The sequence below is a fragment of the Dipodomys ordii genome, unplaced genomic scaffold, assembly GCF_000151885.1.
Source record: "Dipodomys ordii isolate 6190 unplaced genomic scaffold, Dord_2.0 Scaffold35, whole genome shotgun sequence".
NCBI classification, from domain to species: Eukaryota; Metazoa; Chordata; class Mammalia; order Rodentia; family Heteromyidae; genus Dipodomys; species Dipodomys ordii.
The window spans coordinates 6228954-6301042 of NW_012267251.1; positions in this window are offsets into that span (position 1 = coordinate 6228954).

Here is a 72089-nt window from a genome sequence, read left to right on the forward strand (position 1 = left end):
ATGGGCAACGCAGAGGCGGGGGCTGTGATGTGGTATTTTCCACAAAGCCATGGTAAAAAAAAACAAAAGGCCTTTGATTTAACCTCCAATGAAAATTTTGATTTTTTAAAATTATGATGTTACTTAAATGAACTTGAAATATACCATTTGTAATATATAATTTGGGAATCTGTAAAAACAAATTCCTTTGTCTTCATCTTGACTTTGGATGCCTTTCTGTCTTTCCTGTGGAGAGGGCTCTTCCATGGTAGAGCAATAAGCCTGAAAAACATGGCTCAGCCAAGAGCTGGTGGCTCAAGCCTATAATCCCACCTAGTCAGGAGACTGAGATCTGAGGATCACAGTTCAAATTGAGTCCAGGCAGGAAAGTCCATGAGATTTTTATCTCCAATTAAATACCAAAAAGCTGAGCTGTGTAGCTCAAGTGGTAGAGCGCTCACCATAAGCTCAGAGACTCAGCACTTGGGTCCTGAGTTCTAACCAGCACCAAGAAAAGAAAAAGTAGAGTTCATATTTCTAGAAATAGTCAAACATGTGCACAGTTCTACCAAAGGATGCTCAGAAATGGCAGTGTCAGCAGCAAAAACTAGGTTCTAAGCAATCAACGTTTGTGATACACTGTCTCCACTTCAGAGCATCTCCAAAGCTGAGAAGTTTATCCTCTCTGGAAATATGTGTCTTTGCTCCTTCACTGAACTCCCAGGAACAGATCCTCAGAGAACATTCTACTTTTCAGGAGCAGCTCCTCCCCCTTGCCAGCAGATATCGAAGCTATCATGCATGCAGTTGTTTTGTTGAATTCATTATTGGTGCCTAGGAATGCCACACACCACTCATTTATGAGAGGCATCCTGATTCTATGTACCATCCCATCCAATTTGTTTTAAAAGGGAAGAGTCTCTAGTTAAGTCTAAACAATTCACTTATCAAAGAATCCCGTTGGTACTAACGTACAGCTGTGCATCCGAATGAAGACCCCATGTTGAGTCTCTGACTGCCTCCTGCTCTTCTTGAGCTCCTTAGAGGAGTTGGGATGTCCGTGAAGAAAGAGGTCAAGGTAAGAGGAAGTTGAATGTGAGCAAAGCCGTGACACAAATATATTAACTCCTTACCCATCCGTTCTTTCTGTCTTCTTCATTCAGTCCTATAGTCTAGCAAGATCCCCCTTTATGGAAATTATTAAGTCCAAACTCTTTAGTGTGGTGGTCAAAGTTCTGGGGAATTACTACTCAGAGCTAACTTCAGAGTTATTTTTCATCCTTTTCCAACCCCACCCAGTACTCGAGTCCAGATGCAGCGAGCATAGCCTGCTCATTCACACACCTGGGGATTTTTTCCCCCTTCCGGGACCTCTAGCTAAAAGGTTCCCTAAATCTTGGCATTCCTACCAAGCCAGATAAAATTGTACCACCTTGACAAAACTTGCCCTAAGTCTTAGACACACTTTCATGTTGCTTAGTACTTCACACATTATTTAATATAGCATATATTATATTTTACTACATCTATTTCTATTTCTATTTTCGTCGGACAGGACCGAGAGCAAGGTTGTTAAATCATTCCCTCTTTAATCTTCCAGTTGATAGCACAATATTAGTCTGGAGGATATCACTAGCTTACATATAAAAAAATAATTAAGAAAAACTTTGAAAATAGTATGCCAAAGTTGGATAAGTTGGTTTATTACAAGACTTCTTAGAATCTTTGAGATACTCATTTACTTTCATTCCCATCTCCTTTTATAGTTAGTTGTATGGTATGCTGGAAATTAGAGAGAGAGAGATGGAGAAAGAGAGAGAGAGAGAGAGGAGAAAGAGAATATGTGTATTGTGTGAGTGTGTGAGTGTGTGTGTGTGTGTGTGTGTGTGTGTGTGTGTAGTGGTACTAGGTTGTCAACTCAAGACCTTGTGCTCTCACTTAGCTTTTTTGCTTAAGGACGGTAGTCTACCACTTGAACCATACCTTTACTTCTGGCTTTTTGCTGGTTAATTGGAGAGTAGAGTCTCTCAGATTTGTCTGTCTCAGCTGGGATCCTCAGATCTCAGTCTGCTGTGTAGCTAGGATTACAGGTGAGAACCCCCCATCCTCTGGGCTGTAGACGTGGATGATGGGAAATGTTTCTTACTGAACATACATTGAGAGTTGCCTTTTTGACAAATGACAAATACAAAATGTTTACTAGACAAAGAATTGTATTTCATGCTGTAAGCTACTTACTTTATCTTAGAGTTGGATTTTTTTTCTAACAATGCCTAGTGGTTAACTTGGAAAATTACTGTTTCTGCTTTTTCTAGGAAATGAGACAGATGACAAATCACACAACTTGTCTGCATCTCTGTCTCCTATGTTGAAACACATGGTAATCACCGTAATGGTGCTGGGAGAGAGTTTTGAAATATTCTGTTTTGTTGAACGGCAACTTGAAGCGATGATATATGATTATTGACTAGAACCATTATGAAAAAATAACAGCTTGCTTTGGTATGGAGAAAAAGACTACGTCTGTGTCATTCTGTCTGAGGTATAATCAGTATTTTCAGCCATAATGAATATGCCTTTCATTTTGGTTTAGTGGTAGCTCTTATATACAGCAAACTATATCTTTGAAGCAAGAAAAAAAAAAAGGTTTCCCAATCCTAAACCATCTACCATAACTAATTCCTTCAAAGTCACTGGAAAAAAATAGACATATTTTCTGACTTTAGTTTCTGGCTCACAATGGCTCTAAGTTCCCTGAATATATTTAATTAAAAGCTTTATATAGAAATCACATGAGACAGATTTCTGAGGCCTGTAATCTAGACTATTTGTAGGAGCCATCTCCGTGCTGCAGACAGACTTCTCTGAGTGGAAAAAGCCTCTTAACCAATTATCATCTCCAGCTTACTTATGCATGCACTGTACTTAGTGTTTCTCCAGGTCCAGTTGTGCAATACTTCTTGTTTGACTGAGGGTCTTTTTCATACTTCTAAGCTCCCTATTGGTTCTACAACTAAAATGCTTTCGAAGCAGGGAAACCAAACAATTCTACTGCATACTACTATTCACCCCTACTACAAATTAAATGCATATTTCTAGCTACCCAGATGAGATAAAATAGGACTTTTGCACCATAAGGGAGCTCGTTGGCCAGAAATATATATTCTCCCTGGAGTATTTCCCTTCCCCAGCTGGAGGCTGAGCTTCCAAATGGTGTATCTCTTATCATGATCTTTGTTCTTTGTATTTCCTGGCAAATTGGTTTCCATGGAGAACTGTGGTTACAACAGAATCATGAAATTCCCTTGTGCTGGGTGCACACGGAAGAATAGTGAAACAACATTAGTTCTGCCATACTTGTTGAGTAATAACGATTGGAGTTGGACTCATTGATTCATCCAATGAATAGTTACTGTAGGTTTACTTTATGCTATTTCTATTACAGGTTCATTGACGTTAGAGTGAACCGTATACCATATAAGAGAACTTATAGTCTCTTCTTTCCACTTGGTAAAGTCTGATTTTTTCTTTTGTCCCTCCTCTAGATATATACATACCATCCTAACTTTTTAGTTACTTTATCCCCATGAAATTCTTAAATTGTCTCTATACTTTGGGCACAATAAACCTTAGAATGAGGAAAAAAGACCAACACTAGACTCCATGTAGCTTCGCATCACTAAGTGCTAATTTAAAGAAAGAAGTGAGATTACTTCACTTTAAGCCTAATGACATGAAATTAACTTGTGTACACAGCCAGTTCAGATGTACAAGTATAATCGCTGAACTAAATTAGTTTATACCCAAATAATTTTTTTCAGCTAAAGATAGTGACATATGCATACAAAATAACCTCTAAAGTGTGATGTACTGGATTAGTCATGTATAAAATACATAGGGGAAGATAAAGTTCAAAGTACCATTTTGCTTCAAACAAATCCTGCTTCTAGCAACTCTGAACTGTGACACTTGTGGCACCAAGTGTGCTGGTGGAGATCCTCGACCCTTGCACAATTAGATTCAGAAGCTTTAGAAATCAGAGGCGGCAGGGATCTTTGTTCAGTCTTCCATCTTGGTTTTCTTTCTGCCTATGACTGAGATAAAACCCTTTATCACTAAGTGCTCCTCACCATGTCAGCTCCCTGGCTGGGCTTTCATATTTCTTTCTCCCAGCCTCCAGATTCAGGAAGCTTTGGAAACAATGAGGCCAGAAAGAGATGGGTGGAATGGAAGATGCTACTCAGGAACCAAGTCAGGCTTTGCTCAAATGGAGGCTGGCTGCTGATCGAGGTGCCTTCTGATTCTTCGGAAGGGGAATCTTTGTAAGGTGTCTCATGCTTTCCACAATATCTAAGGAAACGTGTTCAGGTATCTGCCTTCCATAGGGACAGTTCAGTGTCTCCCAGCCCCTCAGCACAAGAGGACCCAGTGATCTCTGTGTTCTGAGAGGCTTCTCTCATAAGAGGGCCAGCTGAGTGGCATAGGAGACCATCGCATGTTTCCAAGACTCCAATAATCTAAGTTTGTGATAGAGTGTGACAGACTGACAAATGTTCCTAGACTGCTATCTGTCTGTGAAGAAAACAAACTTTTATAGAGGGGTTTTACCCGTTTTTACATCATTCACTCACTCCTTTATGAATTACACCATCCGTGCCCACTCTGCCTCCTTCCAAAGTATGTCTGAGGAATCTGAGGCTGGAAAGTTTCCTGAAAGGTCAACTGCTTGTTTTATAGATAACAGATCTAAACAGAATGCAAATTTACCCAAGGATTTGGTCCAAATTACTACCAGAAGGCTTTGTGTTTTGATTTTTAATCCCTTATTATCGGAGTTAATTTCTGCCAGAGTCTAAAACACTACTGGACTATAATGCCTTAAATTGAACATGTAATCAAGCTACCTTCACTCAAGGTTACTTTCCAGACATTTTTTTCTGATACACAGACATTCCAAACTCACAGCATAACTTGGTTTCATATCTAATTATTTTCTAGAATAGAGCAAATACACACACTTGTAAGCACTTGCTTAGTGCATATAATCTAGTCGTTAAATGCATTATCAAATTGATTTTCTTGATTTACTATGACCATCTCCAAACAGAGATGCTGAAGTGCGTTATGTCATACTTTTAGTCATCTTGAGTATTCCTGTAAATCACCCTAGATGGATTGACAGTGATCTGGATGAACAGAATGGTAACCCAATTGATTGTGTAGGCTCCTTACCAGTCTACTTCTTTAGAATAAAACAGATCCAAATATAATGATAAACTACACTGACCATAGGAGAGAAGAAAAGAGAATTTAAGGAAATGGGAGTGCCATCAGTGTTTTAGAAATAAGTGACTTATATAAACGTTAATCTTTTGAAATGTGAATTACTATTGCTTTCTAGTATTGTTAGTTCTTGATCAGGAAGATGTGTCACTATCTAGAGAAATTCTGTCTCTTATCACAAGGGGTTGAGGTTGCAATGCTGCTGCTAAACATTTCCCAGGGCACAGGAGGCCCTGCAAGGGAGAGTGATCTGTTCCCACGCGTCTTAGTTGGAGGAGAGAAACTCTGCCACACTGTGAAAAGGACTCCATGCTGCTTTCCTTTTCAGATGTCTGTTTGCTGTGGTTTTTTCCTTACTGAGATGCTTACACGTTATCAGAAGTACGGACATTGCCTGTAAATTGGTCTATCTGTATTTCATAATCAATTCCAATAGAAGGAGAAGACAGTTTACTATTTATAAGCTACTGCTGGAATGACGTAAGAAAAGAGAGATTCCTCTGGTCCTCCTTCTTAAGATTAATCACATACCTCAGTGACAGGACGAGTGGAAAGGGCAGGAATAAAGGGAAATGGACGACATTTCGGCTGAGTCTCCTCTAGCACAATTGACCATCATCTCTTTCACACCACTTCAACCCAGGTCAGATGCCCTTGACATTTCCATACTTGCCATTACACGAATACCTTGAGTCAGCAGGGAGAGGTATGAACACAAATGACATTATCGTTTCTTTGGTCAAACCTGATGTAAATGATGCTCTGACCTATGCTTGTTCATTTCCCCAGGTCCATCTCAATCGTGGTGATCTGCTCTTCTCGCCCTACAACAGAGACTTCCCAGGTGATGCACAGTGCAGAAAACTGACCCCCAGCTAGACGCAAGAGGCTGTGTTTCTTACAAATGAAGAGAAGTCGCAGTCACTTCTGTTGTCTGAAACTTCTACCATGTCAATAAAATAAAATTTAAGAAGTGAAATAAGAACAACTAGAAAGGGAACAGAACAGCTAAAACACGGAACCCATATTTAAAGTTATAAGTTTAAAGTGGAGCCACAGCTCCACTTCTGGTTGTTGAGTGGTTCATTGGAGATAGAAATCTCATGGACTTTCTTGCCCACTTTCTTGTGGCTTCAAACCATGATCCTAAGAGCTCAGCCTCCTGAGTAGTTAGGATTACATGCCTGAGCCACCAGCACCTGGCACAGACTTTTCGGGCTGGTTTTAAACTGTGATCCTCTAGATCTCAGCTTCCTGAGAAGATAGGATTATAGGTGTGAGCTACCAGTCCCCAGCCAGCCCAAAGTTTAATTGAAGTATATCCTTTAATGTCATTTCTCCTAGAATATCATAATATTTTTGAAAGAAATGTTTGAATTCGTAGGCCTTTTCCCTTTCCTCTAGGTAAAGACTTGGATTTTTTTTCCCTCTCCCTCCAGTTCTCAAATGGGGAAATTCTAGCCACATTGAACTTGTGCTAAATGAAGCCAGGGTCTCTTGGAATCATGAATGACACATTAATGTATTTAAGCAATTTGACTTCAGTATTTTCCTGTGCAGGCCCAGAATGCAAGTGAAGGACTTGATTTTGCTGTTAAAAGAGCATTTCAGCATCTTCGCATTTCATTTTTCTTTTTTTCTTCTTTTTGTTGGTCATGGGCCTTGAACTCTGGGCCTGGGCACTGTCCCTGAGCTCTTCAGCTCAAGGCAAGCGCTCTACCACTTGAGCCACAGCACCACTTCCGACTTTTTTCTTTTTGCTTATGTGGTGCTGAGGAATCGAACCCAGGGCCTCATGCATACAAGGCAAGAGCTCTACCACTGAGCTACTTTCCCAGCCCCCCCCCCCCCGCTCACATTTCTATGCATTCCATTTTCCTGGAATCCTAATACTGTCCACGGTGAAGCACTCTAGGAAATTTGAAAAACTAGAATAATTTTACATTGTCTGGCACATGACTCAGGCTACTTGGAGAACTCTCTTGATTTGGCAACATTTTCATAATTTTAAAATAATGGCTGTGCATCTGGATTTATGTTTGTATCTTTATTTTCACTTAGAATCACTTCCTATAGGACAATTAGGAAATGGACACAGTCTTCACTCTGAAACATCCATTGCAAGTCGCTTTTATTTTCAGAATCATTTTAGTGGGTTTTTTTGTTTGTTTCTTTCTTGTTCTGTTTGCTATTAAATCAATGTAGCAAAACTATCAAGAAGAGGTACGCATGTTCCACAAACAACTTAACCTTGACTATGTATGCTATACTTGAATTTGAAAATGTTCATGACAATGCATCTTGCTCTAAGAAATTACAACCATGTTATCATTAAGTCTTATTGGGCCAACAAAAATGGCCCTTTTTTGTTGTTGTTGGCTCATACTGGAATGTGAAGTCATTTTATCTTTTATCTTCTCTTTTATCTTTTATCTTCTTCACTCACATCTGGTACTCTACCACTTGAGCCATACTTCCACTTCTGGCTTTTGGTGGGTTAGTTGGAGATAAGAGCCTCATGAATTTTTCTGCACTGACTGGCTTCACACTTCGATCCTCAGATCTCAGACTTCTGACTAGTTAGGATGACAGAGAGCCACCAGTGTCAATATCAATAAAAATAAATAGACCTTTCCTTAACTAAATTATTTGTGTTAACTAGAGGTAGTGAGTAGGAAATTTGATATTGCGAAATATTTGATACTGAGACAATAGGGAGTTTTTATTTTTCCAAAGTACAATTATTGAACTTAAAGAAGGCATTGTGTAAGGGTGCTCAGTGAGGCTGAACAGTTTTACTACATGCCTACATGAGTGGATGTACATTGTATTCAGAGATCCACTGAATTAGCTAATTGCCCACACCCTCCACCTCTCCAAAACAAGTAAAGATGTTTAAAGAAAAAGCAAAAGAGAGACCGCCATGAGACCTCATTGAATAACTCCCTGGGAATTCTCCACATGAAAGATTACAGAATATGACCCACAGGATACATTGCCCTATGTAGTCATAAATTAAATTTACTGTAACAACCATACGAACAGAAAAAAAAAAAAAGAATCCCAGAGCTAGACAACAAAGAAAGACTTAAAATGAGGATACTGCTCATTTGTCACAAAAGCACAAAGCCCTCAAGTGATTCATAATCTTATTAATCAGCATTATTAATTAAATCTATTCCCCAGCAGAATTTTTTTTAAAGAAAGACATTGTTGGAATGATTTTACCGACTGTAATCTTTCAATACATCTGCCCAAGATTCTGTCTCTTCTAATTGCTGAAGCAGAATCAACAATGCTTTTGAAACCGATGAACGGGTTTATTTGAAATCTATGTTTACACTTTGGGTGCAGGAGAGCCTCCTCTCATTATGTATCTGGGAGGTGATGTCTCTCCATCAGGAAATTCCTAGATGATCAAGCAAAGGGTTTGCTGAGTCAGCAGAAGTAAATCAAGCCTGGACTGTGTGCTCCAAGCAGAGAAGCCACGGGAGGTGTCTGCTCTCCCACCCGGAGGTCTCACGTGGCTAGCAATGGGTGCTTCTTCGGGGCTAAGACCATAGGGGTAGGGCATACCTGGAAAATGCATCCCTGCTTTTAAATAGAAGCAAAGACTTGATTTTCAGTAGAGAGAGGCCAGGGTCAGGCCAGGTCAGACATTTGATTCCTTGGCTCAGACCTCTTTGGTCTGCGACCCACCCGAAGAGCCAGCTTGCTCTAAGCCTACTCATATAAAGCAGGAACAATAAATATTGTATTAATACAATCTGGACTAATTGGACTTCTAATTTGCAATAAAGGGATGCATTTTTAAATACATAGAAAAAGAAGACAGCGGCTTCCCGACTTTGTGGCAATTAAAAAGTGCATTGTGGTCAGATAATGGTGGGGGAGGGGAGTGGTAGGCCGTAAATTATCCTTCTTTCCGAATTTCAGGCAAATCATTTTCTTTTCCAAACTAATAGGATTACCCATCACAAAGAGTGTGTGCGATTGCTATTTTATATGCCAACAAACCCAGCCATGGAAAAAAGAAAACAGAGTGCAAGGCTCCTAGAAAGGAACAGAATGGAAGAGGCTTACGGAGAGAAATATTATATTTGCCCATTATTAACAAGTGACAAACTCCTTTGTTTGCTATGCCTCTGGACCAGACTTTATGGCAAAACCTAACAGATGATTTTGAGCAGGCAAAATGCCCTCCTCCTCACAGGAATTAGACTGGTGTACATTCAGATGCCTCAAGTCTCATTGTTTATAAGATTAAAAAAATAAGCAAGCCTTTTTATTGTCCCTATGAATAAGAATTATGAATAATGGATTCCATCATGAACATTCTGACAAACAATGCATCACCCCTCACTTTTTTTTTGGAACACAAGTGAACAGTAAGCTTATTTGAAAGCAAAGAAAGCCCTAAAAGAAAAGGAAGGAATTTCTCCATCAGGATATGGGCCCCAAAAGAGTCCTATCTCGCCCCCCCCACCCCGAATTTAGACTCTGAAAAATTCCTAGTGCGCCTTTGAGACACATTTATTTAAATCAGAGATGCTTTGTCCCTTGACAATGAAGTTCCTCTTAATGTCGATTCTTTTAGTCAATGTAATTAGTCACATTATTGGTAGGTAAGCTACCCATAGGTAGGTAAATTCTTATCAAAGAAATACACATTTTAGAAAATATTCAAAAGCTGTCAAAGGGGAACTTACATCCTCCATCTACATACATCTTCACAGAAAATGACCACTGTAAATATCTTCAAGACTCTTCTAAGAGAAATTAAAAGGTTCAAGCAGAGAGGGTTTGTTATTTCTTCTCATATTAAAGCTCTAAGCATGTTATCAAAGATTATTTAAAAAAAGTCTTTCTCTTTTCACCCAAGTTGAGCTTTCCTTAAGTTTAGCTTCCCACAACTTTATAAAGCCTCACTGATAATGCAATCATCCTCAACAAAAATCAGTGTGGAGCACCAAGTTGTCATATTTATTCATCACATAGTTTGATTAACAACAAAGAGCTCACAGTTCAATGACCTAACATAGGACCAACACAATAGCACAGAAATGCTTATAAATAAAGTCAATACAACATGGAAAGCAGACAATTCTGTAATGACCCACTTTCCAGAAAGGGCACACCTATTCTTGCATGCTGGACATAGGAAAGATCCAAGGAATGAACACCTGATGTTGAACCACCAGACTTGTGATGGGGGAAGAAGTCGATGGAAACAACAAAACTCATTCCAAAATTTCCATGTTTAGAATGTTGCTATTGAAAGAAAGCACTTGTAGCCTGAGGTAGAAGCTAAGCTGTGCATGCAATATGTTATGTTTTCAGGAGACTGAAGCGCATTTTAAAAAGCAAGAGACAAGTCAAGAACAAAAAAGAAAAGCTGAATCTAACCAAAAATCCATCGAGCATTTTCTCAGTTCATAAGCAAATAGATTAGGGTGCTGCTTCTAACTCAGCATATTCCTTTTAGTGGTAGAATTTCTAACACGGAGCGTCGTTGTGGAGGTCCTCTGTAATAGAGTCCTGAGGACTGTCCCTGGGCACACTGGGAATGCCCGTCCTCCAGCACCTTTGGAATATTGGTGAAAGACCAATATTCCTCATAGAGCGCCCTTTGCTAAGTCACACACACATGCATGAGGCTCGGGTATAAGTCAGAACAGAAAACTGCATTCACATTCTGGAGAGAGTTGGCAGATCAGGTTTGAATCCGTAATCATGGAGGAGGCCGTGAATAAAATGAACAGTTGTACTATAAGTTAGGAAGGGAAATGGGGATGTAACACCAGAAGCGGGGAAACCCTGAGTTCAATATCTAGTACCATGCATGCATGCATGCATACATACACCCACATACATACACACATACATGCACATACCTATAACACACATACATAGATGCACACACATATGTATGCATATACACATACATGCACACGTATACATATACATACATACATGCATGCATACAGTCCATTGCTTCAGTGGTTTAATGAACACTCACAACTAGAGTTTCAGCTCTATAGCTTTAGGTAATCAGATTAACATTAGCACATAATATATATATATATATATATGTATATATATTAGTATTCCCTAACATAACTAAATTTAGGGAGTTGGTTTGAATATCATCATATGGAATCTCATTGGGCTGATTTTAGCATAAAGAATTCTGAACACTTTGCAAACATTAAGACCATTAATTATATTTTATATGAAGAACTTACAGCAACGGGAGGTACTATTTTGCTAGCAATTTTAGTTACTCAGGGGTAAAAGAAACAATGAGCCATAGCCAGAGACATAGAACACTGGTTTTCTAGCACTGAACACCTTGCAACATTCCACATCTCCTCCCTCAGTTCTCAAAATTATTTTCCTCAGAAAGATCCTCATTCTTTCTAATATCCAAACAGCAGTCCATCTATCCTGAGTACCAGTGTAGCTGATTTTTTTAAAGATTAAATGCCCCTATAAGAAGAGAAATATAATAAAACATTAACCACAGAATCTTTAGGGTAAATTAATTTGTTAGATTGTTTAGCCACTTATTTTGCAAATTACAGAGAGTAAGAGAAAGAGAGACAGAAAAATAGAAAGGAGAAGGAAAGACAGAGAGGGAGAGAGAGAGGCATTTGAGTGCCTATGAGGAAGTCTAAAATGACTTCTTCAAGAAGGGACAGATCACAGCTTCATGAAGGACAAAGCATTATTCCCGTATTAAAAGGAAAGTGGTATGACACTTACATAGCCTAATGCTCAGGGTTTGATTCCCAGAATGGAAACAAACAAATGTGTGTAAGGCAAACCTAGACATATGGGAGACAGAGGCAGGAGGGTTGTGTTCCCAGCTAACTTGAGCTACGTAGCAAGTTCAAGACCACCCTGGGCTACAGAATGAAACTGAAGAATACAAAACAAAGTAAATGAATCCACAAATCAATACCAAATGAGAAGTATAGGGCAAAGAAAGCATAAAGCTCAATTCTGACTACCCATTATGACAGAGGAAATCACTACACATCAGAGTGGCTTGAAACAACCCCAACGCATTGTATCATGCATCATGGCTTATATGAACCAGGAATTTGGAAGAGTTCAGAATTTTGCTTTAGCTCAAGGTCTCTCATGAAGTCAGCCAACCAGCAGATACAACAGAATAACAACAGAGGACTAAGTCAGCAAGGGCCTGGACAAGCCCCCCACCCCCACCCCTCTCTCTCTCTCCTCAGAAACTCTTTGTGTGGATGACAATGGCCACTACAGGACAGCCAGACTGCTTATGTGTATTTAAAGCTCTAACACTGTACAGTTTGGTCTTTGAAATCACAGAGCATCACTTCTTCCATAATATATTGTTTAAATAAGTCCCCTAGGTCTCCCCAGTGGAAGGAGACCCAATGGCACATGGCAGGAAAATCTTATGAGATGGAGATTTGTGTGACATTCATTGTTGGTGCATGCATGCTACTATGACCTAGCTATTTACTTGCATGTTCTGGCCATCAATTTTGGCTTTTATCAGCCTTCCTATGATCTTCCATGTGGCCAACATTCTGTACTTCGACAATATCAACACACAAACAAATTTCAGCTTATTGCCTCCTTTCTGAAAGGATTTTCAATGTTGAAAACAACATCCTCAGTTAGCTATTATAAAAATCCCCACTTCTTGAGAGTGAACTTTACGTGAAGCCTGTGTTAATATGGGATATACATCATCTCATTTAAATTCTTACAGCAAGCAGTAATCAATACACATACAATTATTATTAGAGTAGAAATGCAAAACTAGGATGCTCTCATTTGGAGGAGGAGGGAAGAGCAGAAAATGAAGATCAGCAAATCTAAATTGATCAACCAAATGGGGTTTCTGAGCTCTTCTGTTTTCTGTCTGAGGAGTCACTGGGCTAATGTTTATTAAGATTTTGATTTAAAACTTATGTATTTCAATTACTAGTGTGTAACAAGAGAAATGGATAAAAATTTCTGGGGAAAAATTACAATGCAAGGCCACTGTGTTCTTATAAGTCATGTGTTGCCTATAATAACAATGTATAAGAGATTTAAACATAGACAAATAAAAATATCTAAAATTAAGCAAAGGGCAAAAACAAGGGAAAATGGTTAAGATCTTTTTCAAAGTAACTGAAACATATTTATTCATAAACTCAAGAATCTCAGAAAACACAGAGAATGATAACTGGAAAAAATAAAAACATGTAGGCATAAAAAGGCAGATAGCAACCAATAAAAAATTAGGATAGCACATGGGATCTTGGAATTTGGTTATTTGAAAAATAATTATAATGTCTCATTCTGGTTTCAACTTTTTTCTTCTTACTTGAATAAATCCCACACTTTCATAAGCAAAAACAAAAACTAAAGCATAAAACCACCTAGGCATATTGACATTAATTTGCTGAAACCCAAAACAAAGAGTCTTAAAGCAATCAAAGATTATAATTTATTTTAGAAATCCTTAAACCTTGTGATTGACTTTTGAGGAAAACTAATGAAAGATAGAAGGTAATAAGTTGATATTTATAAACTGTCTAAACTTGGGAGCAGGGCAGTTGGCCGTTGTAATTCTTTAGTGGATAGCTTTCCAAACATGATGCCGGTTCTGACAGGAAGTTCCTGGGCAACAGATAAAGAAATGACCATGCAGTGATATCTCATATTTAATAATTTTAATATTAAATAATAATCCAATACAACCATGGGACAAAGAGTGAGTTAACCAATATGCATGGTTAAGCCTAAAGCGGTCTTTCCCCAACTCCACTTTTAGAAGTTCAGATGGGCCCCAGACTTTCTTAAAGTTAGGGGGAGCTAAACAAGAGGACCCATCCCAAGAGGTAGATATGAGGAAGTTCTGAGCTAGGCAGCTTCTCTCAGTAACAGATCCAGGATGGAAGGGATCACTCTACCTGTCTCTGGACAGGATTACTGCAGAAGTTAAAAATACTCACCCACATAAACAGGGTTCTCCACTGGTATGGTTCAAACACCAGTGAAACCCCCTGCAGTCAGCCCCAGTCCCCACAGTGCTCCTGGGGGAGGAGGGAGTGTCCTACATCAGGTAATATGAACCCATATCAGATGCAATTTTTACAAAGTTAACAAAAAGAGCTGAAAAATATGTTAGTTGAGCTGTACTGTTAGAATTACCACTGAAGATTTTCAAACTAAGATGAGAAGGCAATAGATGGAAACTTAAAGCCGCAGGAGGTAAGAAAGAGCCCTAGAAAATGCAGACTTGTAGACAAATAGATACGATTGTGAATTGAAAAACACGAGTAATAGCTGGGCACAGGGTCATGTGTCTTTCTCCCCCTCCACATGGTAGGCTGAGATGTGGGGGGTGGGTGGAGCTATTCTGAGCTAGCCTGGACAAAAAAGTTCATGAGATCCCAATATACCATCATCTCAACAGGAAAAAAAAATGCATGTACTTGTTTTGCCAGCTACTGCAGGGAATATAAAATAGAAGAATTGGATCTGAGGATAAAATAAGACTTTACCTCAAAAATTACCAGAGCAAAAAAGGGCTCTAGATGTGGTTTGAGTAGTAGAGAACCCTACCTAGCATGCATAAAGTACTGAGTTCAAACCTCTGTATTGTAAATAAATAAATGAATGCATACATGCAAGAGAAATGGTTAGGCTTGGGTTGATAACAGAGACAGAAATAAGATACTGCTCAACAATGTAAAAGAGTAGGCATAAGGGATGGTGGCTAATGGAGTTAAGCACTTTAAAATGTCTGACATCATTCAAAAGTGACAAACATTCTAATTTCAGAGCGGATCATAATTAACTGAGAATATGTTATTTAAACTTTAGTGTAGCCATGAAAATAATAAGAAGACATTTGCTGAGTTGGCCTCCATCTGGAGGCTCTGGGGATTCTTGCCTTTTCTAGCTTTTAGCAACTGTCAACTTGCTTGGCATTCCTCAGCATGTGGCTGAAGCGTGGTGATATCAGTGCTTCACATCACCTAATCTGTGTGTGTGTGTGTGTGTGTGTGTGTGTGTGATCTTTCTCTGACCCTCTTATAAGGATAAGGATACTTGTGATTCAATTAGGTCTCCCCGAGGCAATCCCTGATGATCTTTTCCTCTCAAAATCTTTCACTTGATTTCATCTATAAAGATTGCTTTCCTAAATAAGATAGCTCTCACAGGTCCTGAAGGTTGGGATGTGGATGTTTTCTTGAGGTCATCACAATGCTACTTCTAATTCCACCTTGGATATTAGTAAGGTGGTTCTTTTTTATTGTAAAAATGTTGTACAGAGGGGTTACAGTTACATGAGTAGGGTAATAAACACATTTCATTGCAACCATTGTAACCTCCTCCTTTATTTTCCTCCTACCATCACTTTCCTCCCTGCATCCCCAACTCGTCCCACCACCCCCACCCCAATATTGAACGTTCACTTTCAATACAGTGTCCTGTACATCTCATCCTGTACATCAGCCTGAATCCCCATTTAAGCATTCTGCAATATCCCTTCCCCTCCCCAAATTACAAAAATGTATATACAAGGTGCAGAACACCGGCATCAAATCCTGATACCTGAAAACAGGTATCATGAGGGAAGAACATACAATAGAAACAAAAGAATCACATAGTGCAGCATTGTAAGTACATTAAAAACACTATGGAGGTTCCTCAAAAGACTCCACACAGAGCTCCCTTATGACCCAGCAATTCCACTTTTGGGTATTTACCCAAACGATCACAAACAAGGTCATACCAAAGCTACCAGCACAACCATGTTTATTGCAGCATTATTTGCCATAGCTAAGATATGGAATCAACCCAGATGCCCCTCAGTAGATGAATGGATCAAGAAAATATGGTATATATACACAATGGAATTCTATGCCTCCGTCAGAAAGAATGACATTGCCTCTTTCATTAGGAAATGGAAAGACTTGGAAAAAATTGTATTAAGTGAAATAAGCCAGGCCCAAAGAAACATAGGTCCCATGGTTTCCCTTGTTTGCAGTGACTAGTCATGTCTAGGACAAGCAGAAAAGGTCAAAGGCTATGTACATATGACCACATGAGATAATATTAAGCAAAATGTACCCCAAGCAGGGACACAAGAGGTTTTATTTTCTTGCTTGCTAGTGTTTTTAATGTAGTTACAATGCACTATGTGATTTTTTTTTGTTTCTATTATATGTTCTTCCCCCATGGTATAACCCCTGTTTTAGTAAAGTGATTCTAAGATGATATGGATATGCCCAGAAAAGCTGAGACAATCTTGGAGACAAACCTACCTGGCAATAGACTCCTGTTATCACATATCAAGACTCCTGGATAATCTCTTTAATCTCAGATACTCAGGAGGCTAAGGTTCAAAGCCAGGCTGGGTAGGAGAGTCTATGAGACTCTTATCTCTAATTAACTACCAGAAAAGCTGTAAGTAGAGCTATGGCTCTAAGTGGTAGTGCTAGCCTTGAGCAAAAAGAGCTCAGGGACAGCGCCCAGGCCCTGAATTTAAGCCCCACAATGAGGAAAGGAAAAAGCTGTGAAAATCAATGTGGGACATGGTCCAGCATGAAGAGACCCATGAACCAGAGTCCAAAAACACAACTACATATGGTTTATGACAAGAGTTCCATTGGAAATTCAGCAGGAAATTAAATGGAGCTACAGTAGTTGGATGTTCATATGCAAGCAAATAATAATAATTCAAAAAATACCTGATGCCTACCTAGAACCATACACAAAGTTAATTTGACACCTGTCTTGGGTAAGGCCAATGGAAGCAGAAGCCATGATTCAATATAGGATTGGGAAACCAAAATAAGAGGAACTGAATGACAGGAAGGGGAGGGAAGATGCTGAATAGGATGCAGTCTCCAGCGAGACCCAGCCCTGACTTGACATCACCCACCAGGGATGCCCTGAAGCACATACTGTATCTCCCTCTTGCCTCTCCTTCAGTCAAGGAGCTCAGCACTCAACCACCTGCCCCACTCAGTTATTGGCTGTCGTTGTGTCCTGGGGGAGGGACAACCTCCCCCGTGACTCCCACAGCCATGAGCATCGGCTGCTGCAGCTTCAGTTGGATAGATGTGGGGTCTACCAAAAAGGACTTGGTGATTCATGCCAATAGTCACTCCAAGATAGATCACAAAACTGACTGGATAATTACCCCCCTAAAAACAAAAATAAGTGTAAGAAAGCATCTTCAGAAACTTGGAGTTAAAGTACATATTTTAAGGCACCAAAGGAATTAACTATAGAAGAACAAATTGATAAACTAAAATTCATTAAAGGAAATGAAAAGAAATACCATAGCAATCACATATCCAAGAAATGCCTTGCATTCAATTTATCAAGAACCTCTACAAGTAAAAGAATAAAGACAATCTCATTAAAGTGGATTAAAAAAATTGAACTGACATATACCATTAGGAGTTGTTCAGACTAAGTACTCAAAGCCAAGATCGGCTTTGAGTAAACATACAAATTTTGACTATCCATTTGTCAAGTAATGTAACATTAGGAAGAGTATGGGGTGCTGTTCTGGTTCACTGCTCACCCCTTCCTGAGCATCCCTATTACTCAGAAGTCTGCTTCACTATGCCATCTTCTGACTGCCCCATCTAGAAGCTTCCAGGAAGGCTCAGTGTATGAATGGAACCAGAAAAAGGACCATGGAAAGCAGGCAGCAGATGGGGCATTTCTCTCCACTTTCTCTATTCAGGTTTCCTGCTCTTGGCAGCTGAGTTCTTAAGCATGAATATCAGCGGGATTGCACCATGTCCTCTACTCTCCTATGCTTCCAGCCCTCACCCCACTCCAGAAATAGTTTCCTCCCCGTGTCCCTTCCTCCACAACAACACATTTTGGCTGTCACTGGTCTCTGGGTCTCCCCATTCCTTCCTGCTTTCCTACGCCAGCCCACATCTCTGACAAGTCTCCCCATACCCATTACCTGGGGTAAGAGTTATTTTCTATTGGAAGCATCACAAATCCGCAAACGCAAGATTATTAGGGGGTTTATATGAGCAAGTATATGGGAAGTGCTAGATGCAGGCCTTCTAACATTAATAAACACTTAGTCAAACCTAATTTTAAACGAATGCATATTCATTTCATAAGATTATCAAAAAACCGCACTTTGAGTCGAGCAAGGCCTCTTCTACTGGAACAAATAGTTCATTATATCTCATTTTAATGGAATGTCATTTCTTTCCTCTAATACGCTTTGTCTTAAGTCTTGCTGCTTGCAAAACAGCCTACTGACTTTCATTGTTTCTTATTTAGATGGGAGAACTTAGGCAATGCTCTGATAAGAGCCATTTCATGAGTAGTTCATTCACTCTGCTGATATTTCTCATTTCAGACTCTAGCTTGACTCCCGAACTAGCTCAATAGATGGAAATTAAAACACTCATCATGTTGGCTCAAATAATCCTATTCCTTCAGATAATATTAATTCTCATGTTAAAGGAATAAATTGTCATTTTTACTTTTACACGTAAGCCTCGTGAGCTAGGTTATTTTTTTTACAAGAATTCAATAGTTACTTATTCTCTGCTGTGTGCCTGTGTAATTCTATAATCCACTGATACATCAGCACACTGGAAAAGACTGCTTCTTATTTACATGGATCTCGTGCTCTGAGCAGGGAAACATCTGTAAATACATGCCTGAAAGGGAAAAAATTCTGAGAGAATGAATAATGCAGAAAATCAAAGCATGGGTTTGTGACAGTGTGACTGGTTAGCAATGGAAAATTCTCTGGCTAAATTACCTTAATGCTGATTCCTCCAAATCAAGACAAAAGTTAATTATGACAAGATCAGGGGAAAGAACTATGTAAGCAGAAAGAATCACAAGTCCTAAGCTGGGAAGGAATTTGATTTCTCAAAGACGTTCATCTGCCATACCAACGCCTGACCAGTTGTCTCTGACATCAGTGCATGCTGAGCTGCATTTGCTCAGACACACAGGTTGAACTTTCTATAGGTGTTATTATTCCACACTTCTGTCTTTAGAATACTTAAGGTACTTTTTTAGGTTTCATCATAGTAAAATCTACCATGTTCACCATTTTTCAGTAAACAATTCAGTGGCGTTAAGTGCATTTACAATAGGGTATGTCTACTACTATTCTGTGTGCAGAATTTCTCATCCTAGTAAACAGAAATTTGGCGCTATTCATCAACAATAAATTCTCATTCCTTCACCACCCTATGATACTTCCTCTGTGGTGTACACACTAAGCTATGCTCATCCATGGATCTGATGACAGGCAGTTGAGTTGTGTCAATCTAGCAGCAATTGTGAGGAATGACAGGAAAATGAGTACACAACTATCTGCTTGAGGTCCTGCTTTCAATTCTCATGGGGATTATACCTACAAATGAAATTGGTACATCATACCTTAGGTTTTTGTTTTCTTGCTTTGATTTTGAGGAGCTGCCAAACTCTTTTCTGCACTAGTTACTCTCCCACCAGCAACACGCAAGTGTACCAGGCAGTGAATGTTTGTCTCTACTCTTCTGATTATAACTCTCTTAGTCAGTATGGACTGTCTTATTGTGGCTTTTATTTTCATGCCCATAATGACCAGAGATATTGGAAACTTTCTCAATTACTTATCAGTCTTTTGCCCATCTTCTTAGAGAAATGTGTACTTTACTCCGGCACTTTTATTTTCTGTCATCGCTGTTGAGTGGATGATGTTGCATGTATTCTAGATATTAATCCCTTACTCTTGATCATTCACAGATGTTACCCAATAAGATTATTTTTTACTCCCTTGATAGTATTCAATAATGAAAAAAAAGTTTCATTCTAATGATGTCTTATTTATCTTTAATTTTATTGTCTGTCCTCTTTTTGCAATGCTTAAGAAGGTAACATCAAATTCTATGTCATAACGATCCCCTGTGTTTTTTCATAGAGTTTTATAATTTGGGCTTGTAGTTTTTTTTAAATTCATTTTGAGTTATCTCCTGTGTATGCATAAAGAAGCACCCAACTTCATTGTGTACCTTACTTCCTTGCATGGGGATATCTAGTTCCCACAAAACCGCCTGTCAAATACTTTGTCCCTTCCCTCATTGAATGATATTAGCACCCTCTACACAACCACTGGGTATGCGTGCACCAGCATTATTGCAGGAATCTGAATTCTATTCCACTGACCCATATGTGTCTGCCAACACCACACTATTTTGATTATGGTAGCTTTGTCAACAAGTTTTAAAATCAGGAAGCATTACTTTTCTTCAACCTTGTTTTTATTGCTTTGTCTAAATGGGATTACTTGCGATTACAGGTGAAGATTAGAATGGATTTTTCTCTTGCTAAAAAGAAATGTAATTGGGACTCCAATAGCGATTTGTTGAATCTGCACATTACTTTTGAGAGTATTGTCATTATCTTGGTCCATTTTCTATTGGAATAACAAAGTACCTGAGGATGGGTAATGCGTAAAGAAAACATGGTATAACTGGCTTACAGATATTTTTGAACGTTCATTACTGGACAACTGGACAGGTCACAGGTTTAGTCTCTACTTGGGGTTGTCTAACTATATTCCAACATGCCAAATTGAATCACTACGGTTGCCCAGGTAAGAGGGAAAAAGCAACATGTGGCAAGGCAGGAAGCAAAAGGACCAGCTTCCTATACCTTCAACTTGCTATCATTGACGTCCTGCAAGAAATGCATTAATCACTTCAAGGAAAACATCGCTGAAGACCTTGCCCACTAGGCCACCTTCCCAGAGGCCAAGGCTGCCTTACCAAGGATCAAATTTCAACATTCAAGCCAGATCTCAGCTCAGAGGTTACCTTCATGGTGTTCAGTGAGTTCATTCATAAACAGAAAACCTTTCCACTTATTTATACCTTCTTTCCTTTCTCTTGATGGTGCTTTGGAGCTTTAGTAATAATTGACACAGATTTCCCTCCTACCAAAGTTTTATTTAACCTGAGGTATAATCAGTTCTTTTTACTCTTTTCCCCAGTGTTCTTTTGTCTTTAGTCTTCATTCCAAATATCATTTCCCCAGCATCCTGCTAGCTTTCTTTGTGAATGGTTCTTTGCAACAATCACCTAGTATCCGAGTTTTCTCACACTTATTGATGCTCTTAATTTATATTTTGATCATTACTTTCTTCATATTTTAGCTCATTCTGATACCACTTGTGGGTTCTAAATGTAACATAAACACCCCTTTTGAATAATAATTCTAGAGAAGTTGTGGACACAGACCTATGCTCCTGTTTTTGAATGACTGAGGCTTTCTGCTTTGTGGAGGGAGTGCATGCACTCCCACTCCTTTGCTTCTGTTCTACCCCTGCTTTTCCTCTCTTGATAAACATGGTTCCGACTCCCAGAAGGCAATCCTTAGTCTAGGGCTCTGACCTAAGTGGGACTTACCAGGTGGATTTCTAGAGTTCATAAGACACAGACCCATCCAGTACAGTCCTACCCAAACTTATCACAGTCCCTTCACCCAACTTGGGTAACTTTGGTATTTGACCAATTTGGTATTACCAGGTCCTCTGGACCAGCCAAAGTCCTTTGCTTTGTGTCTGTTTCCTTCTGCACATTGCTGACATGTGGATAGCATGGCTGCCAATAGTGTATCCATTGAATTTCTACTTAAAGGTCGATGGAGACATCCAAGTTCTGTTTAAGCTTTATTGTAGACTTGAAGATTGTCCAAGAAGTTTTAGATTTTCTGCCCTGTTCTCCTGGCTGTGTTTGCTTTTATGGAGGAATTTGAGGGGCATGAACACTGCTGTTGCCATCTTGTTCTGATGTGAAAATTACTTATTAAAATAAATAGTTTACGAATATGATGGCACACTTGTATAATCACAGCATTCCAAAGGCAAAAGCAAGCAAATGGCAAGTTCATGGTGACCCAGGCTATATAGAAATTTTCAAGCTACCTGGAAGCCATGCTGTCTAAAAGAAGAATAAATGAAAGAAAGAAATTAGAAAAAAGGAAGGAAGGAGTGGAAGTAAGAAGGAAAGAAAGAAAGAGAGAGAGAAGGAGGGAAGGAAGGAAGAAAGGAAGAAAGAAGGAAGAAAAAGAAAGAATAGGAAGAGAGGGAGGGAGGGAGAGAGCGAGGGATGAAAAGAAAGGAAGAAAGATAGTTAACCTTTCATTATTTATTTATGTCAATGAAAGATATTTGAAAACATTTAAAATTATTTTAAATAGCTCTGGATATGTGCTGGTGATACAGGGTTATATTTTCCTTTCCTAATTGCTCATTAAATATAAAATGCAGGAATGGTAGGTAGCCCTACATGGATGTGTGTGTAGGTAGAGACATTTGTGTTTATACAGACTTAACACTTTCATGTTGCCTGTATGTTTAGAATGTCTTCTTAGGTAACTAAAAGCCCTGAGGGAAATCACTACCTCAGGCTGAGGTGGCTCGCTGGCCTTGGACCTACAAAGAGAAGACACACGATGATATTTTGGTTAATGAGGACAGTGGTGAGATTTATTACAAGAACTTAATTTGAATGAACCCAACATAGCATTTCAAATCCATTCTTTCTGTGCAAGAGAGAGAAAACTGATGGTAAGGTGACTTATTCAAAAATTTGGATAGAAAAGAAAGAAAAACAGAACCTACCTGAGTTTTTAGCATTCTTGGAATACTATATGCAATCACATTTTTCAAATTGAAAAACAGCTTTTTTTTCCTCTCCCAAGTGAAGCAGGAAATCAGTTATCTGCTCCAATGCCTAACACAGCTGATTAGGCCAAGTTCTCCTTGGGATTCTGTTTAATTCACTCAAACAGACGCTTATGCTGATGGTGAATATGAGCTGACAATTTCCCAGATGCCATTTTTAAAGATTTATATTAGAGCCATAATGAAAAGGGAAAAAATAATCTTCAGTGCAGATGCATAAAGAACTGTCATTTCTTAAGCCACCCCACTAAACAGTCAAGGGAGAGGAGATGGAACAGCCTTTAGAATCAAGTGCCACACGGGGCAGAGTTAGTGAGAGAGAGACCACAAGAGAGAGAAAGAGAGAACTGATACAGAGAGAGAGAGAGAGAAACAGGAGGAGGGGAAGGAGAGAAACATGGAGAAAAAATGAGGACGAGGAGGGGGAGAGAGAGAGAAATAGAATGCGAGATCAAGAGAGAAAGAAGGAAGGGAGGGAGAGAGAGAATGAGAGAAAGGATGAAAGGAAGACAAAAGGTGGAAGACTGGGGAAGAGACAGAGAATGAGAGAGAAAGAATAAGATAGAAAGAAGGAAAGGAGAGGAAGGAGGGGAGGGCAAGAATGAGAAAGACAATAAGAGAGAATCAGAAGCGGGGGAATGAGAAAGAGAAAAATAATAAGAAAGGAAAATGGAAGAAAGACAGAGACAGAAAGAAAGGGTAGGGATGGAGGTATAAAGGGAGGGCAGGAGGAAGAGAGGATAGGGACCTAGACATTAGACTGTCTTCTGCTGTGAAGCTAGGTTACTCCAACCTCTTCACTAGAACTGTTACATGTTTTCTTGATTTCTTAGAAAATACAGGTGTCTAAATCAGTACTAAACTTCATCCCTAGAGGGTTGCCACGAAGCTAAGCAATGCTCACACACTTCCTATTAGGATGGGAATCTCTAGATGGTGTTGGAATAGGGCTCTGTTTTCCACTCCAGAAATCAAATGGAAAGAGAGGATTTAAATTCTCCATCCATTCTCTACCAACTGGACACACAGGAGGCTTGGGCTCCGGAGCAGCTGTGTGGGCGCTCCTAAGGGAGCCGGGGAGTCTGGCATAGATGAAGAGACACCTGACTTCCATAGCTCCTGTGGAAAGCCATCCGTAGCTCCGCGGTGACCCTCGCTGCTTTCTCACCTGCCTCCCTTCCTCAGTTTCTAGTGTAACGCTCTAAGATGTGCTCCTTTAGTCCTTCCATTTGGTCCATGAGTGGTTCACATCACTCGTGCTTTGCTTTGCTCGCTGCTTCTCATAAGCCACACGGGTTTCTACCATGTGCAATTACAAACTTGGATGTGGAAGACAAAATGGAAGACAAGACGCTGGCTTTTGTGCACAAGGCTACCGCTGTACGCTCTACCGCTTGAGCCAAAGCTCCACGTCTGAGTTTTGTTGTAGCTTCATAGAGATGGAGGCTCGTAGACTTTCCTCCCTGAGGCCGGATTCAAACCACAATCCTCAGATCTCAGCCTCCTGAGTGGCTATGCTTACAGGTCTGAGCCACTGGAGCCTGGCTCTGGCTTTGGAATTTAATAGCTGAATATTAACTTAGTGTAGGTTATCACTCCCAAAAGAAACCATTTATATCTCTTCACAGCTCACAAAGTTCTGGTTCACCACCCTCGCCATGATGAACTCCGTTCCTCCATCACCTTTACAAAACTCTAATTTCCTCCCTCAGCTGGGAAGAAATCTCAGTTCCTCAATAGCACTATCTCCATCCTGCTTTCCTCCCCCTTTTTTCCTATCTCTCTCCCTGCTTTGCGAGCTTGATTACCTTCTGCCTCCTCTCCTGCAGTATTTCCCATGGGATCAGTTTCCCCTGCTTTTGAATTCTCTGGAGGCCTTGGAGCCTCCGTTGCACTTTGGAAGTAGAGCTAAGAGATAAAGTGAAACATCTCCTAATTTAGAAAGAGAATCAAATCCACAAATGGACAGGAGAGGGTTTAAGGAAGCTAGAGAGCAGGACCCAGGGGCCTGATGGGACTACACCAGCTCAGCCTGCCCTAGGACCCTGCTCCCTGCCTGTCCAGCTGCAGAGTGGGCTTCCCTTTAGGGCCTTGTTTACTTGATGTTTGGGTCCTTGATTTTTACTGACTCTTCAGCTCCATCTACTCAACTCCGTCCTCAGCTTCCATCCAGTGATGCTATCCAGGGCACTTGCCTACCTCTATCCCACGGCCCTCTTCCTTTGCTCTTTCTCTGGCAGTAACTCAGAGCCCTGGGGTGTTCTGGTCTTTCTTCTTTTGCTTATGGTCATCTTGGGTGGTCCAAGCCAGGTAAAGAGCTAGAGGATGAGGACTAAGCCTGCGTTTCTTGCCTGGCCTCACTTTACTAAGTAAAGGGTGCAAGAGGAAATACAGACTACTTTTCTTTAAACTCAGGACCTTCCATTGCTCAGCAGGTGCTTCATCACCTGGCCCATACCCGCCAGCCCATTTTGCTTTTGTTTTTTCAGATTGGGTCTCCTATTTTTGCCTGGATTGGACACTGATCTCCCTACTTCTACCTCTGGGATGGATTATAGGCATCTACCAGATGCCGATAATGCCAAAGAGTAGGTAAGTGGATTCTAAGCAAAGAATCATACCATGAGAAGAAATGAGGATGAGAAACATATAGTGGGAAAATTGTGAACTAAGACATATGGTCAAGTCAGCACAGGGCTAGACATTTTTAACAGTTAAAAGTGCTTATTATATCTGAATGCAATAGAATTCTAGGTGGATGACTCTTGACTTAATTCCTTCATACAGAAAGAAACAGTCCTAAATGCAGACGCAATTTCTGGAAGGGAATGTCTGTGAGCAGTGATTACAATGCAGGAGACAGCAGTGTCCTTTGACCTGGCACCTTGTGTGGGTGACTCAGTAACCAAACCATCGACACAGTAGGGACATTTTTCCCTCTGCTTTTAGATTTGAATTCATCTAATGGCTTACCGAGACGGGAAAGCATTTTTAAGGCTGTCCTCTTGTGTCTTATTCCACGTACATCTGGAGGACAGCGGGAGAAAACTATAATGAGCTACATTCATAACTGAAGACGGGAGGCGATGGATACTCTCAAAGGGAAGGGTTGAAAGAAAGTGAGATTATCATATGTTTGTGTAGAGCCCAGAGCGAATGAGTTGTTCTAGACGAACACTTCCTGAAAAGGATGCCAGTGAATATGGCTTTTAGCACCATAGCAACACCTGACATGTTGGAAAACCTGCGTTAAAGCCACACAGCAATTTGGTTACCACACCTGGAAGAAGAACCAGAGGAAAAGCTCACTCTCTCTGGTGGAGCCTTGTTTTATTTTATCTGTCTGTTTGTCTGTCTATTTATCCATCCATCCATATTTATTAACCTCAAGGAGAATGTCAAATCAATGAGAAGTCTGGTTTTGTTTGCAAATAGCAGATGATCTGAATAATGCTGGTAGCTCATTATCTAAGAGGGCAGACACAACAAAGGGAAAGATTTGAGAAAGAATTAAGTTGCCATAAAAATCAAGGTGGGGTAAGAGTTTGATTTAAGTTTTCCATTGTGGTAGGTATTCCTGTTTTTCTTTTCAGCATTAAGTTATTATTTGTACAAAGTTCTGAAACCAGATATTGAAAGCATTGTGAGAGGAGATGGGATGGAAAGGAGGGGGGCAGAGGAAGGAATCTGTGCCATACTGCTAAAGATCCAGCCTACTTACATGGTATGTCTCATAGTTGCCCCAAAATACATGGTCCATAAAAATCCTGTACCACTGTTTGCTTGCTTTTTCTTTGTTTGTTTGCTTATTTTTTGGTGCTCATGGGGCTTGAACTCTGAGCGTGTCCCTGAACAATTCAGCTCAGGGCTAGTGCTCTACCACTTGAGCCACAGCACCACTTCTGGCCTTTTCTGCTTATGTGATGCAGAGGAATCGAACCTAGGGCCTCATGCATGCAAAGCAAGCATTCTACCTTCCCAGCCTCTGTTTGTTTTTAATGTATGAGGGTACTGAGGGCCTGGGCACTGTCCATTAGCCTTTTCACTCAAGGCTAGCACTCTACTACTTGAGTCACAAGTAGGTAGGAAGTAAGAGTCTCTTGGACTTTCCTACCAGGTTGGTTTCTACCTGTGATTCTCAGATCTCAGCCTCCTTAGTAGCTAGGATTATAGGTGTGTGTCACTGGAACCTGGCATGCATAACTTCTAAAGAACAATCTAATTTCAAGGGGCTCCAGGTAGAACTGTGATTGGTTTTTAAAATCCTGGATGTTGCACCAGTGTTGTACTTCATGCAAACTTTCTTGTTTTATTCTATTCTATTTTTTTGTAAAGGTTAGGCACACAGGGGTTACAGTTACATAAGGTAATGAGTACATTTCTTTTCAAGCAGTGTTACCTCCTCCCTCATTTTCTCCTGTTCCCCCCACTTACCATTCCCTCCAAGTTGTAAAGTTCATTTCCAACATAGTGTCTAATGAGGATTGCTGTTACATTGGTTCACCGTTTTTTGTTTTGTTTTGTTTTTTATTGTGAAAATACCATACAGAGGGGTTATAATTACATGGACAAGGTAATGAGTGCATTTCTTATCAAGCATTGTTGCCTCCTCCTTTTTCCCCTTCCCATCCCTTCCCATTCCCCCTTTCTACTCCCCCACACTCCCCAACCCTGGCGTTGGTTCACCTTTTGTCCCACCATTCCTGTGACTGCCCTTCTTTTCCCCAAATTGGATAAACTTATATATAAGACAAAGGGTGCCAAAATCAGAAACAGTGACCTCAGGGAATAAACCAAAGGAGAATGAAAATGAAAGAAGAAGTAACTGCAAACAGTACACTAAAAAAGAAAAGAAAAGAAAAAAGCAACCACAAAAAAATCTCTTGTTTCCATGTCAATGAGATCATTTTGCTTAGCATCATCTTATATGATCCATATGTACATACCTATTGGGCTATTGTGAACATCTACCGGGACTATCCTAGGCATATACTAACTATTACAAATGAGGGAAACCACGGAGCCTATGTTTCTTTGGGTCTGGCTTACTTCACTTAATACAATTTTTTCCAAGTCTTTCCATTTCCTTACAAATGGGGCAATGTCATACTTCCTGATGGAAGCAAATAGGATTGCATTAAACTACAGAGCTTCTGCATGGCAAATGACATAGCTAGCAAGATAAATAGAAAACCCACAGAATGAGAAAAGATCTTAACTAGCTATATAACAGACAAGGCCCTCACATCAAAAACATACTTAGAGCTTAAAAAATTAAATCCCTCAAACACAAATCCTCAAAGAATAACCATACCATTAATAAGTGGTCTAAAGAATTAAAAAGAAAATAAGCCAGGCTCAAAGAAACATAGGTCCCATGGTTTCCCTTATTTGCAATAACTAGTATATGTCTGAGTCAAGCAGAAAAGGTCAGATAAGTTGATGTTAGGGTAATGAACCCCAAGATAAGTATTCAAATGTTTTTTTTTCCTTTCATGCAATTGTTTCTAACATATTTTAAGATGATTTCTTTGTTGCTTTGTATGTCTCTCCCCCACGGTATAACCCATGCTTTCACTGTATTTGATGTTGGTATAATTTGTGGAGGGGAAGGGAAAAAACAAATCGTTTAACTAGGGATACAAGTGGACCCATTGCAACAATGAGATGTACAAGTCGTTATGTCGAAAAGCGAACTTTACAACTTTGGCAGGGGATGGGGGTAGGATTGGGTGAGGGGCAGTATGGGAAGGGATGGGAAGGGGAAACAAAGAGGAGGCAACAATGCTTGATAAGAAATGTACTCGTTATCTTGCCCACGTAATTGTAATTCCTCTGTACGGTATTCTCACAATTAAAAAAAAGAATTAAAAAGAGACTTCTCTGGGTAGGAAATAAGAATGGTTCAACATGTCTGGCCATTAAAGAAATTTAAATCAAAACTACATTGAGATTCTACCTCACCCAAGTTAGAATGGCCATTATCAAGAAAAAAATAACAGATGCTGGTAGAGATATAGCCAAAAGGGAATATTACTACATTGTTGATGGGAATGTAAACTGATTCAACCACTCTGGAAAGCAGTATGGAAGCTTCTCAAAAGATTACACATAGAGCTTCCTTATGACCCAGCAATCCCACTCCTGGGCATTTACCCAAATGATCACAAACAAGGCCACACTAAAGCTACCAGCACAACCATGTTTATTGCAACATTATTTTCCATAACTAAAAAATCAACCCAGATGCCTCCCAGTAGATGAATGGATCAAGAAAATGTGGTATATACACACAATGGAATTAATGTGAACTTTCTTTCCCAGTTGGTGAAAGCATACTAGAACATCCTACATAACTTGAACCCTGGAAAGGTAGTCTCAGCCTGGCCACTTGCCCTGACTTTGGGCCTCTCCAGAACTGCTAATTACAACTCCTTGTTAGTGATATAAAATATACAAAGACTAGACTTTATAAAATTATTTTTAAAATATTCTCAACAGTTCCTGGGCACTGGTGGTTCATGCCTGTAATCATAACTACTCAGAAGGCTGAGATCTGAGGATCACAGTTCAAAGCCAGCCCAACAGGAAAGCCAATTAACAACCAAAAAAAAAGAGACAAAAGTGGAGCTGTAGCTCAAGTGATAGCATGCTAGCCTTGAGCAGCAACAAAGCTCGGGGACAGCACCCACACCCCAGGACTAGCACAGAAAAAGAGAAAAGATTCTCCACAAGTAAATTTTCATAAAGCATGCTCATTTCTATGCCTTTTTTTTTTATTTTCAATGTTCCTATTTTTACAATGTATCTGTGTCCTTAAGCCTTAAATAAAGTATACTTATTTTATCTATTCTCCCTTAAATGCTATTCCTTTTCAGTCAATGCTCTATTTGTTTAAAACTCTCTTTCTTGGTTCAACAAAATCTTCACGATGTCAAAGCAACCATCTATTCATTCTTTTTTTTGGTAATTTATTTATTTTTTTAATTTTAATTTTATTTTATTTGTGAACATACTGTACAGAGGGGTTACAATTGCATGGGCAGGATAATGCGTACATTTCTTACCAAGCATTGCATCCTCCTCCTTTGTTTACCCTTCACATCCCTTCCCAGCCTCCCCCCTCCTTACTCTAACAACAAACCCAGAGTTGAATAAAGGCCTGGAAATAATTATTTAAACTCTTGCTGCATTACTACATAGATGAAACCAAAATCTATGTTCGGCTCTACCTTCGAGTGTTCTGCAGTGGTAAAGTATGGATGGAGACTTACGCAACGAGTATCAGTCTTTGCATATCCACAAAGCAACAAGCTTAAGCCTGCGGGACAGTAAAAGAGGTGTATACTTTGTGTAAGCCTTACCTGAATGAATCACTAATTACAGCCAAAGCAATGCAAAAGAGTGCATTCGTGATAGAAAATCTCCACCGATATCCTTTTGTTCTGGTTCACTTAGGAAGAAAAAATAAGACTTACTGTGAGCCCAAACTGAAAACAGCTCCAGGGGAAATCAAGGAAAAAACTATTATTAATGACTAAAGAATAGATAACCACCAAAGAGCTGGACTCCACAGAGTAAGACAGAATACTGAGATGATGAAACAAATAAGGAACTGTTCCCATAAACGCTTAATGTTAGCTTTGCAAGGCCGCCATTTCCTTCCCCACCCACAGCACACTACCTACAGCCATGGCCCAGGGACTCTCCTAGGTCATGTCTTACCTTGGGCCTTTACCCATCACCTGCCCACCTAGAACTCTATTCTTTTTTTGCAGGTCTATCAATGACATCAGTGTTTATACCATTCTGACTCAACTCAAATTGCTCAAAATAATGCCTACAAGTCAGAAACCATAGCCACAGGTGTAAAGAACCTTCCTACTATATCAAGTAAAGATAGGTCTGGTAATTTAGTTAAAATATGAATGCAATCATGACTAGAGCAACATTCCTTCCAAAGTGACTGGTGTCCAGCCAAGATGCCTCTAACAGACTGGTTACTACCCAGTTCTGTTATTCATAGCAAGGAGAGGTAGCAGGCAGAAATATGCAATCTGGGGCTGGGAAGATGGCTCAGTGGCTCAGTGCTTTGCATGCATGAGGCCCTGGGTTCAATTCTTCAGCACCACATAAGCAGAAAAAGCCAGAAGTGGTACTGTGGCTCAAGTGGTAGAGCGCTAGCCTTGAGCTGAAGAGCTGAGGGACAGCGCCCAGGCCCAGAGTTCAGGCCCCACAACCGGACCCCCCCCAAAATATGTTTGAACTTTACACTTTGGTAGAGAATTAAAGTGATAGCTGTCCACATGTGTACACGGCACAGCTGGAGATTTTTTTTCAGTATTCAAGAAAATACTATAAGTAACATTGCAAAGGTCTGTTAGCCATGTATTTGGTTTATTGCATGAATACCTTCTTTCTAGGTGGACATTTCTCAAAAATATTGAATATATACTACTAAGCCACAAAGAAAATAATTTCTATTGCAAGTCAACATATCTCAAAAATATATTAGAATATGCACACACACACATACATATATACACATATACTCATATATGTATACTGGATATATACAGAGAGAATTTTACTTTATTTTTATTCGTTGCATTTTACATTAAGGAATTGTGGATAGTACGAGCATGACATCGTGGAAATTTCATAGATACATACATTGTACGTTGAACAAGTTCACCTCTCCATTATATTCACATGACCCGCTCACTCCCCGTATGTCCCTGACAGCTCACTTCCAGGACTGCAGCCTTCCTTATCTACAGGGAAAAGACATTCCACCACTTGCAATGGATGCTTGAAACCACAGACAGCATCCAACACCATACATTTTTATTCATACACGCCTATGATGAAGTTTAACTTATTAATTGGGCAGAGTGAGAAATTGACAGCAAGGATCATGTGGAACAATGTATTACAATATAGTGTAATAAAAGTTATATGAATGTCTTGTCTCTCCCTCAAACACCTTGATTTTTTTAGAACATAGTTGAATGTGAATAGGTGAAACCCAGAAAGTGTGGCTGGATAGTGGGGTTCACTGTATGGCTAAAACTAAACTTATGATTGCCCCAGAGTTTTCCTCTCCTGCTGACTCAGTGAAAACCTCCATCAACTCCATCAGCTGCTCAATCCAGGACTTAGAAGCTACCTTACATAGCTCAGTCTCCCTCTGTATTCTTGTGGTCCATCTATTATACAACTCTTCATTTTATTCCTATCTGTAAGTCTCCCCATACTCATTATTACTTCCATAGTTCAAACTTGTAAGCTTGTAAGTCCTTAACAGTCTTCTAAAGTTCTGGATAAAAATAATTTAAATCTTCAGAATATAAAGTAATGTAATGAAATCATTTGCCATTTTCTTATTGTCAGAAAAAAATATCTAGCACTGGACAGTTCAAGGGTAACATGCAACCACACAGGTGGTTGAAGCAAATACGACACAATGTGATTTACTTGAGAACCTAGGGTTCATCTCTGTGCTTTGATAGAGCTGGGAGTGGAGGGCCTAGTGTAGAAGGAGAAACGGGGAGTTGAAGCTATCTGTTTCTCTAATTTCCAGAGCAATTTATGGCTATGATTAATGTCATCTCGGGTGGTAAATGAACAGAGATGAATTTCTTGGTACATTTTAAAATATTTTGGCCACATGAATCCTAGCTACTTGGGAGACTGAGATCTGAAGATTGTAGTTCAAAGCCAGCCTGGTCAGAAAAGTCTTCAAGAGACTCTTATCTCCAATTAAGCTCTCGGAAACCAGAAGTGGAACTGTGGCTCAAAGTGTTAGAGCACTATCCTTGAACAAAAGATCTCAGGGATAATACCCAGGCCCTGAGTTTAAGCCCCAGGACTGACCAAAAGTAAAAATACATTTTTGACATTTTTGGATTATTTCTTAATTAAATATATAACATGTATGAGTGGTATAGTGAGGTCAGAGAAGGCAATTCATAATTTATAATATGTGATCCATAGCTGGCCAAGACTTGGGAGCTACTGGTTAGAGCATGTCTGTTGTCTATGTGTTAGAACTGACTTCCACAGAGCAGAAGAAAATGGCCCACCATTTTTCAACCACTCACTTGTAGAACCAGGATAAGATTTGAGGAAGACTTGAGAATAAAGATTCTTCCTATAATAAGAAATCCTATTCCTCTTGAGATCCTGTTATATCATCCTCCTTAGTTAAGTAAAAGTATCCTAAAGTACTTGCATATTGTCTGCCTGTCATTACTACAATGGGAATTTTTGAACAGGAAGGAGCTGATTTTACGTAATCATCTTTGTATTCACATTACTTAAAATAAAAGTCACACAACAAATATAGAATTGAGTGGTTGATCAGCATCCCCAGGGACATTTTCCAATCACCCCATGATCCCCAAACCACTACAAAGACTGAATCCTCTATTTTGGAAGAAATTTCTCCTGTACTAGATACCATTTAGTCCACATGATTTCGTCTTTCTGAAACCATTAGTAATTACAGAGACCTAGCAATGAAATATTTATTACAGATGCAATCATTTATTTATACACTTTTACATAATTTTGAATGAAACTTGCAATGTAATTTATACCTATGGAGTAAAGAGAAAGGGAGAGAAAATTAAAAAAGAGCAATCAGAGGGATTTAAACCAGAGAACACACACACATGAAACCTGAGCCAAAACACCCATGAGCAATATCATTTCTTTTTCTAGAAAGCTGTCTAGAATACTTCTACTTAAAGCAAACTCCTTCAGTGTTAGGTATACGATACTAATGTGTTTATATTTTTACATATTTAATGAAATCTATCCCTTTTCCAGCCTATTTCCGATGGCACAAGATGTTCTGAAAAATCAGAGCTGCATTCTTTGATTTATAGAATCTTGAGTGTGCTACGTACAGTAGACATTTTTTTTTTACCAAGAGAGCATCCATTTTCATGTAACTGCGGATATATATATATATATTTTTTAATTTTGTCACAGTGATGAGTCCTGTTTGGGTAGATTAACCTGTGCTTGTTGAAAGAGTAATATTATCAGATCCTAGTATGTGACACTGTGGAAAATCTGATCTCTAAACTAAGAAATACATTTTAAAAAATTACAAGTAAGCTTCAGTGACATCTCCAGGAGCGCTGGGACAGTCAGACAACCAGGACAGCAAATGCAGTCCGGATGTGAGCAGGCCTGGTGCTCAGGACAGCAATGCATCAATGTCAGGTCCTAATGGGGTCAGCGTCTGTTCCCTGCCCCTCTCCCCATTAGAGGTGGCCTCCGTCTCAGGTCTCACACAGTCCTTGGTCTCTCTGAACTCTGCCTATGCCATCGCATGGGGCTACTCTGAGTCTCTGGGTCTGGATTTCACTCTTTGTCTAGACAGGAATTCTATTATCAAGCTCCACCCTCATGGCTACATCTTAAGCTTGATCATCTACAAAGTCCCTCTTTGTAATAGTTGAATCCCTTGTATTATAACATGACCAGGATTAAAATTCTAGCATCTTTGACTGGTAATAAGTGCATAGAAATGTGTCACTTTCCTGCTGCAAGAGTCTTCAAGTATAAAACACATGAATACGTGAGTCAGATTGAGGTAGGCAGTGTGTTTCCTTCATCCTCTTTTCTTCAGGTTTAGGGAAACAAAGACTAGAGCAAGTTCTGGTCTGTACAAGGGAACGTGTGTGAGTTTTGAGAGCTTCCCGAGAGATGGTGTACAGCTCATCTCTTTCATGACAAGAACAAAAATGATGTGACAGACTCTCAAGCCACAGACCCCAAGTCTAAGAACCAGATTAGTAGTTTGCTAAGAGTCCAAATTCTGGATTTGAAGCCCCAGTTCTTCTACTCCAATTAGATTATCCTTGACTACAAGACTAAGCACGCAGCTGCATCAGAAAGTTGCATCCTGGCCCTTCTGGGCTACGGTGAGAATAGAACTCAGGAGTAGGGTTTGCCAACCTTAATTCATAGGAAAGACCTGCATCTGTCACTGGCCTCATCAGCAGAAGTGAACTTCAGAATGAGGCTGTGCGAGTACAGAAGAAGCGACGTGATTGGCCACTCAGTGAGATGTCCTATTGCATCTGAATGCAGTTAAGCACAAGGTCTTGATTCTGCTTCTCCAGCACTGGTCATTCTCCTTCCCCTGCTCTTAGACTCTTTCTCAGGCCAGTGTGAAGGAATCTGGGCTTCTTTCGCAGTTTATCTTCTAAGAAGAGAGAAGGCACAGCCACTGTATATACTACATAAGGCGATATTTAATACATGACACTTACTTTTACACTTACACAAGCTTAATTTAGGAATGTTCAGAAAATGAACAGAGGGATGGAGGGCAGAGTACTTCAGGGATGTAGGCTTTGACTCAACCAAGAACAAACTGTGACCTTCCTCAGATTCCTGAACTCCCTCAGCCTCCTTTCTACCAATGGTGGGAGGTGGATAAAGCCCGCACCAGACTGCTAGGGTGAGCCATTAAGGGGTACCCTTACTTCAGTGCCTACATAGGCTAAGGATTCTGGAATATCATTTCCTTTTTGTGGGAAATACCTCATGTATGCTACCCCTTTAGCCACATTCCCAGACCTTTTGCTTTTATTTAGTTTTGGAGATAAGATCTCAATAACTTTGTCTAGACTGGCTTCACACTCAAGATTCTCCACCCTCTGTCTCCTGAGTAGCTGAGATTACAGCCATTCATCACCACATCAGGTCTGAATAAACCCTTCCCCCCTCCAAAAAAAAAAAGTGCTTTGAATCTAGAAAACTCTACCTTAGAATTTGGAAAGGAAAAAGCAATTATTTCTACAACTCTCTCATGTAATTGGATCTCCTCAGAGTATGTTACTTTTTAATGTGCACAAACATTTCAGAACAAAATCAGTACATCGTGCTGATGGAATCAATGAACTACAAATTCTGTTACCATGAATAAGCTGTGCACATTTTAGCTATTTTGAACTCAAGAAAGAATAAGTTGCTGGGTTACACTGTTTTCTTCCCTTTCTTATTTTCTGTAATAGTGCTGAAACTTGAACTCAGAGCCTAGGTGTTATCCCTTAGCTTTATTTTTTGCTCAAGCTTGGTGTTGTACTACTTGAGTCACAGCTCCACGTGTGGTTTTTGCTAGTTAATTGGAGATAAGAGTCTCAAAGACTTTTCAGCCTGGCTTCAAATGGTAATCCTCAGATCTCAGCCTCCTAAGAAGGTAGAATTACAGATATGAACTACCACCGGCGCCAGCTATTTTGTTTTCTTAATGAATAAGAAAAAAATATATCTAAGACCTGAATTGCACGTATTTAATGCTCTGGTAAAATATAAGATATTGCCAAAAAGCACCTATAAAGAAAACAACTATTCGTTCCCCTCCCACCCCTGTTTTCTGAAGATACTGTGATGGGTGGAAAGTCATGGGTCCCCAGACACAGAGGATGGACATGGGGACATTCAAGGGTCTATCTGCCAGCTCATATTTCTTCATTTGTTACTGTTACTGCTTGTAGCATGTCATTGGAAACAAGTACTTGGCCATCTAAAGGGAAAAGAAAGGAATTGAAACATCAGTCTCTTGTCTTTCCCCCCTCCCTTAAAAATCTCTAGAGAGGGGGCTGGGAAGTTGGCTCAGTGGCAGAGCACTTGCCTTGCATGCTCGAGGCCCTGGGTTCAATTCCTCAGCACCACATAAGCAAAAAGAAAAAAGCCAGAAGTGGCGCTGTGGCTCAAGTGGTAGAACGCTAGCCTTGAGCTGAAGAGCTGAGGGACAGCGCCCAGGCCCAGAGTTCAGGCCCCACGACCGGACCAAAAAAAAAAATTCTAGAGAGGACATTAAAACTACAAGGAGAATGTGTTTCTCAGATTCAGCAATAGTGTTCCTGTGTCTCTGCAATCATAGGCAACGGAGTCGACCACACTCAGTTTAAAGAGGTTTCCTAAAATCTATTCCAGAGAGGACATGAGTCATATACTTCTACTTGTTATGAGGGCACTGAGCACATCCTAAGAAAAAGAGAAACATTCTTATTGGTGGAGGTCTTCAGCGTGTTGTTTGTCAGCTTGGTTGATTGGTTGGTGTGGCTGGCTGGGTGGTTGGCTGGCTGGGTGGTTGGTTTTTGAAACAAGTCTCACTATGTATCCCAGCCTAACCTGGAACTTGAGATCATCCTTCCTGAGCCTTCTGAACCCTCAGAAATATGTGACAACCACACCCAACTAAAGTGTTTTTAGGTCTCCTCACGAGAAATCATCTGAACAAAAGCAGAACGGCTTAGTGACTTACAAACATCAACTGTGTTTTGGATCCAATGGTGCTCCTGAAATATGCCCTATTATGCAAAACAGGATGTCCGCTATAATCGCTAAGACCTCAGCTTTCTCTCTACAACCGTGCACCATATCATAAAAATGACCTCAGTGTTGAAATGTGTTTGAAAAGTCCCCTGTCTGAGCCAGATTAGCGTCATCGGAAGCTTCCTGGAGACAAGCTGCAAGCCTCCTCTGGGTTAAGCCAGCAGCCTGGCCCCTCCCCTGCTGAGCTCCCCTAGCCTACTTCCTGCCTGAAACCCACTACAGGACAGGCCCAGGTGGTCCACACCCCCACCCCAACCCCACCCCCTGCACACATGCCTTGCCTTTCCTTCATTCACCTAAGGTGAATGGGGCACCCTTCATTCCTTCTGACACTTAATAAAACATTTACACAAAGAGCATCTGAAATAAGTCCTCTTGGCTGTTCCCCTTGGGGCCTTCCTGAGGTCATTTCTGGGCTGTTCTCAGTTTTCTCAGCCAAAAAAAACAAAGTTTCACCTCCGTAATTGGCTCTCGTTAAGATCTCATTGTTTGGGGATTTGTTGAAGTGTTTTGGATGCAGAAAGAAACACCTGTAGCCCCAGCTCACCAGTGGACCATTTGAAATCAGGGTTCAGCGTCCACCTGATGTCACTGATAACAGCTCAACCACGTGCACTCAGCTAAGTCCAGATGGCCGCCCAGCCACTAAAAAACAAATCAGTGTAGTTTATGTCAATACAGAACTGTGAGGTAAACACCATTGTTTCTTCAAGAGGTCTATGCCCCTAAAATATGAGTCTTACAGTATCATAAATGCTGAACACCAGTGTTGATACAGCCCACAGTCCTGTGCTTTATAGGACAGTACTCAGTGCAGGGTGAGAATTGTAATTCCATTCAGTAGTCTCCATTACTTGTTACACACATAAATCCAGACTTAACATTGGAAACTCCTTGAACTACATTCCTATTTTTCCCCCCTCTGATAAAGTTATCATATTAGCAGTGGGCTTCAGAACAGAATAATGAAGTGCACAGTACAAATCTTCTGATGCAGACTTTGCCAGTCGAGCTACTCAGACAGTATTTACACACGATCCCTGCAAAATCCTCTAGCAATAATGACTAATAAGGAAAGCATTTCCTGGCATCTAATGATCAGCACAGGGGAACTTGATCTTGACAGAAAGCCAGGAGCCCTCAGCCCAGCTGGCTCCTGCCCACACCGGACATGCTGGGCCTCTCTCTAAGGTAACTGTGTATTTATTTATAAACTGTGAGTACAGTAACAAGAAATGGAGACATGAAGCAATGTTTAGGTGCTGTTCCATTGGAAATACCTGTGGGTAGAGTACAACACTTAAGCTATTGTAATTCTGTGGCTCCATTGTTCTCCCTGCATCTTGAAGTCATTGCATGGGTTCAACATGGAGGACTCTGAATCACAACACAAACCATGATAGAGCTTATACTTTCTAGCTTATCTTTACAAGGTGCCAAGTCCTAGGATAAGTACCAGCACATGTGCTGATCTGGTCCCAAGGGAGGGAGTGTTGGATAAGTCCTAGCATTACATAGAAAGAAAGTGAGCCTAAAAATAAAAAGAGAGACAGTAATTCGTTCCAAATCTGTAAAAAGTTAGGTAGTAAGCTAATGGCTCACACCTATGATCCTAGCTACTCAGGAGGCTAAGAGTTGAGGATCACAGTTGAAAACCAACCCATGAAGGAAAATCCATAAGACTCATCTCCAATTAACCACCAGAAAACCAGAAGTGGAGCTGTGGGTCAAAATGCACTAGCCTTGAATGGAGAAAGCTCAGGGACAAACAGTCCCTGAGTTCAAGCCCCACGACCACCACCACCACCACCACTAACAACAACAACGTTAAGTAATAGATTTTATATTTAAAGCAATGAAGTAGGCGTCCAAAGACCTTGACGCCAACTGTTTCCCGGTGCTATTGCAGACACAACAATAACTAAACATAGCACACAAAAAAAACACCCAAACCCTTTATTAGTCACATATTGTGGAGATCCCCAAACCCTAATGTTGTTTACATATACTATGACATCCAATTTTTTTAAACGAAAAAGTAGTTGGAATCTATGCAAGTCTTCCATTAACTTATTTTACACCTCTCATGGTTTTCCTGTGTGCCACCCCCCAAAGTTCAAGTATGGGGAACCTCGTCCCTAATCCCTAATACAGTAGGATTGGCAAGTGAATAAGAGGTAGTGAATGAGAGGTTTTCAAGGCAGCGATGTCATGATGAGACTCCATCAGGAGCGAGTTTGCCGTTATAGCAGTAGTTTCCTTAAGATACTGAGCATCTTCTGTTCCCTGTATCTATCTACCCTTTGGCCTCCCATTGGGAAAACACTCAGCAAGATCACCCCCACCACGGGACATCCTCAAACACGATTTAGCCAGCAGAGGGGCACCAAGAAGTAACCAGAAAGAAGACCTTATAGGACTTGCAAATATTTCTCTCTCGCTCTTTTTTTTTTTTTTTGTCAGTCATGAGGCTTGAACTCTGGGCCAAGGCGCTGTCCCTCAGCTCTTCGGTTCAGGGCAAGTGCTCTACCATTTGAGCCACAGCGCCACTTCCATTTTTCTGGTGGTTCATTGGAGATAAGAGTCTCACAGACTTTCCTGCCCAGGCTGGCTTTGAACCACAATCCTGACAGGCATGAGCCACTGGCACCTGGCTTGGCCCTGCCAATCTTTTGACTAATAAATCTATTTTTAAAGCAAGAGCTCATGATGCCACCAGACACAGGCATTGGTAAGCAGATGATGGCAGTGGCCATGCGCTGAAGCGGTCCCCCGGGATGTGACCTGGCATCTCTGAAGCGCAGCCCACGCCGGGGGCCGTGCTCTCCCCAGGTCTCTCCATGGGCTGCGTCCTCTGCCACCTGCCACCTGCTCCAGCCCATCAGGTCTTCTCAGCGAGTTTCTTTTCAAAGTCCAAAGTAGTTGGCAGCTGAGCTCAGTACCTGAGGAGCCATGTTGCTTTTGGTCTGTGCAGAGGGCTTATTTTACTGCATTAAAAATACTGCTTAAAAGCTTATAAATAGTCTCACCTTGACTCAGCATAGAATACAACTGCTGTGCAGAAAATCATTTGTGTTTATGCTTTTTTGTAGGGTTCTTTCAAAGGTATTTTCTATTACTTTGTAGTTATTATTTAATTACCTTGTAGTTATACAAAAGAGTTGCCGTTCAGCAAAGTGGTTCATAAACACTTTGCATTTTGATCCATGTTACTCCTTTCAAGATTCTCATCCATCCCTCCTCTAATATCCCGGTCCTTCACTTCTCTTAATTTTGTAGGGTATGCATTGAAGTTTTTCACCACATTCTTCCCATTCTCTTCATTTGTCCATGACTTTCCTCTTTAACCTACTCTTCCCCTTTCGAGCACCCGTCTCCTGGATTTTATTTTGTTAAACTTTATCTTAATCCTTCTAAGGCATTACACTATTTGAGTTCTCCCCCTGAATCTACTGTACCTCAGTTAATACATGTGTACAACCTCCATGCACCCAAAATATTTGCCCACATATTTATAAAATAATTTTAGCTTCCATGTGTAATTTCTGTCTCTCTGAGCTTGACTTACTTCACTTACCATGATTTCTTCCAGGTCCTTTTATTTCTTTGGAAATGATGTAATGTTCTTTATAATGGGTAAATGCAATTTCACCGTGTATATATATGCCAGAATTAACAACCCAATCAATCAATAGGGACTTCGCAGAAGAATTAAAAATGAACAACAGACACATGAAGAAATGCCCAATATAACTGGATATGAAGGAAATGCAAATCAAAACACCACAGAGATTCTACCTCACCCCAGCTAGAATGGCCACCATCAAGAAAACCAATGATTTTAACAGATGCTGAGGAGGATGTGGGCAAAGGGGAACTCTGTATTCTCACGCTTTAAAACAACTAAACATAGAAATGCCCCATGTCCCAGCAATTCCACTCTGGGCATTTATGCAATAGAACAGGATACAGTAAAGCCATCAGCACAACCATGTTCATTGTTTTTGTTTTTAATCCAGTGGGGCAAGACATAATGCAAATACATTAGAGCTTCTGAGTTTACATCTTAGCCCAAAGCACAGTCAACTCCTCCTTAGCATTAATGGTTTAGATATGTCCTGTTATTCCTTGGTTCGTAATTACCCTATTCTGCCACCATGGATCTGAGCACAGACATCACATTTCCATTATTGCCCTATGCACGTTTCAGAGTTACAAGTTAATAAATTTGCTGTAATCTTACTTTTTCAATTTTGCTTTCATTTACTGTGCCAATTGTGCCCTAGTCAAGAGACATATTGCCAAGGTCAATGTCAAAAAGATTTTCCTGCTGGGTGCTGGTGGCTCACGCCTATAATCTTAGCTGCTCAGGAGGCTGAGATCTGAGGATTGTGGTTCAAAGCCAGCCTGGGCAAGAAAGCCCATGAGACTCTTAGCATCAGCTAACTACTAGAAAACCAGAAGTGGAGCTGTGGCTCAGAATGGTAGAGCACTCACCTTGAGCAAAAGAGCTCAGTGACAGTGCCCAGGCCCTGAGTTCAAGCCCCATATCAGATTTTTTTTTTAAAAAATTTTCCTGTAGGCTTTCTTCTAGAAGTTTTACAATTCCTAGTTTTATCTTTGAAGTTGTTAACTCATTTATAGTTGATTTGTGTGTTGCTGAGTTTTTTTTTCTAAATTTGAACATGCTAGCAGATGCCAGTGGCTCTCACTTGAAATCCTAGCTGCTCAAGAAACTGATATCTACAGGATCACAGGTTGAAGCCAGATCAGATAGGAAAATTCACTAGATTCCATTGCCAATTAACCAGAAATAAGTAGGTTTGGAAGCATGGTTCCATTGTTAGAGCACCAACTGAGTGAGCAAGCTAAGCATCTATGAGGTCTAGAATTCAAAACTCAGTACTGCCATTAAACAGACAGGATATTGTCTTACGTTTTCAAGGAGAGAGACACCACATTCATCTATTCCCAAAGTGTTCCCACAATCTGAGCTGTGCCTTGGAAAGTTAAAAAAAAAACTTGTTTTTACAATGTATCTCTGTGAAGCAGCTATGTTATTAATTGCCTTCCATTCATATATGCTTTGTAGCTTACTATGTTGCAAGTATGAATGATCTTTGATTAAAATAGGCAGGATTGGGGGAGGGAAAGAGAGAAAAAAATGAGGGAGGGGGTAACAAGTTAGACATGAAATGTACTCACTACCTTACCTATGTACCTGTATCCCCTCGTACATCATCTTGACAATACATTTTTGTGAAACAAAGATGTCAGGAAAAAAAATAGGATTAAGACTGAGTGCCTGGGACGTTTCAATCAAGCTGGGACTCAATGCTGAACTTGGTAAGTAAGGCTGCTTTAAGCCTTCAAGAATCATTTAAAGTCTGTGTTTGAGGAATGTAAACCATGTTCCCAAAGGACCTCCCAATTATTATAGAGTACCTCTTCTGGGAGCAGCAAAGGTGACCAAAATGGAAGAAACGACCAGAAGGAGACAGTGTTCTCATTCTTCAGCTTGATCTGAGGAAGCACTGAATCGCCGGTCTGTCTTCTCTTCTCCCACTTTCCCAAGCAATATATTCTTCACCTTCTGTGCCAGGAAAGTGGGAGAAGACCGAACTTACTACCAGGGATTGCTCCCAGAGCATCCATCTCTCCAAAAATACCAGGTGGAATGGCAGGCTGCCAGGTGTGTGCAGCTGGGTGGGTCCCACGTCTCCTAGGTCGCCCGGTCCACCACGTGTCCACGTCCCTTGGGCTATTTCGGGTGAAGGGAGATGAACCAGGGGGAAGAAAGGGAGAGTTGTGCCTATGGGAGCGCCACGCCTCCTGTTCTCCATTCACCCCTCGCTCAGATGTTTGCGGTCTGGGTGTCGTCTCAGCTGGGGCTGTGGTTAATACTGCTGATGGGAAAATAATTTGTCCAACCTGGGCAGATCTTTGAAATGTGTAATGTTTACCCAACATTAATCTGCAGGTGACCAAATACTCGCTATTTGAAAATCTGTGTCATCATTTCATAAACGCTGAGGCCAAAGCCCCATCAGAACTCTGCCAGCAACACCCCTCCCTCGCTAAGGCTCTCTCTCTCTGCTTCCTGGCCTTCTCTTTCCCCTCTCTTCTCTTCTCTCCTCCTCTACCTTCTTTTCTTCTCCTCCTCCTCCTCCTCTTCTCTTCTTCTTCCTCCTCCTCTCCTCCCTCCTCTCTTCTTTCTCCTCTCTCCTGTCTCCTCCCTCCTCTCTTTCCTACCTCAGCCAAGAGAACTTACTTATTTTTAGTTTTTCTATGAGGATATTAATCTTGTCTACTAAGTATGTAATTTAATCTAACTATAAGTATTCAGTCACATTACTTTTTAGAACTTACTAACACCTCACCTCACAAACATTCTAGTATTGTCTCATTTAGTTCTCCTCATTAGAATTATAGACATCTTATCTGTACCCCCAAAGGTCAGAGTGGCTCATCTGTGGGTCTAAAGTGAAGAATATAAAAGTTGAGCATGAGCTGTAAGAAAGCACTGGGCTAGGAGTCTAGGGACGTCTCTACCTTATCAGGAACCAAGTGCACACAATTGGCAAGAAGTTTATCCCAACTGCAGCAGGTAAAAACTGACCTGAAATCTACCAATGCTCCTCCATTGTCCTTGATGAGAAAGTGAGAGACTAGCTACTTGGGAGTCTGAGTCTGTCTGTCTATCTATCTCTCTATCTCTCTCTCTTTCTCTCTATCTCTCTATCTATCTATTGTCTGTCTGTCTATCTATCTATCTGTTTGTCTGTCTGTCCATCCATCCATCTGTCTGTCTGTGTACGTGTGTGTGTGTGTGTGTGTGTGTGTGTGTAATCACCCTCAATTGTAATTGACTGGCCACTCATTTATCTTCACACAAACCACAAAGCCCCTGAGGAGAGACATCTCTGCCTCAGTCTTTCTAGCCTTACAATCTTGTGTCTGTCATTAATGGCCACATGACGCACGTGGGCGCACGCACGCGCGCACGCACACACACACACACACACACACACACACACACACACACTGATAAACTACAGTCAATGTTAGGAATCCTGAGAACACACTGGACTCTCTCCTGCCAGCCCTGAAACACCTTTGAAAAAGAGACAGAGAAAGAGAAAGAGAGAGAGAGAGAGATTTGGAGGGTCTGCAGAATATGATGTAGTCACGGTAAGCAAAATGTATTGCTGTTTCCTATTCAGCCGAACCCAGGGGTCATCTATAAACTTTACTGCCATGGCTCTTGCTTTAAATCCTATGTATAGTTAAATCTATTTTGTCCTTCCTTAGGTGAATTCTGTTTGCATGTGTTCTGAGAAATAATAAAAGCTATGAAGCCTAATTTTATATATCTTACATCTCATGTAAATTAAGTGTGTGTGTGTGTGTGTGTGTGAGAGAGAGAGAGAGAGAGAGATTCCCAGGTCTTGTTTTTGAAATAGGAACTCTCTATGTAGACAAGGTTGGTCTTGAACTCATGACCCTAGAGTTTCTAACTCCCAAAGGCAGAGATGATGAGGCATGATCCACCACATCTAACTAATCACATTTTTAATTATCACATGTGTCTTATGTTCCAGAATAAAATGGATTTGGCAAGTCTATAGTCAATTAAAGATCATACCAAGTCTACATAAAAAAGTATTTGGAATTTCAATAGCTGAGGCTGACATTTGTATACATCACAAGCAGACTGCTTTTGTAGTTAGTATGCACTGTAGAATGATTTGGTGATTACAGAGACACTCACACTTAGGTAACTATCAGTGGGATGAAACAGATGATTATTTATAGATGAACCTATATAGCAAGACCTCAGCTCAACCATCTCCATTCCATAATCTGACAGAAGTTTGGGGAATCATCCTCACCAGAGATGTACTTTTTTCCTCTCCTAGGGGTGAGAAATTGAATGATGACAAGATAAATGGCGAGTTCCTCCCCAAGGAACTTGTAGTTTTCTGAACTCACTGTGTTATGCCAGATTTCAGAATGCAGGACAATGGAGAAGCATTTCAAGAATTAAAAGAGCAGAGAGAGAGAGAAAGAGAGAGAGAGCCATCTCTGTACTAAAAAGATACATGCTTGTTTGTCTTGTTTTTGTATTTTCTGCTGTCTATGAATAATACTGGGTACATGTGGATTTCCTTCTGACAAATGAGAATCAAATGTCTTGGAGGGCCTGGGTCATGTTTGACATTCCCATGGAAATCTCCACTGTTGCCGAGCATATCATAAACATGCACAGAATTTATAAAATTCATTCATCGATTATTACTGCCAACTGAAATGACACTGGTAGGGAAAAGGTTATATTCTTGTGCTTCAAAGTTGTTTCTCAACATTATGAGCACAATCTTGTTCTCTTACTGGGAGAAAAAAAAATCAAAGGCCGGAAACTGAACCCCATGTATTTTCAAGATTTCTTTTCAACATTTTTATCACCGCAGCAATAAAGAAGAGTAAGCCACTGCTGGGATTTGACCCTGACCTTGGCATTGATGGGTCTCAGGCTGCTCTAGTGTCAGAGGACCCACCTCAAGCACATCAGAAAAGCTCGGCAGTCAGACACAAAGCGGGCTGCCTACCTTAGAAATTCAGGTTTTCATTTCAACAGCAAAGAAATTATTCCTGGCTCTACTTTCAAGAGAAAAAAACCCAAAAGTTCAAAATAATAGAGAGGATGATAGAAATATGATTCTTAAAAATATGTATAAGCTGTAACACTGTTTGGGCAGTAATGGACAATAGTGGGAGGTACTTTGTAGCCTTCCCAGGGGGTCCAGGAATGATACAGTCCCCATGTTTATGTGTCATTTGGGAATGTCAGAGTTGACATTCCTGCCTGGCTCCAATGTCACTGGCCAGGCTTGGGTTCCTGCGAAGCAATCTCATGTACACAGGTGAGGGGGGACATTCTCCCATACTGGTTACAAAAGTTTAAAAAAATAACAGAGAGGGGAGGGGAGGGGAGGGAGGAAGAGAGAGGGAGAGGAAGAGGGAGGTAGGAAAAGGGGGGAGGGAGGGAGAGGGGGGAGAGGGACGGGGGGGGGGGGGGGAGGGGGGGGGGGGGTGAGAGAGAGAGAGAGAGAGAGACACACACACACACACACACACACACACACACACGGGTGCTTCTTTAGAACAGCTCTGGCAATCACCAGAAAGGGAGGGGGTGTGGGGAGCTACGGTAGCCGCTGTTGTGCAAAGAACTTGAAAGATGGAGGGAAATGCCAGGAAAAATACAAGCTGAGGATTACTACTTTGTACTTTATGGAGTCATAAAAGCTTTATTCTGGAAAGTTCAAAGCCATCGACAGACATTTCATGAGTCCTCCCTCTCTCCTTTGAGGTACACAGGTGGCAAGTGTAATTATTGTCATTTTTATGAATGGGGAAAACAAATGAGGCATGGAGGGGGGGTTAAAGAAAACAACGTTCTATAAAAATCCCAAATGCATAAGTCACAGACGGGCCCCTCCCTGCGCTTTCCTCAAACGCCTTCTGACCTTCTCCACCGTGTCCGCCTCCTACCATGGTTTTCCTAAAAGCAACTGTCTTAGGAGCCCTCTCGTACGCCCTACAAAGCAGAATGAAGAGACGGGAATGGCTGAAAGCAAACACAAGGTCTGGGCTTATGTTTCAAACCATCACATCCTCTGTTCTGCGCTGCCGATCTCACTGTCCATATCCAACATAGTCTACCATCACACAAGCTTCCGTGGACGTTCCCAATGGCCTTAACTTCATCCGTGAGCCTTCTTATGCATACAGCTCAAACGTATATGTTCTAATTCTAAAAGCTGTATGTTGAAATGAATTCATCCAGACGTGGCTGACCGGCTGTGAGCAGTTGAGTCAGCAGACTCCGGTCAGTGCCAAGGAAAGGGGGGTGGACTCCCTCCTCCGGACAGCTGGCAGGAACCAACGGTGGCCAGGCTGGAACCACTCACTGTACCCCACCTCCATGTCCTGAAAAGACACCCGTGCTTGGCAGCTCTTTCAGTTGAAATGTTAAAAAATAATAAGATAATACATAGGTAAACTGCAATCACCACCAAGTGGAAAAGGCTGGAAATTCCTAGGGGGGAGGATGGGAACTTCTAAGAAGGTATTAGTGGAAACATTACAGAACCGCTTTTCATCAATGAGGTGACCCCCCCCCAGAGCCAACACAGTCTATCCCATAATAATCCCCCAAGTTGTTTTATGACTCAGTGCTGATGGAAGACGTTACCTCGTGAGCCTGGCTTTGATGCCGGTGATCACTACTTCATTTACCTACAAAGGAAGGCTTCAGGATGCACCTGTCCTCTGCACTTCATGAACTCAGATGTGAATCTAAGAGGACTTGATTGGTTCTGGTGAGACTAAAATGGAAAATACCACTTTTTTCCATGCCTTTTCCTTACCAACACAAGGTATAATAAATAGACAACTTAAAGGAGAAACATGTGTTGAATGTATGACTTGAGAAAATTCCTTTGGAACCACCACCACAACAAAAAGGCATTCTTTCTCTACCTCACACAGTTTTGTTAGGAAAGTAAAATTGTGAAGCCAGTACTTATCATCTAGTATCACCAAAATATCAGAGTTCATCACAAAACACATGGTTACCTCGTGAGGGTTTTTGGGGGGGGGGATAAGGGGGTCGTGGGGCCTGAACTCTGGGCCTGGGCGCTGTCCCTCAGCTCTTCAGCTCAAGGCTAGCGTTCTACCACTTGAGCCACAGTGCCACTTCCAGCTTTTTTCTTTTTGCTTATGTGGTGCTGAGGAATCGAACCCAGGGCCTCAGGCATGCAAGGCAAGCACTCTACCACTGAGCCACCTTCCCAGCCCCTCGTGAGGGTTTTTGAATGGAGTTTGCACAACCCAGTAATGAGGAGTGCCCTGAAAATATACAACGGAGAAATCATTACACAAAAAATGACTGGTTTAGCTTTATCCCAGAGGCTACAAATTCCCCTCATATCAATCTATGAACCTAGCTTTATGTTTAACTGCCAGACTTACCTTCTGCCATCTGATAGGCTAAAAATAAATAGGGATTTCTAAATTTTCTGACTTTGAATTTGATTTTAGATTATCAGAGCAGCTGTCAGATATGATATTGATTTATTAATAACTCCCATATGGTTAAAAATTCTTTCCAGACTTTTGACACTTTGAAATTGTTGCAGCTAATTGTTATATGAGAATAATTGTCTTGATCATTCGAATTCCTTCATATGAGATTGTACTTACTTATTCTATAGCTTAAGAATTCACACTGCAGCAAGGCACTGGTGGCTCACACCTGTAATCCTAGCTACTCAGGAGGCTGAGATCTGAGGATCATGGTTCAGAGCCCACCCGGGCAGGAAAGTCCATGAGTCTCTTATCTCCAATAAACCACCAGAAAACCAGAAGTGGCGCTGTGGCTCAAGTGGTAGAATGCTAGCCTTGAGCTGAAGAGCTCAGGGACAGCACCCAGGCCCAGAGTTCAAGCCCCATGACTACACCACCACTAACAACAACAACAACAAAAAAGAATTCACATAGCTTTGGAGTTTGCTCTTTCTACAAGCAAATATTTTATTGCTATGGGTCAGACATGCCATCCTTATAGATGAAGTACCTGTGAAACACATGACATACTTAATGCTCTACTGCAGAGATGTGCTAAAATCAAATTTCCTAGGATGCTCATGAAGAGCATCTCTTACTATCCTTGTGCCTAATAATCTTTTCTAATATACTGTACACTTGTGAAGTGTGTGTTTCTGTGTGTGTGTGTGTGTGTGTGTGTGTGTGTGTGTGATTTTGACAATCAAACCCAGGGCCTTGCTCTTTCTGAATAAGCACTTTACCATTGAGCATCATGCCCAGGCCCTAGTCCTTGTTTTTGCCCCTAATGCAAAATGTCTATCAGTAATGGCACACACTATGAGACTCTTCATGTATTACCAGTATCCAATATATAATGCGTAGTGGTAGCAATATGTGTTCTATTTGTGTTGCCACCACAAGAATTGCTACTGTGATTCGTAATAAAGCATTTATGTCATGGATGGCACAACTTTGAAATTTAACCTATGGATGACTTGAAGAGATGTTTGATCATTTTAAATCAACTGCAACATAATGAAGGTAATATTCCATTACCTTTTATGTCTGTCTTTCTGACATTGCTAAGAACAGTCTTAAAGCCATTATGTCTCTACCTCCCCATGGTATTTCTCCATATGAGAGATATCACATTTTATAGGAGATGTTTCCACATTAAAATAATTCAGAGATTATGTGTAATTATTTACTGTACTTCAGGTCCCAAGCTACCACAAATAACCCATAGGAAGACATCCAACTTATTTGATTTTAGCAACATTTCATAGTCAAAAATACGCCAATAAAACTTTGTTTGGAAGAATCAGGAAGTTATACAGAAGATATAGAACTTTTAAGTAACAGAAGGACTAACTATTGGCATTCCCACTCAAGGTTTATCCTCACTTGTTAGGAAAGAATACTTTCCAGATCCAAGTCTTCAATCGAATCTAGATATCAATACATATTGGACTGCAACCAAGTTTAGCTTCTCAAGATAAAAATTATAGCCATGTAAAGTAAAATGTCTACTAAGCAACCAGAATCTTCAAGCATTTCCAAGGTAAAAATTCTAGCTGTAGATAAACCATAGGAAACTATCTACTTAATATAAATGAATTTGAGGATAAGACCTTAAATCTATTTCAAACATTTACATTTCCAGCAAGTTTATTTTGTGCTGTGTCATAATTTTGAACTATCAGGATAGACGCTGAGTATGGGTATTTTCTGTTATGATGCTAATAAAATATGAGCAATATAGGTTTCACTGGGAAGTAATGGAAGCTCAGAATACATCTACTAGGCTACTCAAAATAGATGAAACATAATTCATTGTCAAACGCAGGATGTTCTTCGTGACTTCACAGGACCATTTGGTCATGTTTACAGTTAACACAGGCTATAAAACCTGGTCCTGAAACTGACACAGGCAGTGCACAGACACATTAAGTGAGAGCCAGGCACCCTCTCCTCTTCCTGTCTCCTCTGTCCCTGAGCCTCCTCTGCAACCTAGGATGATAACAAAATTATCTGCAGTTCTAACAGCAAGGTCTCACTCATCAGTACTCGTCTTTGCAGCCTTAGCTGTGGCATAGAAAAAAGTTTGAAATGATTTTTTTGTGCCTTAAGGGTAAATTGAAGTTTTATAAGTGTGTGTGTGTGTGTGTGTGTGTGTGTGTGGTTTTGGTGGTGCAAGCATACATATCTACATTACGTGAACAAATCTATATTTGGCTTGTTTTCTTATCAAGTTTGTCCTATGACTGAACATTAATGATCCTACATGCATCTAATATTTGTGTTTATTCTATATAGTTTAACTCTCCATCATTAAAAACATGAGCAGATAGCTGGGTGCTAGTGGCTCAGGCCTGTAATATTAGCTACTCTGGAGGTTGAGATCTGAAGAGCATGGCTCAAAGCCAGCCCAGGCAGGAAAGTCCATGAGATTCTTACCTCCAATTAACCACCAAAATAAGCAAAAATTAGAGTCCAAAGTGGCCCAAGTGATAGAGCACCAGCCTTGTGGAAAAGTTAAGGGACAGAGCCCAGGAAAAGAGCAGGCAATTTACTGATTTTCAAGAACTTCTTTTAAAAAATGGAAATTAACCTCCCTTATTAAGTTCTCCAGATTTACTATTTTCATACCTCATCAAGTGAGATACTGTGTGATTTTACATTTTGTGGCTGAGCAGGGCATATGTAAGCTGAGTGGGAATTTTACCCGGCTTGAACGCAGTGCTGACGGGTGCTGAGAACCAGATTAGAACTGGGTTCTGCTTAATATGGAACAGATTTTTAGTTAACAATAAAAACAAAACCAGAATTCTCTATTTGGATCTCTTTGATCTGAGACTGCTAAAATGAATAATAGATGTGGTTAGATACCAGTGATTGCTTAAGATGGACAAATTGAAACAAAAAATAATAATAACCACTGACTCCACATCTCCTGACCAATTTCTAAAGCAGAAATATGTTCAGTGAGAAAAATCTCTGACTTCTTTTTCTCCTGCTAGTGTTCATTCTCACCCTATCAGTCCCCAAAGCCCTGATTCGCTATAAGACTCAGTCAGCAATCCCACAGGAAAGAAAGCAAGGGACCTAGGGCCCTTCTGTTCTTGGGCGGGAAGGATGACCCTAGATACACAGTATCAAACGTTCAGTATTCAAACATTCAGTTGATTCACCACATCAAATGCAAGCAGTGAACTTAGCCAGTTACTAATGAGTTCAACAACTTAGATGAGATCATTTCATGCAAATCTTCGAAGGGTGAAGGGTTAACCCAGAACCCTTGAAGGTAAAAGGCTGGATCCTCTTGTGAGTTTTATGTAGTTATGAAATCAGCTCTGGGAATCTATCCAGCAACTATCCAAAAAGAGAAACGTATGCGCTTCACTTACAGCTAGCATAGCGACCACCTTGGAATAGAAGAAAATCAGCCTGTTCACGCTTATGTAAAACACTGAGCCAGTCCAGTGACCTGGAGCAGTGGGGAAACGTCGGACATCCTTCTACCTACCCCCGAGAGGGCTCATTCTGAGCCTGGCGGAGGGAAGGAGTAGATGAGGGAGTGAAAGTCTCAGAAGCACTTGCTTCCACCCATATCTGCAGCCACATGAGTGGGAAGTGCAAATGTATCTAAGGGGTGGGATATCTGCTATATCCCTCGCTAGGACTGCTGTAATTCAGCTGGGAGCAATTAGGGAATCTTTTGAAGCTGGAGGCATTCAGAATCCCACCACCGCAGGCTTCCGAAAGCTTGTAAATGGCCTACGTGTTGCAAGTACACACCTTCGTAATCTAATCATTGGGAATCTTTGTGGGGGGGAAAATAAGGCACCCTTAGGGCAAAGATGTAAGCGGTGCTCTGGTACAGCACACCGGTGGCTTTTAATCCTATTATAAATCTGGAAAGATTGGATGGTTATGAGGGTAGATTAACAGTGCCCAACTCATGGACAGAAACATTAGTACAAAGTAGGAAATGTGTCTCAGGACATTATCGTGCTGTGTGCTTGAAGCCAAGCACTAACATCATTCGAATGCATTTTCTTAGCATGGAACATTGCTTCTAATCCAATAACATACAGAAACTAGGTTGTAAATATTTTCTGCCTGCCCCTAACTAAAAATGAACTTAATACTCAACAACTAAAGGTACATCATACATACACACCTACCTGTGTATGGATAGACAAACATATCTGTACAAACATATGTGTGCATATGTATGCATATACAAAATACTCCTATGTATATCTGCGTACAGAGATCTGTCAGGCCGTCTATCTACCTCTCTTCATCACAGGTATTGATGATGCTGTGTATTAATCTGCAATCTATAGGAATAATGGCTTCTCTTTTCTGGCTTGCTTTTATTTAATAAAAAATATGTTAGCCCACAAAATACTGAATTCCTCAAATACAAGAATGTCATATAAGAAATGTACTCATTATCTTGCCCATGGAATTGTAACCCCTCTGTATGGTATTTTCACAATAAAAAAAAAAAAAAGAACGTCAGTACAGTATCAAAATGCTGGGCTGTCATACTTGTCATTTATAATCTCCTATGTCCTAACCCTTTTTAATTTCTTGTATTTCATGTATCATATTCTTATAGTTATTAGCTTATAGTGGTTGAACGAGGGGGTTCCTTTGGACGTGACCATCTATGCATGCGAAGTACTTGGATCAGCTCCTCCTCATCCCTCCTCATCCCCCAATCCTCCTTCCCACACCAAACTCATGCTCCCATTTCACACATGTCCATAAGCATGTTGACATATCCACCCACGCTGGCCCTCCGCATTACCCCCCTCCCTCCCACACACTCTCCATACCCATACTCCACACAAGACCTACAGTTCATTGCTTCTTCATGAATCAAGTGCACATAACCAAAGCTTTGTGACTTATTCTGAATTCCCCCTCCTACCACCAAAAAAAAGGGGGGGCTACATAAAGGGCTTTGGCATAGTACAGGGTTTCTTTTACCCAGCAGTTTTCAAAATCCGTCAGCTTTATTTCAAAGAAGATAGCATCCACTGTAAATGCTTTCTCGGTTTTGTCCTCAATGTTTAAAAGAAATGTCATGCTCTCCTACTATGCCTTGTCTAGTCCTGAGTGTGCACTCTTCCTGCTAGGACATGAGATGCTTCCCCAAAATATCTGAAAGACGTAAATATTTCAGAACTTGTTTTCAGCAGAAATAAATTCCTGCCATAAAAAAAAAAATATCCTGAACTCGACCAAGCTGGGTACAGTAGCAGGCGCCTAGGGGCAGATAGATTAATCACATCCTGAGCTCTTCCTCCCTCACTTCCAGGACTCAGGCTCTTCCATTTCTGTAGAACTTAAAATGATTTGCTAATATCATGAGGCCATCTACATGGTATAATCTCAACGTTTAAGAAATGGCCTACTTTAGTCACTTCCCAGATATATTGGTAGGTTGTTTTTTGTTTGTTTTTTGCTTGTGTGCTTAAATATTCTTAATTCACCTATTACTTTTCTCTGTCATTGGTCAACTAAATTATTTAGGAAATGCATTCATCTGGGCTTTTGTTTGTGCTCTAATGCTCTTCTGATGTGCTTCCCCTTCACTGAGGCTTTTATAAAAGCTGCATTTCTGTACACATTTTTAGACCGCTCCTGATATAGCCAGATGTAGTTATGGTTGGAGTCAGCTGGAGATATTCCCCATCTACCTGGAAAAGCACTCACTTCAATATTAACCCCATGATCCCCTGCCTCTGACTTTAATACTTCAGTGGCATAGGATGCCGACAGTGATAGCAATCACCCTGATATCTCCCATTGTTTTTCAGCTCCAGTTCTTTCTATCTGATTAACTTTATAAAAAGTGGCTCAGGATGAGAGATCCCATACGGGTCTGGAGAATGTGGGAAAGAGCTTTGCATAATTCTCTCAGCCTCTCAGATGGCCATCTGGTAAGAGCTATGGCCTGCTTACTGCCATTTCTAGGCTGGGGGCGGGGGGGGGGGAGGGCAGGAGTGGAGACAGACAATAATATTGAAAATATGTACAGGGCTTTTTCAAACAAAGCCACCATTGGGGGTGGGGGAGTGGTGAAGGTCCTCATCCCAGAATTTGAATAGGCAGTATAACATTTCCTATTTAAAATCCAATCTGTAGAAAAATGATGAAAATATCTTGACGATTGCTTTTATTGGGTCCATTCTAAGAGTGTATCCCAGCATCCTTTCTAATCAGAGCTCTACTGACTTACATCACTCATGGAAATCCACACACTGAATTAACCCCGGATCATCTATCTACCTGACATTTCTGCTCATCTGCATGAAGGTGAATGCATGTTCCATGTTCTTTCAATCTTCTTGAGTCCTTCCCTTCCACTCACTTAATTCTCATAAGCTCAGATCTAAAATGCCTACCTACAAATTCCCTGATTTTGACCTTGTTTTAATACCTCACCTCTAATTCCTTTATTTTTATTTACCTGTATCTTGGAATTTTTTTTTGGGAGGGTTAGCTCCCATTTATCTTTCCAGTAACTTCAATACATATCTATTATTCCCATCAACCTAATAACAATGTTTTCTGAAGACACATTTTTTAATGTCTCTGGCTACACACGTTCTGTCCTTCAGTGGACAGATTTTTTTTTTGTACACCTGCAGTCATGACATCTCCTAAAGGCTCCTCTTTAATCCATTTGCATTCTTGGAAATTCTGGAACGCGACACATCCATTACTAGCACTGTCCAAGCTTGTACACATGTACAGAGGTATCACCTAGAGTTCTCAATAGTATGAAGAGTACTGTGAATGTTCAAATCCATGTGTGAGAAGATTCGGCCCTCGGGTGACTTTCCTGGGAAGGCTTGGTGGGATCGTTAGGAAGTAGGAGGTCTGCGGTCCTTTTGGTTGAGTCCTCGTCGGGGCTGTGGGAAGCAAGCCTCATGGTCTTTCCATCCTGGCTTGTGAGGTGGGCAGTTTAACTCCAACACATGTGCCTCATATGATATACCACTCACCAGAGATCCAAACTGTGGCATTAATGCATCCTGAACTAAATCTTCCAAAGCTGTGAGCCAAAGTCAAGCTTTATCTTTATAGGTAAAACTATCTCAAGTGTTTCACTATACGAACAGATGTAAGCTTCCTCGCTATTAAAAAAAATGGTATTTTCATTTTCTAGACAGAGCTAACAGCATTTCTAGGTTTGTTCTTTTGCTTAAAGATTGATTCCCTCCCCCACCCCTCCCCACCTCACCCTGCCACCACCAAACAAAACTTCCTCATGTCTTGGTCATATAGATGTTACTCTGCTTGGATGTAGTTACTTCTTAAATCTTCAAAATAACACTATTTAAATGTCTTTGGTGTATGCAGGTTTGCGTTTGCCTTTGTTTTTCTCCGTTTCAGGCATGCCTGTTTGTTGTCTTAGAGCCTATGTACATGTGTGCTCCAGTGGAATTGAATGATTGGCAGTATTACAGCAATGACATGTGCTGCTTAGGTCACAACGCTTTGTTGTGGATGGTCCTGTGTCCTCATTAGTTGCTAAACATAACCTTAGCTGCTCAAGAAGTAGTCAGTGGTATCCATGAGAGATTCAAGTTTCGAGCATTATTTTGTAGGCAGGAGTTAAGGAGATCACTTAATTCTATTATTTACTTCAGTGGAAGAGGCCTGTCATAAACTGAAAGTAACCACAGAACACCTCTTTGACAATGGAAGAGGGAAGGGATGATAGAAAGCCTGTGACACTTAATGTGTATGTACTAGCATGCAAAAGAGAATTTATGGTAGGCACATTTTTCTGAATATCTCATGTTAGGTAATCATGATTCCATAAAATAATTTTTAAGATAGGTAATTGTGTGATTATCAACTCGTTTTCTACTATTCACATGACATGATCATGTGAGCCAAACCTCTTCCAGGCTCTGAGGAGGGAGACGAGGTTGGCTAACCTGGGAAGGCTCCCTTTGCTGCAGAAGGAAGATTAGTCCAACAGGAAGAAGACAACTGAGCTGAGCCATCAAAGGTGGAAGATCTGGGGGAGCAGACACGAGGAGTGGACATAAGTCTAATCAGAGGAACAAGTACAAAGTCTCAGAGAAATGACCAAGCACATATTTGAGGAACTACAAACCCACGTGATTCTGTTAATGATGTATCAAGCTCCAGTGTCTGCTATAATTGAATCATCAATACAGTTAGTCACACAAATTTTACTAGGATAAGGTAGAATACTGATGATACATAGATAGATGATAGATGGTTTATACAGACACACAATATGTATGTGTGTGTGTATATATGTACATATATAGATATAATCAACAGCCACACAATGTGAATAAACTTACCTCATAAAAAATGAAAAGAATCAGAGATACCAGGAGACCTGTCTAGTATGTGCAACATCTGTCCCCAAAGTCCACATCTAGTTTTCTATCCCTCACTATGCTGCTGTCAAATCATGCTCACAAACCATCTAGAGACAGAGATAAACAATTTATTTGAAGGCAGTTTACTATCTCATAATTCCTTTCCATTCTCAGAGTGACTGACAAAGATCAGACATATTTAATGATAATTATACTTTCCTAATACTGCTTTTCAGCTCTCGGGTCAAATATAATACCTAAAGGCTCAAAGTACACTTGTGTTTACATGTAGGTTTGCTAAGTTAGCGATGCTCTCCAGAGCACCCCTACACATACCATTTATAGCAGGTATAATCTAGGAAACAAGATAAAATTAATTACAGAGAACCTAAATGATACCTAAATGTGCTAGCTGCTGAGACATAGTGGCCTGAGCATAGAAAACCTAATGGAGAAATTATTTGGGGCTTACACTTTCAGACTTCCGCTGGCAATTCCAACTTCTTCCTTTCTGGACACGTGGTGGTAGCCTGACTCAGAGGCTGCACAAACATGATGCACCAGAAGTAAGAGGAGATGCAGGAAGTGGTTAAGGATAAACTAGGAACTCAACCACAGTGACCGATTTCCTCCACCTGTGCTGAGACTTGGGGTGGTGGTGATTAAAGGAAGAGGACCTGATCTTTGGATTACATTCATGCCACAACTCAGAACAGAGCTTTCCTGTTAGCTGATAGGCAATCATACAAGTAATGTTTGCAATAGAAGCATAAGGCCTTCATCGCCATTTTCATCTCACGTCCAGATGAGAGGAGCGTAAGCTGAGTGTGCTTAGTAGCCAGAACTACTCTCCCAATTTGTGATCCACACAGAACTTACAATTCAGGCAGGCAAGTATGTCAAAATACCTTATCTTTGACAAGCAAGGCTTTCCAGAAGGATGCCTAATTCTAGCTATTCAGCATCGTCTTGAACTGAAATGTCATTCCTGGCAAGAACTTTCAAGTCTGCTTAGGGTTAACATCAGTTTCCATAATATACTTTGACATTATTGGGGATTTTATACTAGGTAAGCTAACCTCTCTCAAGTCAAAGTCAAAGCATTAAGAAGACTTAGAAACTGAAAAAAATGAAAATACAAACTTATGACCATACTTTACTTCTATATTTACCTATATCTATATCTACATCTAATCTATCTTTCTATAACATCTATACTACAGATGTATTATATATATATCAAATACATATAATATACATTTAATATATATTAGATATTTGATATATATACAAGTGATATTGATATTATATATATATATATATATATATATATATATATACATATATCTCCACGCTACCTCCTGAGTAGCTATGATTACAGATATAAGCAAGCCACCAGTGCCTAGCTCTATTATTTTGAGTGATGTGTTCTTATCAAAAGTAAGGAGTCGATGGTCTCTGTGCACACAGCTCTTAATGAAATAGTACACCTACCACGGTAATGCAATATTATACAAGACCCTTGAGAAATGAAGTTTATAGGAAAGTTTTTCTTTCTGATGAGACAATTTAGAGGCATGGTAGTCAGTGAGTGAAATCTATCTTAGCTGTCATTTGATCAATTTGTACTCTTTCCTAATATCAAAATTGTCCACTAACCTCTACATGATCATAGCCTAAAAGCAGTTTAAACAGGCCTACTATTCTTGTATTGTAGGCCAATTCCAATTGGATGTGGAAAGTCAAATCTTATGGCCTAATGTCTTTCTCATCTCCATGAAAACATAAGTCTAAGATACAGTATAATGAATATTTCAGGGTCTAGGTGCTGTCCCTGAGCCTCTTTGTGCTTAAGGCTATCATTCTACCACTAGAGCCACAGCACCAATTCCAGTCTTTGAGTGATTAATTGGAGATAAGAGTCTCACAGGAAGCCAGGCACCGGTGGCTCAAACCTGTAATCCTAGCTACTCAGGAGGCTGAAATCTGAGGATCACAATTCAAAGCCAGCCCAGGCAGGAAAGTCCATGAGGCTCATATCTCCAATAAACATCTAGAAAAGCAGAAGTGGCGCTGTGGCTCAAGTGGTAGAGCGCTCGCCTTTGCTGAAGAGCTGAGGGACAGCGCCCAGGCCCAGAGTTCAAGTCCCAAGACCAACCCAAAAAAAAAAAGAGTCTCAGGGACTTTTCTGCCCAGGCTGGCTTCAAATCACAATCCTCAGATCTCACCCTCCTGAATAGGTAGGACTAGAGGTATGAGCCCAGCTTCATTATAATTTAACAAGATAAAAGTGTTCTCTACTTGGGGAGAATCATTTCTAATCTCCACATGCAATATCTGAGCAGCCATATGCAAACTCCCCCTCCACAACCCTCCTCCCTTCTTCTCTCCTTCCATCACCAAAGTCCGTCTCCCACCCTGGGTCGAATATGGCCAGCTTTAAAGCATGTATGTCAAGTTGACAGGATGAGGGAGAGAGGGAGACAAGAGACTTTAGAATCATGAGAGGCTTTTTATTTTACTTTTGGGCTTTTTTCTGTTTCCCCCCTTTTGTAGCTATTTTTGATTTCTGTACGTTTTGTCTTGCATGTAAGTTTATCTGTTTGGGGGAGGGTAAGAGGAAGCACAAAAATGGTGGGATAAAGGATGAACTAATTCAGCAGTGTACTCACTACCATGTTGAACATCTATATAACTTGTGGGACAAAGGAGGGATTGGAAGGGGAAAAACCTGGAAGAAAACGAGGGAAGAGGTGACACTGTTCAAAAAGAAATGAGCTCATTGCCTGACTTGTATAACTGTAACCCCTCTGCATACCACCTTTAGAATAAAAACAAAAAATAAATATATATAATTAATAAATTTAAATTAAAATAAAAATAATAAAAACTATGTAAGAGGAAATAAAAAGGATAAGCTCATTGCCAACCTATTTCCTGTTTGGTATTCCATAGAATTCTGCTGAAACATATGGAATTTCATATTGAGACTTAGAAGCTATATTACAGCTTCCATCTGGCCTTCATTCTGCAGGTACCATTGTACACCATGAATTGGTCTACAATTTTGGTTTAGTGCTCTGTGTTCCTCTTTGATCTGAAAATGAAATCTTACTTTGCAGTACATGAAGAAGTCGGCCGTGAAACAGGCTGTACATTATTTCTAAATGAATCAGATAAAAATTTTAAATCTTTAAGATTATGGCTCAAATAAAACAAGATTGCCTTTGGAAACAATAAATCCTATCTTGGGCTCTGCATCCACCACCGGGTTTTCTCAACATCAGCTTCTCCTTTTCATTTATTATTAAGCTTAGCCATATTAATATTTATTAAACACCTATGGGGCACCAGAAATAATTCAGAGCACATAAAAGAGGTAGCCCTTAATGTCAAAAATCATAAAAAGCTGTTATATGTCATTGTACTAATCGCATGCTAGCCAGAGAGAAAATGTTTTTATCATCACTTGTCAGGAAGGCTGCCTTTGTTTTCTTTCTTCGGGAGGTGTCTGTCCTAACAAGTGTAATTCTCCTTGCGTACTATAAAGTCCGTCGCATATTCTTCTGAGGGTACATATCTACATCCCAACATTCTTTCCAAACACAATTAAATTCGGAAGGGAGAGGATGAACGCTGGATAATGACAGGAGGAAAGGAACACATGGTGGGGCTGGTGGGAGAGACCCTGGTGGCGCTTCATGGCCTTGTGCCCCACGGAGCTCCTGAGTGTGCACGTGACCCACTTCCCACTCAGCTTACACAAAAACAGCCTTCAGTGAAAGTGAGAGAAAATCAAATGCACTGGTCCATTCTACAAGTCCTAGCTGTCTGGCATGGGTCCCGGGCAGGGCTGCTAAGATGAAGGACAATACAGTCAGCCAACAGTCAAGTCTTTTGCTGTCGTAAATTCTATTCTGCTAACTAGTATTTTTTTTTAGTTGGCATGACTTTAATCCAATAGATCATTTTCAGATCTTAATTTGAACCAAACCTATGCAAATGGTACTCATAATGAGTCAGAGGGAAGAAAATGATGGGCGAAATAGCAAACTGCAAACACATATCAGAAGGCAAATCTGTGTTCTTTGCATCTGACTTAGAAGACAAGACATGTACATGTTCAAACTTGAGTGCCATTAGAGGAATGTCGTGACTTTTCATCACTCAATTACAGTTTTAATATACTTTTTGGATTCGGTAAGCTAATATTAATATCGATGCCAATAAAATACAAACAGTGCTAGGGAACATCATGCCTTTGGAGAAGAGAGAGTATAAAAGGGGACCGAGCGGGGATGAGGATGGGTGGCTGTGGGTGAGGGTACAAGGAGCCCCTATGGCGGGCCACTTCACAATAGGAAAACAAGCATTTCTGCACAGCTGCATTTCCGAACAGAAGATCACAGGCAGAGGAGACTGCAGCTTCTCTTGGCAACACATGCTAAGCTAATAGAATTCAGAGTTCTTCGTTTCACGTACGGATTCTCTTTTAGCCTCCTCAGAATGACTGCACTGGTGAAAGATTTCTGGAATGTTTAAAGTGAAAAGGAGAAATTTCTGCTTGAAGTGAGGCTTTCTGCATCCCATTGGTGTTTCCAACCACAGGGAAGAGTGCACAGAGCCCTCAGAAGATGCGTTTTCTACCCCCTGACAGTCTAGGGATGGTATAGATGAGCAACTGGCTCTCATTTCAATGGGGTGAGGACCCTGCACAGATGAAAGTCCGGGCTTGAAGAGGCCATATCTAGAACATCATGGAGACGTCGATGCCGTCTCTGTAGAAATGGTCCATCTGTGTGTTCCCTCCTCCCACTGATAATGGATTGAACTTCTGTGATGAGCCACCACCTTGAGCTGGTGCTGTAAGTATGGCCATTGCCCCTGAGTTTTGGTAGCTTGCACTTGGGAAAGGGTAGGAAAGGTGTTTGCGGTCTGAGGGAGGGTAGCTTCTTCAGAGAAGGTTTGTCCAGGCCCCTGTGACAAACAAGCTTTCTGACAGCAAAGCTCATGTAAGCAAACCTCGTGGAGGGAGACAGAGAAGCATGCGGCTGTGTGGACCGCATCATTCCAGAGTGAATGAACAGTGGGCGCAATGAAGTCCTGTATTCTTGGCATGTTTGAGAACCAGCGAGGGAAATTGATGAGAAAGAAATTCAGTGACTCAGAGGGAACTTGGTATGAGCTGGTGCCCAGAACCTCCCTCATTACTTGGTGGTATGAAGAACACGGTGACTTTATCAAGCAGAAGAGAAGTGTCTGGCAGGCAGATTTCAGGAAAACCCTAGCACTGACATAACTCTGGTTGTCAAGTGCAAAATAGACTGTAAGTAGCCAAGGAATAGAAGCAAATTACATAGTGAACTACCTATTACAGCAATGTAGGCAAGAGATGGAAGCATCTAGAACATGGATAGGATCAGGTGCTGTTGGGAAGAGGCAACTGGAAAGTTAAGCGTAGTCTAGCTACATGATAGGTTGCTTGTAGCCTGAGAGAAAGACAAGCCATGAATGCAGCTTATTAACTTCAAATTTAAAAACTAATATAGCTCCATCAGGGCTTTGTGCAGAGGAGTTGGGTCTTGGTACAAATGCAATCATTCATGATTATCCTAACCATAATGATTAGTAATGATAAATGAAAGTCACAGTGAGCATCAATTAGTAACATGGAAATGCCTTCCAGAAGAACTAAAAACATTCTAAATATTTGGCACAGGCCAGGGGGAGCAGGTAGTTTGGAGATGTAAGAGAGATTAAACAGATTTATAAAGCTATGTACATATGGCCACATAAGATAATGTTAAGTGAAATGAACCCCAAAATAGGGACACAAGTGTTTTTTTTCTTGCTATTGTTTTCAACGTACTTATAATGTACTACATGATTTTTTTTGTTTCTCTTGTATGTTCTTCCCTCATGATATAACCCCTGTTTTCACTGTATTTGATGTCAGTGCCCTACATCTTGTATATACATTTTTCTAATGTTGGGAAGACCCATTGTAACAATGAGATGTACAAAACACTATGCTGAAAATGAACTTTACAATTTGGGGGGGAGGACTTTACAACTTGGGGGGAGAGGAAGGGAGGAGTTGGGGAGGTAGGGAGGGAAGGGATGGTAGGGGAAAAACAAAAGAGGAGGTTAAAAAAAAACAAAAGAGGAGGTAACAATACTGGATAGGAAATGTACTCATTACCTTACTCATATAACTGTAACCCCTCTGCACAGTAAAGATTTGTGTGCTGGTCGCTGGTGGCTCATGCCTGTAATCCTAGCTACTCAGGAGGCTGAGATCTGAGGGTTTGAACTCAGGGCCTGGGCACCATTCTTGAGCTTTTTTGCTAAAAGATAGCGCTTTCTCACTTGAGCCACAGACTTACTTCTGATTTTATTCTCTTTTTTTGTAAATTATTGGAGATATGGGGCTCATGGACTTTGCTGCCCAGGAGGGCTTTGAACTATGGTTCTCAGATCTCAGACTCCTGAATGACTAGGAAAACAGGTGTGAGGTACTGATGCCCAGCTCTCTACAAAATTTTAATACTAGCTAATTCAAAATATACTTGTATACATATTCATTTGATAAAAGAAGGATTCTCTGTGTATACATAGTAAATTTAATATATCTCTATTTACCTATAAAATGAAAATATAGTCAGACATTGGTGGCTCATGCTTGTCAGCTTGGCTGCTCAAGAGGCTGAGACCTGAAGATCTTGGTTTGAAACCAGTGGAGGCAGAAAAGTCCATGGGACTCTTAACCTTCCCCCCCCCAACTTAACCAGCACAAAGCTGGAAAGGGAGCTGTGACTCCCTGACGCAGAGTTCAAGTTCCACTACCCACATACACAGCATCACCATCATCATCATCACCATCACCATCACCACCGTTATCACCATCATTGGAGCACTCCAGCTAAGGGGACAATCAGAACAGAAGAAATTAGCCAGGAAAATTTCACCAGAAGGAAGAGAATGGTGAGAAAGACTAAAAAGCCAGGAAATTGCACTATCCGTGAGAAAGAGGGAAGGCTGGGCAGCCAGGCAGAAAGCTGCAAGAAGAAGCAGCCATTACCATTTTGTGAACTGCAGACTCATTTAAAGCTTGGAATCCCCATTTCAAAAAGAATCCTCTAAATATTATAGTTTGTGTATAGACTTACTATAGGCAAGAGTTAAGAATGACCTATCTAAGATGCCGCCATAAAGTATGCATTTTAAAGACCAAATGTGGCTCAAGTATGCAGAAAACAGGAAGGTATAGCACAGGGATAATGCAGAGATTAACATGTGAATTTTCATTGTTGTTAACCAAGGCCAATGGTAGTGAGAATTCATAACCTTACCTCCTTGAATAAAGATGGATTGGAACATGATGCTTCCAGACAAGTGCCTACAGGCTAGACAGATTTCCCGCTATTTCTAGAAGTGGAACACATTGCTTGTGTAGCCCTGCCAAACCCGTTCCCATTCACTCCATCTCCTGTTGCCTGGAAGATCCCCGGGGTCGTAAGAGCTTCTGGAAATGGAGGCACAAGACAAGACGTGGCAGAGATGCCCACAATCAAACACAGCAACTCCAACCGAAGCACCGTCACGGCAAATTGCTACTGTCTGAAGGCCTCTTGCCTTTAGAGACGCAGCATGATCAAGCCCGGATGGCTGTTCCCAAGTGAATGAACAAGCAGGAGTGAACAGATCATCACAGAGAGAGGATATCGCTCATTAATTAATAGCTTCAAATATAAATGTCTTTTATGGCCCTGAGCATGGAAGCATCTGTGAGCTATTTATACTTTATCACCTACCCCCTTTCCCTACGGCGCCTAGTAGAAATCTATACAAATTGTAAAGTCAGTCTTTAGAAAATGTATCTTCACCTTGTAAGAATAGCACATGTTGACTTTTGCAGTGAGCTGTGGAACACTGAGGTAGAAGCAGTCTGTTCAGAAAGCCGGTTGTCAAGGAAACCGCACCCTCGTCCAATAGAAAACCCAAAGGATCTTCCAAAGGAATCTGGGGGAGGAAATATTCGAGCATGGATTGCCTTCACGCATGCGTCCTATTGATCCATAGATGGTGACCTGAAGATTTTATTGGTTACCTCATGTTTCAAAAAATCCCACTTCTCTCCACTGAACTCTAAGCAAGAGATCAACCCCATGTGATTATAGATTTGAATAAACATATCTCATGGCTTTTCCCTCAGTGTCTATAGCATATGTTAGAAAATGGTTACAAGAATTAAACAGGGGGGTAAAAAAAAGATCTACCTGTCCTTCATATTATATGGCAAAAAAATGATACCTATTTGAATTTTCTAACTAGCAAACTCTGTCATGTACACAGAGAAACCAGATACAGCAAACCATCAAGTGTGAAATGGTTCTAAAATGGTCCAGAATTGGGACCAAGGCAATATTTATTAGCTAGCCTTCCATGTGTGTACATTCCATTTTTTTCCTCTGCAAAGGGAAAATGAATATTTCATCAAGGTAACTCAAAAAAACAGAGCGTTCTGTAAATCACAGGAACAACAAAAGGCAGTTTTGATGGGGAGGAAATGAGGCTACCTGGGGTGGTAGTTAAGAGGTGTGTGTAGGAGGCAGCTAGGCCAGCGCCATAACCCAGAGATGTCTGCTTCTTGCCTGTAAAGTGAGGGAAGGTTTTCTCCTCCTCACCTACCTCATCTGTGAAAGGAGTGTAATCATACGTTCTTCACTGAAGTGTCCAGGAGATCACATTGAGATACTATATGTAAGTCCTATTAGTATTGTCTGAAGTACCTATGACTATCAGGTAATGCAAGAATGTTTCTCTTCTTAAGTCTAAATGAGTAGAACAGCAGTATATTGCTAGACACAGCCAAGACACATCTTATGACGACAAGTAGCAAGAATAGAGTTGGTTCTCTTTGTGAGGCACTGATTATTTCTAAGAGAGGCAGAGTCTGAGATGAAGTCACAAAATGGGAAGACATCTTCAAATGGCAGCTAATACTGTGAAAGAAAGAACGTTTGTTTGTTCCACATTATAGCATAGTTGGAAAAAGGATTCTTGGCCTGCTTTTCTGAGTAGCTTTTGCTCCTGAGGAGTTTTTACTCCTATATGACAATATTTTTAATTATGTTTTATGACAAAAGACAAATTGAGAATTTGTATTTGGGAATTCTTTGCATTTTTCCCTGCCACCAGACAATTTCAACTCCTCATTGTTTTATTCCAACATTACTGAATTATTCTTCTTTTCATTGGCCTCCCACTAATCTATCCTGCAAGTAGTTGTATTAGTATCATTTAAATGACACGTTTTATTCTCATAGAATTCCCTGGAAATGTGAAGGGGCCACATTCCAATCAAGAACTGCTATCAACTGGGCACCTATAAATTCACACCTATAATCCTAGCTGCTCAGGAGGCTCAGGTCTGAGGGTTGTTTCAAAACCAGCATGGGGAAGACAAATGCAAGAGAATTGTATTTCTCATTAGCAAGCCCAAAGCCAGAAGAGGACGTATAACTCACAGAGTAATGGGCCAGCCTTGAGTAGAAGAAGCTAACCAAGAGAATAGGACGCTAAGTTCAGACTCCAATAACCAGCCCCCTCCAACCATCACAGAAAGAACTGCTGTCATCACACATGTATTTGCCTTCAGAACTCTCCCTCATCCACAAGGACCCCCTTTTTTCTGCAGGTCATACCAGTCTGTGACCAGCATTGTCCAGTTCTTAGCCCATCTTTTCTTCCTGCATCCAAATGCCATGTACTCTGAAAAGATCCAACTCAAGCTCTACCTTTTTATTAACTATTTCGACAGTCCCCGCAATACTCTCATGAACTTGCCCGACCTTCTCTCCCATAAATTATCTCCTCTTCATCCGGCAGACTCTTGTTTATGTTTCTATGGCGTCCTTTTTGTGTCATCCTTCCAATGAGTGACAATAAATGAATAATTATTACATTAAAATTCTTGCTGCCAAACCAATGACTGGATATAAATTTAAAAATACATTTGCACATGTGCACAATTTTGAAACCCTGGACTTGGCATTATTTACATTCCAACTATATTACATTTTCAAATAAATAGCATTCTCTCTCCACCCACACTGAAATCAAACTGACTTATTCTAAATCAATGTCTAAATAACAAACGCGCTGACATCCGACTCAGCTGTCAAATCTTATTTTTAAGTAGCTAAATAAGAGAATGATCTGACATTTCTAAAAATTGGGGTACATATATTTTCTTCAGCACAAGGAAAAGTCTGTTAGCCTAAATTCCTGGCTATGAAATTCCCCTTTTTGCCTGATAGCTCAAGTTTTCACTGAATGAAATATTTATCTCCCACACATTCCAACTTAAGAATACCATCAGGCACCAGTGGCTCACGCCTGTAATCCTAGCTACTCAGGAGGCTGAGATCTGAGGGTCACAGTTCAAACCCATATTGGACAGGAAAGTCCATGACACTCTTATCTCCAATTAACCACCAGAAAACCAGAAGTGGAGCTTTAAGTGGTAGAGCGCTAGACTTGAGCTGAAGAAATTCAGAGACAATGCCTACGGCCTAGGTTCAAAACCCCAGGACCAGCACACACACACACAAACACACACACACACACACACACACAAACACACACACACAAACACACACACATACACACACAAACACACACACATATACACATACACATACACACATACACATACACACATACACACACACACACAAACACACACAAACACACACACACACAAAATAGAATAAAATAACATAGCTAACTAAAAGCAGGGCAAAGAGGTATCTTTTTATTGATTTAAGCAAAAGTCAAACTTAAGATTTTTTTTTGTAGCAAACATAGTTTACAGTAGAATGATAGGATTTAAAATCCTCAGTCCTGCCTGGCACCAGTGGTTCACTTCTAGCTTTTCAGGAAGCTGAGCTTTGAGGATAACAGTTCAAAGCCAGTGCAGGCAGAAAAGTCAGTGAGATTCTTATCTCCAAATAACCACCAAAAAGTCAGAAGTGGAGCTGTGGCTCAAGTGGTAGAATGCCTACCCAGAGTAAAAAAAAAAATCTCAGGTACAGCACTCATTCTCTGAGTTAAAGCCCTGTACTGGCACAAAAAAAGAGACAAAACAAAACAAAACTCAGTCTCTAGACAGACCTCATTTCACCTGAGTGTATTTCATTTCTAAACTAACAAAACAGCTACAATCATGTTGCATTTTCCATTTTTCTCCACTTCTACGAGATGAACTGTAGATGGAATTATTAGAGAGCTCTCTTCTTATATCCACTAGAAAATGTGATTTTAAAGTCAACATTTATTCACTTTCTGCCCTTTCTAAGATTTCCTGACAAAATACAAAATGTAGGCCTTCAACGAACAATCAGTTAGAGTGAGGCTCCGCTTCACTGAGACAAAGGAACATGGCTGGGTTCAAGAAGAGAAATAGTGTACCATTTGTGTAGACCCAAACCATATCAGTCCCATATCATCTTTGAACACTGTGGTTTGCCACATTCATTCACCCCAATCTCATCCTCAGAGACCTGACCCAGTTAGTTTGGACCCTACCCCTAGTCTACTCCTCTTACTTTGTTGGTTTTAAGTATCTGAGGAAAAGTATGGGAAGATGCTTTCCCAGAATTGTGGTGTTGATCGTAGCTGAGGCTCTGACATGTGAAGGGAGATCAACTGAAATGTTTCCTCCTATACCACTAAGAAAGCGGACGAACCAGAACCTCTGTTCATCCCTCTAGAATTAGAATGCTGCCACCACTTCCCCTCATCAAGGATTTACTATTTAAAAGATGCTGATTTATATAGGATGCAAATGTGGTTCTCTAATTATCTCAACTTAAAATCTCCAGAAACGGAGGAAAACAACCTTCAAACCGTCTTCTATGAATTGAAGGAGATGAACCTATCTAAACATCTCTTGAAGGCTGGTGGCAGCCAGCTTACGCTTCCAAAGCAGAAACCATAGCATTAAGATAGGATGAAGTTTATATTGAGGAAAAATGGAAGACATTTCACAGACCCATTCCCACATTAAAAAAAAAAAAAGAAAGACTGTTCCTCCATCACCTTTGGCTGCCCTTTTTGTAGCATAATAAACTGCTAAGAACCAACAGTGCCCAAATAAGGAGAGTTTTCATTCCTAAATGAAGAGGACATTTGAAGGGTATTAAGACTTGAAAGACTGTAAAAACTGAGTCCATCACCCAAAGGTTTGCATGGGTGCTGTTCACTAGTATCCAAGAATTTGGCTGCTGGTCTTTGTTTCTGGTTAAAATTAACTTTCACTTCTGGTGAATCTTAGAAGTTTATCGCGCGCGTGTGTGTGTGTGTGTGTGTGTGTGTGTGTGAACTCAGGACCTTGTGGCTCACTTGGCTATTTTGCTCAAGGTTACGTCTCTCTCACTTGAGCCACATCTTTACGTTTGGCTTTTGGCTGGATAGTTAGAGATCATTATCTCACAGACTTTTCTGCCCCAGCTGGTTGCAAGCCATGCGCTCCTCAGATCTCAGCCTCTGAGTAGCTAGGATCAGAAGCCTGAGCCACCTGTGCCTGGCAGATCTCTTCTTTCTTTTTTTTTTTTTTTGAACATTTACTCTCCTATGAAATCTCTGCAACAACAAAAAAGAGATACCAAAACCCCAAACAGTGGAGAGGTGGGATGCTAAGGAAAGACATGTCCATGCTGTGGTCACCACAGCACACAGATCATCACCAACGAACACGTCCTGAAGGTATCCACGTCCCGTGCACAGCTCTGCTGCAGGCCCCTCTCCGGTGCCATGTCCCCTTCTACATCACAGAAACAGGACTTGCAACCAGCACAACTAGAATTCACACCCATCTCCAAATCCCATGGTTTCCTTCCCTCTCCACGTCTTTCATCAGTTAGATCTGTATTATACCTTCTTGTCTCCTTGGAGGTTTTGCCAAAGATGTAGGATCAAAGAGAGTTATAGATAAACTTTTTTAAAAAATCTGAAGCCCTAACAACAACACTCAGCCATAGATGATCTCAGCCATAGATGATCTCAGCCATAACTTCCACCATGCACACGGAAGGCTAGGAGGATGGAGAAGACGGCAAGGAAGACCAGAACAACCAGTTCAGACTAAGGATTGCTGAGTCCACAGGATCTGCTGCAGAAGGGAAGTGACTGAGCATGGAGTTGTCTCCTGCGCCCTCATTCAGTGTTACTTTGTAGTGTATAAGGTAAAAGGGAGGAAAATGGGATGATCTTCCATTTTCTGTAACAAGCCAGGCTTTGTTGTACATCCTGGAAGGCCTACTTATTCATATGCCTCTTCAATGTCTACGCAAAACAACAACAACAAAACTTCCATCTCTACACAAAGGCAATAAATACCAAGGAAAGCAGCTAGGAGTTGACAAAGACATTTGTACCACCAGTACATCAGGGTCATTAATTCCTATTTGACTCTGCTATGAAACTAAAAATCCTCATTAAAAATAGTATTTCCTGAAGTGCCACTGGGATGTATTGACTGTCAAAGCAGCACTTCCTACCTGTCCACAGAGGCCCAGTATTTATTACCCACTTACATTCGAGTCTTTTTCTTCACAGCATAATGAGAATACATCTGTTCACAGGAGCAGCCTTGATTCATCCCATTATATTCCTTCAGAGAATTGGTAATCTGACAGAGCAATATTTGCCAGTCACTAGGAAAATGGGTACTGAGTTTAAGTTTGAATAGGGTCACACTGGGAACATGTGCTCCAGGTGATTGAACTTAGATGTGTACAAACTTCCAAGAGAGAATTCGTGATCATTATTTGTTCTCACAATGTGATTGGGACATTTGCCATTTCCAATATAACGTGATTTAAAATAATAGCTAACTTTTACTGTGGGTTCTTGCATGTGCCAGACACTGGCGTGAATCCTTTATCTACATTAGTCATTGAATTCCTTCAATAACTTTATAAAGTTGATGTATTTGTTGTGAGCATTTTATAGACACAAACTAAAAGTTGTATGAGAACAGATAGAACACCTGAGGTTCAGCAGATATCTGCCTGTGAAATGTAGGAGGTTTAGCAGCATCCTGGGCCTCCATGCTCTGGGCCTTCACACTGCAGGCCTCCATGCTGCAGCTGCCGGGAACAGTTCCCTTTTCTCCACGTGCTGTAGGTGTAACCATCAAAACTGCCTTCAGACATTGCCAAACTTCCACTGGAGAACTAAAGATGCCTCTGGCTAGGCACCACTACCCTAACTCAAGAATTCTCAGTGGAAGTCATTTCACCCTGAAGAAGGCAATATTGGGTTGGGGTGGGGGAATGCAAACATAAAACCTCCTTCTCCTTAATTATGAAGCACGTATGTGTATATTACAAAACCGTCTGAACAGACTCTTTAAGAGAGAACTAATGACAAAAATGTGGATTTGAGTTTATAGTTGTGTTATCTGAACAAGAACAAGCCAGATAGTCGGGTGTGAACTCTGAGATGAACCCTGATTTCAGTGACTCCCCTCTGAATGACTGGGGAAGGTCTCTGATCGCGACCTACAATGAGAGCACTACCTTCACCTTCCTGAGTGTTCACCTTCCTAGCCTTCACCTTCCCGAGCGAGCACTCTCCACCATGGCCTTAGCCCTGTGGATTAGCAGACTTGCTACTTCAAGGTTTGGGGGTCAACCAAAGATTTCAGACTATTTTTCAAACATTTTCATTCCAGCACAAACTAGAGTTGCCAAGAGCAATTTTTCTTAAACTTTTAAATCCTGGGTGTATTTCAAAGGAAATTTATCCATATGGTTCTCATTCATTTACTCTTAATTTATCAAGATGGTGCTTTGTGCAAACTAGTTGACAACCCAGGAGCTGTACACATGTTTTATGTTTTTTAACTTGACCCAAGAAGTTGGGGTTTGCTGGGGCTAAACGGAACTTGAAACCCTTTAAGTTTGCCAATACTTGGCTAAGTGTCATTTTTTTCCCCTTTCACTAATCATTCATTTAGAACCTATGGTTTTGAGGTGAAACATTTTATGGGAGGAAAAGCAAGAGTGTTATCAAACACTTTCTTAAGAAGTGAACTTTTTCTTTAAAACTGGAAGATAACAAAGATGTGGCCAGAGAATGATATATTTGAAGAATACAATCTGACCTGCACTAAGGGGTTTGTAATACTAAAAGAATTAAAAAGCTGTTTTTAAAGGTGGGGGTAG